The following is a 54,796-nucleotide window of genomic DNA, read 5'->3' on the forward strand; positions in this document are numbered from 1 at the left end:
GGTTGTGCCCACAAGCATATTCAGAATAAAGAGACCCAGGAAGCAGATGATGCATTAATTTCCTAAATCTGGAAAGGCTCTTGAGACAATGAACAAACAAGACATTTGGCTGCAATCCGGCTCTAGTCTTCTCCAAATGATGTCAGTGGGAGTTCAGCCAAATACTTCTAATGGAAGCATGATTGAGCCATTTGACCTCCTTTTTTTGCAGCTATCCAAATTAAGTGAACTGGGTAATGTAGGAATGTAGAGTAACAAAGTGGATTGCCTTTCTAGTCTTCTGCTGGACAGACATTTCCATGGGACTGTAGCGGAGTTTGTGGATGATGCTGTGTTGACTAGGGGTGGGTTGGTGGAGAGTTTATGGAGTAATTGTATCATGTCCCACACAATTACTACTAGCTGCTATTCTCATGAGTCAAAAGCTTCTAGTGAATCTGGAATTCCTCAGTTGCAAGGAACCTGTAGGCCATTGGCAAAGTTGTGCTGGATGGCGCTGACTGAGGTTATAGTCCAAAAACATCTGGAACACATCACATTGAGGAAGGCTGCCTAGCGTAAAGTTTGGGCCTCAGTGTTCGCATGCTGGGAAACTTTAGCCAGCCATGGTTTCCGAGAGCAAGGACATTCAGCAAAAGAAATAGTTGTGTCACTTTCCGTGATGCATGTTTGATGAGTTTCCTTGCACATAAATGCTTTTATCATGTCAGAAATCCATATCGTCTGAAAAGTCTGGTGAATAATGTAGAAACTGTTCCCTTGCTGAGTACCTTCTGCCAGGTTACTTAAAAGGGAAGAAAAGGACTCATTCCCTCTGATTTTATCTTTGATGATTCAAGAACATCAATAGACTCCCAAATTCATTAGGAAGTGGTTACTGCTTTGAGGTTTTTTTACAATAAAGCAGTATAATTATTATTATTTTGTTAAGTAAAAAAACAACATCAAACTCCTTCTAGATGGACATTCAAGAGTTCTTTCATTGTGTTTCAACGCAACAGTCAGTTTGATCAATGCCAGATCAATAGAGGAAGACTGATTTGTGCCCTCACATAATCACTGAGAGTTTCCTGCATTGCTTCCTTCTTTTTCTTGTCCAGTACATCTTTCCAAGCATTACATAATTTTGTAATTAGCATCATCTTTGAAGCTCTAGGCAACGGCTTGATGTGGAATGTTATACCAATATAAAGGCAGGCATGGCCTTGGGAAGAAGAGTTAGCCAAGTTTAGCTGGCAAGCAAGCCTGGTCAGAGCTATATTACCTACCATGTCCAGGAATTCTCTAGCTCCCCTTTTCCCAGTTGGCAGGAATGAGATGCTCTATAAATAAATCCCAGATGAAGGAAGCCTAGAAACGTACAGGATTTCCCACCTTTGTTCACAGATGCAGTTTCACAAGTTTGCCACAGTTGAACAATGATTTTCAGACTTTCTCCATTCAATGCTTGTTTGTTGAGGAACACTTAAATGTCTGCTGAGGAACTCCTGGGCTGTATCAGACAAAACCATTCCATTCATGCGAGGACCTCCACAACAAACCTTTTCCTTCCTTTTTCTCTCCGCAGTGAGATGTCGCCCAAATATGCTCCAGAGAGTTGAGGGAAACCACCTTCCCAGTAAAGATTTGGAGCCACACAGGTAGATGAGGGAGGGGGACATTCCATTGCAGCAGTGAAAGTCCTCCATGAATGGGATGTCCTTGTTAGATGCAGCTGTCTCTCTGTTGCAGAAGTATCTAAGGGATCTTTTAGGAGCACAGAAAGCCGATTTATTCTGTCAATTTAATATTATTCTTTCAATTTAGTCCAGTAGTCTCTATTTGGACTGGATGTTGCCCACGGTCTCAGGCTAAGGTCCTTCATTTCACCTGATCCTCGAGCCTCTTTGATGGAGATGAGCCAAAATTTCTCAGAAGGAATAATTTTGAGAAGATTTATGGGTTTCCTATTGCCTATTTGCTACGCATTCAGACACCTTTTCATTTAACAATTTCGCATGATAGCTCCTGAGATCAAAGAGCCGTTTTTTGCCTGTGTTTGGATACAATTGGATGCCATATTGAATCAAGATGATGGACTAACCCTTTCAAAACTGCGCTAATTTGGGGTTTTCTTAAAACATCCCAATCTCCACCAGGTATGTGGCTGCTAGTGTTAAGAAAATAGGAACATATAATAATATAGGGACATAAGAGCCCTGCTGGATCTGAGCAAAGGCCCATCTACGCCCACATCCTGGTCTCACAGTGGCCAATCAGATCCCTAATGGAAAGCCCACAAACAGGACATGAGTGCATTTTTTTTCCCATTTCAGGGGCATCAATTTAGCTTCCCTAGAACATGATTAGGAAGCCATGACTTTCTCAAGTCTATTGGCTTTGCGGCCAAAAAGGGAAACAAACTTGGATTTCCTCTTTCTCCTATCAAAACTCAAACAGAGGGTCCAATGGCTATGAACTGAGCATTGTTTTAAAAGCTAAAACCTAGCATCTCATAAGAAGGAAGCATATATGACAGATCTGCCCCATTTATGTTTCCCCAAACTGAAAGAAGTCCAGCAACTATTACTGTGGCCTGCAGGTGCTTTTAATGGAGAGAGTCACACATCTCTGGTCTTCTATTTCTCAAATATTCTACTGCAAACATTCCTGAATCTTTTGCACTGATATGAAGCCTTCCTGCCCACATGAAGCTTAGAAGTGAAGCCTCCAAAAGCCAAGAGATATGCTAGTTCCATAACATCACCCTTTTTTAAGAGCACTTGTTAAAATATTTTTTTATTCTGCCAGATCTTCAGACTTTAAGCTGTTGAGATAATGTACACTGAGCTGGAGCCAGGCTTAGTCATGCTTAGAGTGGACTCCTCAAAATAAAGTTCATACCAAGTTCATACCAATCAGTGCTTGGAGTAAACAAGTTTGGTTTAGCAAAGTTCACTGAACTAGTCCAAAAATCTCTGAATTGCAACTGAAAGTAGTTTCCATAATTGTCGGTTGAACTGAACATGAACTAAGTGTTGGAAGTGTCATATGCAACTCTGCTTGCTCTGTAGGCTCTTATACCTCCAAGCTTCCTAGACTGTCCTTGTGCCGATTTATTTATCTTCCTTCAGCGTTAGACTGAAACTCTTAGGGTTACTGACCTCACTTCCTCTTCTCTATGCCTCCCTCATGGAAGGAGATGTTTTTGAGGTTTTCTCCACCTGAGATGCATGAGCAAGCATGACTGAATGCATCTCCACCTTCGTTAGATAAAACTAGGGATCTTTCCTATCAAACATTTATTTCCTGTAATAAACATAGCTTTCTGTTTTTCAAAATTCATTGTCTCGGTGTGATTATATTTAAGGTAAAGGGTGCTCCTCCAGCAGGGATTAGGTATTCAGTTCAGCATCTACTGAGTGTAGCTATCATTATGTTCAATATAGGGTAGAACTTAGAATGATTTCTAGCTCATCTTCAAGTTCATTCTCTTATTTGTGGGTTGTTGTCGTCATTTCTAGTTTCTATTCTTTGCACCTGTCATAATTGTTGGTTAAAATAAACTGAGCAATTCTCACCATGTCTGTGTTTGGATGTGTTGGTTTTTTTTTACCTTCTTAAGTACATTTTATACTTAAGCACAACAGTTTGTAACATTCTGAATGCTGAAAACATTTTTGCTTTGGATAATTTGGATGAACTTGAATTGAACCATGAACTGAACCAGAATTCTTTCCTTTTGGGGCATGTTAATGAACTAGAGCTTGTTCCTTTTAAAAATGAACTCCGTGAGCTCTGTTTATGAAATCCCACTTATTTCCATGGGTCCATTCTATGTATGTCTAAGTTTGAATTCAACACATTCATTGTCTGCTACTAACGACGGGTTGTTTCTGATATTTTTCAGATCCCCCCCTTTGTGGAGAGAGATTTTTTGTATGGTAGTATTTATGTTATCACCTGCCTCAAGATGATTTATTTATTTATTTATTTATTCATTTTGGTGAAAAATAAATTTAACACATCTAAATAAACAGACAAATATAAATGCAGGCATAGCATGAACTATTGCTTGCAAATACTGACAAGTCCTCTGTACCTTCTGCCTATGATATACTGCCCTTTATAGAGGACAGATATATTTCAACTCCCCTCCCCTGCTGTATTAGACATTTATGCTCTACTGGGGGGGGTCTACAAAAATCACAGGGTACCCCACTGCACTGCTAGAACAAAATGAAACTATTAATAGTCAGAAAGAAAACGGTAAATATAAAAATGAATGCAATTGGGTGTGAGGGAATTAACTATCGTGCAAATTGTCCCTAATATTTAGACAACTGGATTCTGGACCAACCACCACACAGTTGCTTGACTATTTTAATGTTAATTAATGTGTTGAACTGGGAGGAATTTTTCCTCCCTGGCACTGCTAATTAAAAGTAGCAGTGCACTTGCGGGGACATTGGTAATTGGCTCTGTGTAGTAACTTTATATTCTGTTCACGATTAAAACCGATCTCTTGCCGCAAACGTTTTCAGCTTCACTAAGTCAGAAATGTATTTGCTCAGTTATCAGGAAGGAAGTTGGGAATATAAGTTTCGTTTTTCTCCCACCCCACACGTTCCATCTCCAGCATTATATAGGTAAACACTTCCATAGGTGTGAGGTACTTTTGTACCCAGTCACAGGAAATAAAATACTGTACCCCTTAATGTTAAATCAAGATACGGTTATTTTGGATGGTGGAGGAGCTTGTGTCAAATGTATCTCCTTTGATTTCAGTAGGCATTTTTTTTATTTCCATTGGCACAATTAGCATTAGCTTCCAAGCTGGAAACCAAACAGTTATTACTATGCAAAATGAAAATGCAGGTCACTAATTTGCATAATTTTGTAAGCTCTGCTTCTGTTCAGTGCAGTGGTTCAGTTAAGTTCAGTTTTAGACTTTGGACTTAATAGAGTTACCTCGATGCAGGGAAAGAAGGGTGTTCTTTAGATAGTATTGTGAATTATCAGCCTCATAGCCGGTAATTGCTTGGAACATTCTCAGAAATAAAAGAAACAGTGCTGTTTGGTAATCAGTGCAAATTTGAAAGGTTTGGTCTGCCATCTTGATTAAAAATGACACCCAGCTCTACCCAAACATAGAGAAAAAGCGGCTCCTTGATCTCAGGAACCATCATGCAAAATTTAGTTACAATATCTTAAGAGGTGTCCAAATGCATAGCAAAGAAACAAGCAACCTTCCAAAACATATAGATTACAGTGGTGCCCCGCAAGACGAATGCCTCGCAAGACGGAAAACTCGCTAGACGAAAGAGTTTTCCGTTTTGGAGGTGCTTCACAAAACAAATTTCCTATGGGCTTGCTTCGCAAGACGAAAATGTCTTGCGAGTTCCTGCTGGTTTTTTCCCCCCTCCCCCCTTTTTCTAAGCCGCTAAGCCGCTTATCAGCTGATACGATCAGCAGATAAGCCGCTAAAAGCCGCTAATAGCGCTAATCCGTCAATGGGCTTACTTTGCAAGACGAAAAAACCGCTAAATGAAGAGAATCACAGAACGGATTCTTTTCGTCTTGCGAGGCACCACTGTACTTCACTTCACCTTGAAATGTGACTACAGAGTATACTTATTTGGTTTCTGCAATGGATTCTAAAAGCATCATTGGGGAAAATGGATGAGCAAACTCAGTGTTATGTTATCCGAGTTAGACTGAATAAAATGAGTGGTTTTCAACCAAGTTTTACCTCAAGTAGACCTGTAGAAATTAACAGCTCTAACGTAGTCCTGTTCATTAATTTCATTGGATCTACTATAAGTAAAACTTAGTTGAATTCTACCTAATATATCTAAGAATTAGCTGCACATGCTGGAAGCCCCTAATGCCAATATATTTTGGGTAATTTAGGCCTGCCCCATTATCACAACTTTTTGGGAATTAGTGGTGATAAAATACAGAAATCTTGTGGGTTACAAACTCCCAAGAGATTCTGTCAAGATATTGATAGCTTACCTTGAAGTTATTTTCAGACAGGATTGATGGAAGTCAAAAATTTGAATAAGATGTAAAAGTATGTTTAATTACTGTTGAAAATGATATGTTAAAAAAACCTAATAAAAATTATATTTTTTAAAAAAATGAAGTTATTGTCATGAAGAAAGACCTAGAAATGACAGTTTACCTATTGACCTCTCAACTGCACCAAGAATAGGTAAAGGTAAAGGTACCCCTGCCCAAACGGGCCAGTCTTGCCAGACTCTGGGGTTTGTGCGCCCATCTCACATTTATTGGCCGGGGGCCAGCGCTGTCCGGAGACACTTCCGGGTCACGTGGCCAGCGTGACAACGCTGCTCTGGCGAGCCAGAGCCGCACACGGAACGCCGTTTACCTTCCCGCTGGTAAGCGGTACCTATTTATCTACTTGCCCCCGGGGGTGCTTTCGAACTGCTAGGTGGGCAGGCGCTGGGACCGAGCAGCGGGAGCGCACCCCGCCGCGGGGATTCGAACCGCCGACCTTTCGATCGGCAAGCCCTAGGCGCTGAGGCTTTAGCCCACAGCGCCACCCGCGTCCCCCGCGCCACCCGCACCAAGAATAGTGATCTGTAAAAACTAGAAAAATCAAACACCACCCTCTATTGACTCCTGGCTATCTAAAGTTTGGGAGCTGACATCTGTGGTTAAATTGGCAAATTTGATAAGTGTCAGGGAAAGCAAACAACAAGGCAACAACTTAATTGATAACGATGCCTGAAATTATTGAAATATCAAAGTGCAAGATCTAATAAATCAATATTGAATACTGTGCATGAATAAAACAATAAATGTGTTTTTAAAAAAGACGAGGGGACATACAGAGCTTATTGGTGACTGGGAGCAGCTGGTGAGACCACATAACATCAGTCCTGAAAAACCTACATGGGCTCCCATGTTTCTGAGCACAATTCAAAGTGTTGGTGCTGACCTTTAAAGCCCTAAATGGCCTCGGTCCAGTATACCTGGAGGAGCTCTCCACCCCATCATTCAGCCCAGACACTGAGGTCCAGCACTGAGGGCCTTCTGGTGGTTCCCTCACTGCAAGAAGTGAGGTTACAGGGAACCAGGCAGAGGGCCTTCTCGGTACAGTGGTACCATGGGTTAAGTACTTAATTCTTTCCGGAGGTCTGTTCTTAACCTGAAACTGTTCTTAACCTGAAGCACCACTTTAGCTAATGGGGCTTTCTGCTGCCGCTGCGCCACCACTGCACGATTTCTGTCTGTTCTCATCCTGAAGCAAAGTTCTTAACCTGAAGCACTATTTCTGGGTTAGCAGAGTGTGTAACCTGAAGTGTATGTAACCTGAAGCGTATGTAACCCGAGGTACCACTGTAGTGGCGCCCGCCCTGTGGAACGCCCTCCCATCAGATGTCAAGGAAATAAACAACTATCTGACGTTGAGAAGACATCTGAAGGCAGCCCTGTTTAGGGAAGTTTTTAATGTTTGATGTTTTATCGTGTTATCTGGGAGCCTCCCAGAATGGCTGGGGAAACTCAGCCAGATGGGCAGGGTATAAATAATAAATTAATGTTATTATTATTAACATGTATTAGAATGCTATATATTTGAACTATAAAGGAGTGTGTGTGTGTGTGTGAGAGAGAGAGAGAGAGAGAGAGAGAGAGAGAGAGAGAGAGATTTCATACACCAGAATTACCGTACTTTTTGCTCTATAAGACTCACTTTTTCCCTCCTAAAAAGTAAGAGGAAATATGTGTGCATCTTATGGAGCGAATGCAGGCTGCGCAGCTATCCCAGAAGCCAGAACAACAAGAGGGATTGCTGCTTTCACTGCGCAGCGATCCCTCTTGCTGTTCTGGCTTCTGAGATTCAGAATATTTTTTTTCTTGTTTTCCTCCTCCAAAAACTAGGTGCGTCTTGTGGTCTGGTGCTTCTTATAGAGCAATGGATTAATTTTATTTAAAAAATGTATTTGCAAATATTGAATTGTGGGGAAATGAAATAAAAAGATAAGAAAAAGAAAGGAAACATAAGAAACAAAGAGAAAAGATAAATGAAGTAAAAAGATTATGGGCACCGTTCAGTTAGGAGGCCTAGAAGGAGGGGGAAGGGAGGCTGCTGTGGATAATAATCAGCCAGCGATGGCCAAAGTACACCTAGTGTTCCACATACACATAGGAGAGAGAGCAAGCAGAAAGGCACAGAGCCATGCGCCGTCATCATAATAGGAGCAAAGTGCTGTGGAAACAACAGCAATCCATTTCAGGTCAAGAAAATGACAAGGCACTGAACTAATGGAACGAAACGAAATGTAAAGAACAGTACAAGACAGTCACTGAAAATACCGGTGTCCCAGAAATATGTAGGGCTGCTAGCCGTAAGATAATGACTAGCAATGGGGCAGAGTTCTGTCGGCATGGCGACTGCAGTGTGCAGCACATTGCTCATCTCAGCACCACACTGGAAAGTGTAACATATGGCGCTCTCTCCTCCCCTTTTCCCTGCAAGTTGAATGTCTAGCCCCCATTTACTGGCATGTCACTCATATTAATTGGATCTCTTCCATGGCCTCTGTGCTGCCATATCCCCTCTGGCAACGCTGGGCCACAGAGCTCTGCTCATCACCGCAAAAAGCCAGAGGAGGCTACTTTGCAGCCTGCGGTGTCTTCGCCTCTTGCAATGCACAGGCAAAACAGGCGGCTTCTTCAAGAATCCAGGCTTTGGTTTAAGGGTCAGGCTCTCTACTGGATATTTTTTCCTAGGAAGAGTGGCTTTTGGAAAGTCACGTTTTGAACCATATAGTCTTAAGTCCTCCTGGGCTAAATTAACCCTGCAGTTCTCAAGATATATCTAACCTTGGTGCAGGCGAATTGGCTCTCCAGATCCCGTTGTCAGCTCTTGAGAGTTTCATGCTAAGAAAATTGGTCCTTGAAATACAATTAGGAGAGGTTGGTTCTGCAAAAGTATTTGAATGTTGCCAGGTAACAGAACATTTAGTCAACAAGTTTTGTAATACAGGCAGGTTTCTATAAGCACCATCAAATACTGAAAGTATGCATTTAGCTTCAAATAGGCATTGTTGAGGTTATTTTGTAACTGGAAAGTTTGGGATTTTAAAAACTTGCCTCCTTTCCAACATGGTTTATAATCCTGATACACTGTGGGCAGTTTCTTAAGCTTCTTTCAAGCTACCAGCAAATATATCCACTGCAAATGGTTTTCTGCTCCCCCTTATGAAGCATCAGGGATGTCTTGGAGATAGGATGTAAGCACGAGAGAGATCATCTTTGCTAGATGCCTGGGAAAGTATTCCCTCACTGTGGCTATTTTGACCAATTTGGGTTTGTGTTCAGTAAATAATGTCTGAAACATCATTTTTTTCATATTGTCACCCCAAAGTTTTCTTTAAACAGCTTGTTGTTGTAGGCAATCAAGACTCAATGTTACAGTGATGCCTCGGGTTAAGTACTTAATTCATTCTGGAGGTCCATTCTTAACCTGAAACTGTTTTCAACCTGAGGCATCACTTTAGCTAATGGGGCCTCCCGCTGCTGCTGTGCCGCCGGAGCACAATTTCTGTTCTCATCCTGAAGCAAAGTTCTTAACCTGAAGCACTATTTCTGGGTTAGCGGAGTCTGTAACCTGAAGCGTATGCAACCCAAGGTACCACTGTATTTACAACAATGAGCAACTTAGATTTGTGCTTAACACTTAATTTTATTTAGAGGATTTCCAACCTGCTCTTCACTAAAATAATCCCAGAGTGAAGTACAATAAAGAACATTTAAACATCAGCAACTATCAGACAAGGACCTAGCAGTATTCTTGCATTTATAAATTCAGGTGATCAGTGGCTAAGCCTATCTGAGGTAGAACTGCATTCAGAACTGAATTGCCTGGTGCTCTAGATAGGTTTTATTGTGAATAATGATGATGAGGATGATCATTTATTTTACATATTTATATAACACAGAGAGTGCTCCATAATCCTTTGTAATTTTTGTTTGTGCTGCAACTCATGGCTCTTTGCCCAGGCTTGGCTGTTGCAAATGGACACTTCAAAAGCAATTAAGCCACTCTTTGTCCAAAGCCCCTTTGGAATGTGCTACAACCACCACCACCTGCAGAACAAGAGGAGGCCAAAGTATCTTCCTCAGTCTGGAAAGACTGTGAAAGGGGCACTTAAAAAGCAAACAGTTTCAATTTTGAGAACTGCTATGAAATCTGGTTCTGCAAGTGTAGTTGCCTCTGCACCCCCAGAATGCCCACTCAGCCTGGACATTGGTAAATAGATTATTGCAAAGGCAACACAAATCTCTAGCCTCTCCTCCAAATTAAACTGCCCCTCAAATTCCACCCTAAACTTCCCTTTAACTGTTTCCTGCTTGGCAGGGGGTTGGACTCGATGGCCCCTGTGGTCTCTTCCAACTCTATGATTCTATTCTATGATTCTATGAGAAAAGATAAGCATGAGAGTACTGGTTAAAATTTAGATGCAAGGGCCCATTCACCACTGCCATTCAGCTCCTAATGGGGCCTTCAATCTAAAAAAAGGTTCCCCACTCCTGACGTAATGGACTCTCCTTTGTAGGACACAAGGCCATCCTATTACATCTGCAGTGATAAGGATTTATCAGGGTGCTCAGTAATAAGAAATGTTCACTCCCCAACATTTATTGAGGGCAAAGGCAGTATCAGAGAAGAAGTAGAAAAGGAAGAAGGAGACTAAAGAAGACTATGGACTCAGCTAAAGGTAAAGGTAAAGGTACCCCTGACCATTAGGTCCAGTCGTGGCTGACTCTGGGGTTGCGGCGCTTCAGGATGAGAACAGAGCAGCAGCAGTGGGAGGCCCCATTAGCTAAAGTGGTGCTTCAGGTTAAGAACAGTTTCAGGTTAAGAACAGACCTCCAGAACGAATTAAGTTCATAACCCGAGGTACCACTGTATATATATTTAAAATCCTTTTAATAGCAGCCATATACTGGCTTCTCTCTTGGCAAGATGGGAAGCAGAAAAAGAAACAGGCCCGCATTCATTCCAAGATTTTTGTTTTGCTTTGTTGTGAGTGCGCTTCGCTCCCACCTACTTCCAAATATTTATGGAACAAGCTGTGGGTCACATGATCGCGCTGGAATGATTCCAGAGAAGGAACGGGAGAAGGAGTGCTTGTTTAAGGCAGTAATTACATCATCACTTTGGCATCTGGTCCCAGGCCTGGAAAGAATGCAGGGTTCTCTGATGTGAAGCAGCGGGGAGATAAAACAGAAACCACATCATACATGACGATGTTCTTACATGGGGAAAATGGGTGAGGGTGGGAAGGATAGTACCACGTATATGGAAAGACATGCAGGTACCCACTTTTGTAATGATTATTGGTTCGGGAGCTGCACTTTGCAATGTGTGGTGGTTAGCATACTTAAGAAATGTCATGTGTGAAGTGATAATGAGAGGGTGTTTTTGCATCGCCTTGCTGTAGTTCTGGGCTTCTATGATTTAACCATAATAACTACTCTTGTGGCATAGGAGATGATGCATGCTTAAAGTGTAGCCAAGAAGAAGACTTCTTCCAAATGGAAAATGATGATAAAGAGATGGTTAAAGAGGAGATAGGTGGAATCTACACACAGATGTAAAATGCTGTCAAAATGCTTTTTCAAAAAACGTTTTGAAAAGTACATTGAATTTGACATAGCTCACTGTCGCCACCTAGCATCACATTTGTATATAGCACTTTACAACACATTTAAAACGTTTTATTTGCCGCTGTGTGTGTAGCTGAGTCCATGGGGATGAGGGTGGCGCTGTGGGTTAAACCACAGAGCCAAGGACTTGCCGAACAGAAGGTCGGCAGTTCGAATCCCCATGACAGGGTGAGCTCCCGTTGCTCAGTCCCTGCTCCTGCCAACCTAGCAGTTCAGTGCAGGTAAATAAATAGGTACCGCAGGAAGGTAAATGGCGTTTCCGTGCACTGCTCTGGTTCGCCAGAAGCGGCTTAGTCATGCTGGCCACATGACCCGGAAGCTGTACGCCGGCTCCCTTGGCCAATAAAGCGAGATGAGCCCCGCAACCCCAGAGTCGGCCACAACTGGACCTAATGGTCAGGGTCCCTTTACCTTTTTATGTATTGATGTATACAAGTCTCTATCATCATTTTATTTATTTTTCTCTTCCTTGATTCTTTCCTTTTTATATACAGTGGTGCCTCGCAAGACGAAATTAATTAGTTCCGCAATTCTCTTCGTCTTGCGGTTTTTTCGTCTTGCGATGCACGGTTTCCCATAGGAATGCATTGAAAATCAATTAATGCGTTCCTAGGGAAACCACGTTCAGGACAGGTCCGGGGGCTTTTCTTCCCACCCCCAGCATTTTAAAAAACCCTGGGACAGCGGAGGACTTCTCCGCTGTGCGGGGCTATCTTAAAATGCTGGCGGGCGGCATTTTAAAATCGCCCCGGACAGCGGAGGACTTCTCCGCTGTCCGGGGCGATTTAAAAGCCCCTGGGAAGGCAGGCAGGGGGGAAAAAGACTTTCGCCCCCTGCCCGCCTTCAGAAGGTGTTCCCGCCCCCCGCCCCACTTCAGAACAGCTTTCCGAAGTGGGGCGGATGGGGCAGGTGTCCCCGCCCCCCCTCCCCACTTCGGAACAGGTTTCCGAAGTGGGGCGGCGGGGCCAGGCGTCCCCGCCCCCCCGCCTCACTTCGGAACAGCTTTCCGAAGTGGGGCGGCGGGGCCAGGAGTCCCCGCCCCCCGCTCCACTTCGGAACAGCTTTCCGAAGTGGGGCGGCGGGGGCAGGCGTCCCCGCCCCCCGCCCCACTTCGGAACAGCTTTCCGACGTGGGGCGGCGGGGCCAGGCGTCCCCGCCCCCCCGCCCCACTTCGGAACAGCTTTCCGAAGTGGGGCGGCTGGGGCAGGCGTCCCCGCCCCCCCTCCCCACTTCGGAACAGCTTTCCGAAGTGGGGCGGCGGGGCCAGGTGTCCCCGCCCCCCGCCCCACTTCGGAACAGCTTTCCGAAGTGGGGCGGCGGGGGCAGGTGTCCCCGCCCCCCGTCCCACTTCGGAACAGCTTTCCGAAGTGGGGCGGCGGGGCCAGGTGTCCCCGCCCCCCCGCCCCACTTCGGAACAGCTTTCCGAAGTGGGGCGGCGGGGGCAGGTGTTCCCGCCACCCCGCCCCACTTTGGAACAGCTTTCCGAAGTGGGGCGGCGGGGGCAGGAGTCCCCGCCCCCCTCCCCACTTCGGAACAGCTTTCCGAAGTGGGGCGGCGGGGCCAGGCGTCCCCGCCCCACTTCGGAACAGCTTTCCGAAGTGGGGCGACGGGGGCAGGCGTCCCCGCCCCCCCCGCCCTACTTCGGAACAGCTTTCCGAAGTGGGGCGGCTGGGGCAGGCGTCCCCGCCCCCCCTCCCCACTTCGGAACAGCTTTCCGAAGTGGGGCGGCGGGGCCAGGTGTCCCCGCCCCCCCGCCTGTTGGGATATTTCTGTTCCACCTTAAAAGGGAGCAGGCTTTTGTAAGTTTTGTAAGTTACAGAGTCTGCGCATGTCTTGTTCACAGGATGTTTATGGTGAAGGTTGCTCCAAAAGGCAAGGAATCTAGCAGGCAGGCTTCCAAACCCTACCAGCTAGTGCACGCAGACCTGGTTGGGCCACTTGCGCCCTCTTTAGGAGGAGCAAGGTACTTCATGATTCTGATTGATTCTTTTTCCAGGTACGTTCATGTGTATTTGCTCGAACAGAAATCGCAAGCTGATGGATGTCCAGAACTCCGGCTTGGGGGCTCAGATGGACGTTATCTCCCTGGCAGTTTCCCAACACCGCCCCACTTCGGAACAGCTTTCCGAAGTGGGGCGGCGGGGGCAGGTGTCCCCGCCCCCCGCCCCACTTCGGAACAGCTTTCTGAAGTGGGGCGGCGGGGCCAGGTATCCCCGCCCCCCCGCCCCACTTCTGTACAGCGTTTTAAAATGCTGGGGGTCGGGAGCGAAGCGCTGCCGACCCCCAGCATTTTAAAATCTCCCCGTGTCCCGGGGAGGTTTTAAAATGCTGGGGGTCGGCAGCACTTCGCTCCCGACCCCCAGCATTTTAAAATCTTCCCAGGACACGGGGAGATTTTAAAATGCTGGGGGTCTGCAGCGCTTCGCTCCCGACCCCCAGCATTTTAAAATCTTCCCAGGACACGGGGAGATTTTAAAATGCTGTGGGTCGGCAGCGCTTCGCTCCCGACCCCCAGCATTTTAAAATCTCCCCGGGACAGAGACTTCTCTGCTGTCCCTTTGAGATTTTAAAATGCTGGGGGTCAGCAGCGAACGCTTCGCTCCCGCCCGCCAGCATTTTAAGATCGCCCGGGGCAGGCGGGGGGGAGGCAGGCGGGGGGAGCAAAGACTTTTGCCCCCCGCCGGCCTTCAGAAGAGGTCCTCTTCTGAAGGCCGGCTGTGGGCGAAAGTCTTTGCTCCCGACCGCCAGCATTTCCCTATGGGCTTTCGTCTTGCGATGCAAGCCCATAGGGAAATTCGTCTTGCGAAGCGCCTCCAAAACAGAAAACCCTTTCGTCTTGCGGGTTTTCCGTCTTGCAAGGCATTCGTCTTGCGGGGTACCACTGTATTGTTCTCTATTAGTTTTGTTCTAGACCTGTTTGCTTCTTATTGTGTAATATGCTGAAAACCTTTAATAAAATCGATTTTAAAAGAAGACGTTGTCCTTTGAGGTCTTATGATATTCTCACTTGAAGCTAAAAAGTTACTAAGAATTGCATATACGTAGTTGCGTATTTCAAGGGAGGCATTTGGACATTTGATTATGTTCAGCATTAACTGTTCGAAAATGCCCAAGACTGGACTCTGCACCTCTGCTTTGCACTATCTAAAGGAATCCATGACATCATCAATGTTGGATCGCTATTAAGAAACATTCCCTTGCAGGGAGCAGTGGGGGGAGCCTTCTGTGTTTGCTTTTGATAGCTCAGTTTGTTTTGCAGATGTCGAGTATGCATGGGGTCTGGTTCATCATTAACACCCCAACCAGCCAAGCCACACACATGGATTCAAAATTAAATCTCCATTTTCTCACAGCAGAGAAAATCATGGCGAAGAAGGGTGGATGCCCTGTTAATTGGCTATTTGTTCATCAAACTGTGGCATTGCAACAACCCACAGCCAAGGCCTGTACTCTGACCGCAGCATTCTAAATGCAGCACATCTGTGGCAACAGCACAATATTGTGTAATTAGGGCATGACTCACAGAAATGCTAAAGATGCCCGGTTTCCTGGCTCTGCGCTCATGATCTTGTGACATCGGTGTGACAAGGATCAATCCTTTTACTCATTAGGAAAAACAACAACACTGAAGCCACAAAGTACATATTTCTAGGAGTGTGTATCTCCCAAGATTCGCCTTTGTCCTGGCTCTCAGTTGTTCAAGAACAAGAACTCAAAGGACTCTTTCCAAAGGCTTTAATGTTTAGATTTGGTGCAACACATAGGCACATTGCTGGCAATACACATAGTTAACCCAAGCCGCAGATACACAAAGGCAGGCAATCTACTTACTCATAGCTTAAGTGTTGACCCAGCACTGATGTTCAGTCTTGATGTCATGTGACATCACGTCGGGCCCATCAATCCTCTGGAGAAGGTGGTGCCTCTGCCCTTGCTATCCTATATAAAGGAATAGGATGGGCTCAACTCAGTGCAGCAAACTGTTCTGTTCCTTATTTTTCTTCATTCATCTATTATTAAATATGTATACCACCCTTCATCTGTCAATCTCAGGGCAGCTGACAACATAAAAAAATACAAGAGAAAAAACACAAAATGCAGAACAAAAACCAGAACAACAAAAAAAGCAATAATTTCCCTCTCACCACCCCCTCCCACAATACATTTAAAAGGGTATTGGATGTTAACCAGCCCAAGGCCTGGTTGAAAAAGAACATTTTCACCTCACCCCTAAAGGCATAGGTAAACAGTAAAGGACTCCTGGACGGTTAAGTCCAGTCAAAGGTGACTATGGGGTTGTGGAGTTCATCTCGCTTTCAGGCGTTTGTCCACAGCATTTGTCCGCAGACAGCTTTCCGGGTCATGTGGCCAGCATGACTAAACCACTACTGGAACATGGAGGACTGTGACAGAAGCCAGAGCACATAGAAACACCATTTACCTTCCCGCCGAAGCGGTATCTATTTATCTACTTGCACTGGCATGCTTTCGAACTGCTAGGTTGGCAGCAGCTGGGACAGAGCAACGGGAGCTTACTCCGTCAAGGGGATTCGAACTGCTGATCTTCTGGTCTGCAAACCCAAGAGGCTCAGTGGTTTAGACCACAACGCCACAGGCATATAATGAAGGCGCCAGACAAGCCTCCGTGGAGAGAGCATTCTACAAACAGGGAGCTGCTACACAGAAGGCCCGTTTTCATGTTGCTGTCCTCCAGCCTCTCATAGAGGAGGAGCACAAAGATGGGTTACCAGAGCAAGCAACATAGAAACCAACTCCTAGGGGCCGAGGTCCCTTCACACACTTCCAATAAAATATTTGACGAGGCTGGCCCACCCCAAAGTTGCTGGGTGCATGCGTGTTCTGCCTTGTGGTTGATTATGTTGGGTGGGGCTTACCTGCCCCCCTCTATTTTATTCAAGTTGGCACCCTGGCAAGCAACCTAGGACCTTGCCTTGAAGGTGGGAACTGCTCCATCTGTTCACACCTCCTTTGGAGCCTTCAGGACCCAGGTGATAGAGGGGGTCTCTTTTCCTTCTCTGGAGAGACAGGGCTCAACCCAGCATCTGATGGCTCCAGGATGGGTAGTACGAAAGGCACCTCAGTGTCAGAGGTAAGCTCTAAGAGCTGTGGAGAAGAAAGCGCAGCTGCAGAGGGAGATGCCAGGAGGTGAGGTGCGTCTAGCAGAGACCTTCCCATCCCTCTGGAACCCTCCCCGGGGCCCCTTGAATTGTTTTGGGCCTTGAGGCAACTTGTACAGGATGACACTGTTAGATTATTTTGATATCTACAGGGAAAGATTAAGAATGTACATATTGCTGTTCATGTATATAATGTGCATTTTGAGAGCTTTTGAACAAGCTCCGCATAACTCACTCTGCATGCAAGACAGGAAGTTCCAGCTGACTCGTGCTTTTCCAGACTGCTAAAAACATTAGCTGAGGTCAACCACAAGCTTTTTCGCTTGAACTGAGAGAACACTGGAGTGCGACACACTCAGGAGTGCTGTAACTATCTATATGTGTTATCCACCAGTCAGTATAGGTGGGTTTCAGATTAACCTCACATACATTTAAGGAATAGGTGAGGATGTGGACGTTCTGCCCTTGCTGCCAATCGGCCCAACACCAACACAAACACACACTATCTCCACATCTGGTGAGTATAAGAGGAGGAAAGTACATGAATAGTATCTCATGCAAGAGAGTATCCTAATCGGCTCACAGCTGACAATTTCACTAAGCCCTTACCAAGAGAACCTTCAAGTCAAGTTGGGGCTTGTGCATGCCACTGTAAGATTTGCCTGAGAAGGGGTTTGTGGGATAAATCAGCCTCATATAACCAACATGCTTAATATTAATTAGTGTATGTAAGGGTTAAGACCATAGAGTAAGCTGTCCTGCCAAGCTTAGCTAGGTCACACACCCTCACTTTGGGAGGAAGTGGTCCCTTCCAGTTCCACAGTTCTATGATCTATGAGTTTGAAGAGTTTAAGAAATAAGGTAATCAGCCATGCTAAAAACAACAGCAATGGTTTTATAGTCTATTTGGTTTTTGTGGTCCTCAGAAAATGCAGGTTTCTTCAGGAAAGCATGAACATTTCAATCATATATTCATTTTACTGGTACAGGCATATTATAAGCCAAATCTGCAAAGTGCTCAATCTTGCCATGACAAGGGAATTTGGCAAGAGATGAATCCTCGGAAAGGATGAATTAAAAACTACTTCTAACACTTGAAAGAAAAGATTATCATTAAATGTTGCTCTAGGTTTGCCTTGTATAAAAACATTTTGGAAAATCAGCAACCTGCTTCTGAGAGGTAGTGTTTAGCTGCAGGCTATTCCTGGAGTCATAGGTTGAAACACCAACAGGAGCAGCTATCTTTGTTCTCCTGAAATAAACAGCAGCTCATAAAATTTTGGTAGGCAGCTTGCTTTAGTAATATGATGTTTTCCAAAGCTGAGCCAATGTCTGGGGGCTGCTGGGTTCTCACCACCATGGAAATTCCACATGGAAAAGCACTCCACATGATGGCTGCTGCAGTTCGGGGAGGTGATGACTGTGAAGACTATTATTCCACCTTTCCTCCATAGAGCGCAGGATTCCTTTCCCCCTATTTTATGCTCACAACATCCCTGTGATGTAAGTTAAGCTAAGAGGCAGTGGCTGCCCCAAGATCACCCAGTGAGCTTCGTGGCTGAGTAGGGAGTTGAATCCTGACCCAGCACTCGGACCACTCCACCATGCCATCTCTCTAGAATTACGTGCAGGAGATCCCCATGGCCAATGTTCAGGGATGATGGGAACTGTAGACCAACAACATCTGGAGGGTCACATGTTCCCCATCCTTGCAATAAGGCTTTGGTAACCTAGAGGAATAGGGACGCAGGTGGCGCTGTGGTCTCAACCACTGAGCCTAGAGCTTGCCGATTAGAAGGTCGGCGGTTTGAATCCCCGCGACGGGGTGAGCTCCCGTTGCTCGGTCCCAGCTCCTGCCAACCTAGCAGTTTGAAAGCACATCAAAGTGCAAGTAGATAAATAGGTACCACTTCGGTGGGAAGGTAAACGGCGTTTCCGTGCACTGCTCTGGTTTCACCAGAAGCTGCTTGGTCATGCTGGCCACATGACCTGGAAAAACTGTCTGCGGACAAACGTTGGCTCCCTCAGCCAGTAAAGCGAGATGAGCGCCACAACCCCAGAATCGTTCGCGACTGGACTTAACTGTCAGGGGTCCTTTTCCTTTACCTTTAACCTAGAGGAGTAATCAGATAGTTCTACAACTCCCTGTACGCTGAGCAAATACTAGTTTTACTGGAGAGGGCAAATTTTGTGGAAGTGGTGGTGAGTGACAGGCCAGGTCCTCATCATTGCTGTCCACAGTAGATTGTTGGCAAGTCCTATTAAATGCCACACAGTGACCACTCCCTCTATTCAACCTTCTCGACTCTTGGTTGGTGGCCACTGAGGATACTCCTCAAGTGGGGAGGGGAGACTTGGTGTGGGGGACACCTGTTGTTTCTCTATAGCGGAAGAACAGTGTGACAAAACACTGTGAGATGCTGTGTTTGTGGTGTCAGAGCAATGAAGGACTTGCCTCAATCTTTGTTTGATGGTCTCATCTGTATAATGATGTAAGGAGACAACTACTGTACCCTGTAATGGTGAGTGAGAGCAGTTCATTGGTCTATCTGTAAATGCTTTAAAATAAAATGCATCTCCCAGCCACAGAAATTAGGTGTCTTTGGGAATATAAATATGATACTACTTTTTGTGTTGCTGCAGCCAAAGTCTGACAAGAATTTATAAACAAGAACATGGTTTGCTGCCAGCATGATATAATATTGCCAGGTCTTTTGAGGGGCTTTGCTGTCTCTTATTTATTTTTTATTTTTCCATGTTGGAAGTTCTGATGGATTTTTAGAATTGCAATGACCGTTTGGCTTCAGGCAGTTAATATTGATTGGCTGCACCAACATGATTATCTGTAAGCACCTCAAAGTCTCGCAGTAAGCAGATTTGCTTCCCCTTTGATTTAGATCCCTTAATTGCAAAGTTGCTGTCACCCCTACCTGAGATGCGGCAAATCCACAGGTTTTACCATTGCTATCTCTGAAGCTTTCAGTGCTGTATACCTGTCAAATTCCTGCCAGTGAAAGAAGGAACCAAAGGCTCTGAGCAACACAGCTTTCCTAACAAATATCTATAATTTTTAGAAGATTGGGTTCCAATTCTGGGAGAAACCATAAGTGCAGCCAATGTGGTCCAAGAAATAAAAATGAGGCTTTCTTTTTTTTATCTGGTGTTAACTACCTTGGAATACAGTGGTACCTCTGGTTAAGAACTTAATTCGTTCCAGAGGTCCGTTCTTAAGCTGAAACTGTTCTTAACCTGAGGTACCACTTTAGCTAATGGGGCCTCCTGCTGCTGCTGCACCGCCACATAATTTTTGTTCTCATCATGAGGTAAAGTTCTTAACCCGAGGTACTACTTCTGAGTCTGTAGTCTGTAACCTGAAGCGTCTGAAACCTGAAGCATCTGTAACCCGAGGTACCACTGTAAACTGAATGGGGAAAGGTATATTGCAGTGATGTCCAAACTTTTTTCAAAGAGGGCCAGATTTTATGAAGTGAAGGGCCATGAGGGCCAACCAAAGTTGTGGACCTTTTTTAGAATTGAAGTTGTTGAGGTTTTCTTAAAATTTTACCCCTGGAAATAAACTGCCACAGGGGTCGGATTAAACCGACAGCGGACCAGAATAGGCCCCCAAAACAGACTTTTGACATGCCTGGTATACTGGAATAACACAACCGTTGGAAACGTGCTGTGCAGATATTTTCCTGCTCTGATCATCATCTCCCTCTTGGCCATCTCACCAATGTACACAATAGTACCATGATTTGGTCCTTTACATTGTGTGCACAAAGGGAGACAAAACACACACAGCAGATGCGCAGCTGAGATCTGTGTACCACGATGTTCCCCATCCCCTCCTGTTGTTCTGCTGAAGCACACAAGCCCGACTTCTGCTGGCAAGTCTAAAAGGCTACAGCTTGTTTTATAGAGTGAGCGGTTTGTGTTGGTCAACCTGGTCCTTTGTGTTTTGCAAAGCCATGGCAAAAGCTGCTTGGGCTGAAGACAGATGTTCTTTGTTTCATGACAGATGCATCCTTCCTTTGTCCTTCCTTTTATTCCCCTCGCCACCCCCCACACTTGCAGAACTGTGATGGCATCCTGCATTGAGGAAGAGGAGCCTGACATCTGCTGTAGCAACAAAGAGGACATCACCAAAGATTTAAAAGGAGCTCAAATTAGGAGCAGCCACACTGCTATGGAACTGTATCCAGGAATCACCTACAGGGCTTTGGTGGTGGTGGTTGAGGTAATGGGGTGGTATTCAACTAAGTAGACCCATTGAAATAAAGGGACCTGACTTAGTAATGTTCATTCATTTCAGACAGTCTACTCTGAGTAAAACCTAGGGTACGTACACATTACTGTTTACTCTGGCTTCATGCCATATTCATACCTGTTCTTTAAATCTATGTAGACAATAGCAGAAATTCTGTTTGATGCTAGTAATAATTGCCGAAAGAGTAAAATGTTACCAAAAATGGTGGGGTGAGGTGCTATCAAAACAGATGAAAATATGAAATCCCAACGGGTTTCAAACCCACCAGGAGATATTAAGACCAGTGGAGGAAGAAAATTAGTCACCTCAAAACTCAGGTTTCCATGGCAAGTAGTCTGATCAAGTTATTATAGATGTGCTTGACATATTAAGAACATTTTAATGCAGTTATCTGGTAGAAAAAATGAAAAAAATTGTCTCCTCGCCACACTCTTTGCCTGCTGATTCAAGGAAATATTTTATAGTGTTAAAAAAGTGCAAAAAATGTTTGGTGTTCTAATGGAGGAGAAAGGATGTTGCACAGCAACCTAAAGCTCCTGGAGTAAAAAGCCATTTAACATAAATGTAATCACAGAGGCAATAAAAAGGTACATCAGATACTTTTAAGGGGGGGTGTTATATGTGAATGTGTGGAAGAAAGTTCCAACAGTGACTTCTTTATATGAAAGGCACCTTCCAGAGGCTGTGCTTGTAAATGAGGGAGTAGTGAGTGGGAGGGATTGTTTTAACCCTTGCTTTGATAGACATTTCCTGCTGAAATTTGCCTCTCTGCCCTGCTTTCCATCTTTCAGGGTTCCAGGTGCATTTTTATCCTTGCAAACATGTGCTAGAACCTTCGCAGGAGGCACCAGGGGCAGCGAATACTGTGGGAGTTTTTTAATCAAAGGCAAAAGATTAAGCACCTCCTTTCCTTCTTTCTTTTACAACACCCCCCCATCAGGATTGCTCCCTCCCCCGACTGCTTTTCATTTTAAAGCTGCCAGTTGGGCCTCCTTATTTGCCTCTTACGGAAGAGAGCACTCCCACTAATCAACAATGCTCCAATCACTGCATGGTGGTAAACAGTAAGGGAGGGGCAATATGCCCTTGGCTGAACTCCTCAGAGGTGAGCATGGGTACAGACACCATACATACCTTCACAGATGTGTTGAACTGGAATTCAGGTGCAGAAAAGGTAAAGGTAAAGGACCCCTGACAGTCCAGTTGCAGACAACTCTGGGGTTGCGGCGCTCATCTCGCTTTACAGGCCGAGGGAGCCAGAGTACAGCTTCTGGGTCATGTGGCCAGCATGACTTAGCCGCTTCTGGCGCAACAAAACACCAAAACCAGAGCAGTACATGGAAACGCTGTTTACCTTCCCACTGGAGCAGTACCTATTTATCTACTTGCACTTTTTGGTGTGCTTTCAAACTGCTAGGTTGGCAGGAACTGGGACCAAGCAGCGGGAGCTCACCCCATTGCAGGGATTCAAACCGCTTACCTTCTGATCAGCAAGTCCAAGAATCTCAGTGGTTTAGACCACAGCATCACCCACATGTAATATCAAAGCAGACTTCTTTACTTGCAGTCAATGCACCAGGGTAACATTTTGGGGTATGTGTAATAACACAAGGGGCTTGCAATTAGAGATGGGAGAGAAATTCAATTCACTACTCATTTGCACTTGAATTTACCTAAATTGCACATTCCAAAATTGTACAAGAACCAAAACACACAGCCATAGTTCGAAATTTGCACTTTTCTGAATTTTGCAATGCAGTTCTCCAGCTGAGTAGCATTCACAAAACTGCATATACTACTGCAAAGTGTGCATTAAAATGCATGTATTTGTGAAAAATAGCAAACACAAATTCATCATATGAGGGAGACTTGTTTTGGGAAAATATTTATATTAGGCAAAATTGCATGCAAAAATGTGTATATTGGGAGAATATGGATGAATTTTCACAGGGTCTTTTAAAAAATGAAAGCTGATATGGAAATGTAGAGAACTGAATTTAAGAATGGGGGGAAATGAGAAATTACACATCCCTCTTTGCAACCCACCTGTGTGGATAGTGTCATAATATGGTTTAGTCACATGGTGGCGCTAGACTTAGCTGGAGTCAGGAGTTAGTTTGGCTGTTCTCACTGGAAAGAGACAATAAAGTTCTTGCATAGGTTCCTGACTGGTGTGCTTCCTTAGTCTTCCATGGAATCGCCATTTGAGAGTGGAAGGAAGACACTTCTGTAACATTCTGATGCAGAACTCTCCCTTGTTTTTCCAGCTTACCTCAACCTGTTTACAGCTGATGTCAACACATGCACGGGATATGGTTCTCTGCCACAGCCAGAAGCATAGCAGGAAATTAAACATCAAAGATTCCACTTCAAAGCTTCACAAGTTGGGTGGATCAGTTCTTCCTTGGCAGGTTTGACATGAGCTCTGAGGGTAAGTTTATGAAATCACCTCCAGGAATAAAGCTTTCCAGTTGTTTTGACTTGCAAACAAAACCTGTTCTAAAAAAGCAGGCTTCTTCGATAGAAGGCCCTAAAGTGAAAAAGATGGGATCTGGATTCATGCGACAGGCGGGTGTATACATGTCACATGGCTACAGGGAAGCAGTTTATTGCCTACTGAAGGACCACCTTTCCCCATATAAACCACTCTGGATTCTGCATGCATCATCTGAGACCCTTTTTTGTGTGCCTCCTCCATATGAAGTCCAGAGGATGGCAACATGAGAATGGACGTTTTCTGTAGCTCCCCATATGGGGCATGCTCTCCCCAGGGAGGTTTGCCTGGCAACTTCCTTATATATCTTTAGACGCCAGGCAAAAATGTTCCTCTTCAACCAGGCCTTTGGCTGATTAATATTCTACAGCCTTTTAAATGTGTCTGTGGGACGTGTGTGTGTGTGTTGTTTTGCTGTTTTGCTTTACTTATTGTCATGTTTTTAGCCTGTATTTTACTTTGTGAGCCACCCTGATATCTTATGATGAAGGCTGGTATATACCATATTTTTCGCTCTATAACACGCACCCGACCATAACACGCACGTAGTTTTTAGAGGAGGAAAACAAGGGGAAAAAAATATTCTAAACGAAACAGTGGATGTATGATTTTTGTGGTTCATGCTGTGGCCACAGACATGTGATCTGACAGTGAGTTTGGAGTAGCCCAATGCAAAAATCCTGAGGATCCATGTGGATCCATGCTTTGCAACCAAGTTTTTGCACCACTGCGGCCCCAGGCAACAGTGTGTGCGTGATTTTTTTGGTGCAAGCTGTAGCCATGGACATGCTATGTGATCTGATGGTGAATTTGGGGTGACCCAGTGCAAAAATCCTGAGGATCCATGTGGATCCGTGCTTTGTAACCACGTTTTAAGTGGGGAGGGAAGGAAAAGCACTTAAGGGACAAGGAACATGTGTGGGGTGGGTGGAGAAGCATGCTGCTAATAATGAAGAAAAGGGGTATAAGGGGAGAAGGCTCCTCTCCTCTCCCACTTTGCTCCTTTAAAGCAAGCAGGCTCTGCTTTTCTCCCTCCTCCCCGCTCATCCCCGGCTTAGCGAGCTGAAAAACTTTGCTGCTATGTAGCGAGCTGAGTGGGGAGGAGAGAGGGACAGAGAGCCTGCTTGCTTTAAAGGAACCAACCGGACAGGAGCCGCTTACACTTGTGTAAGTGGCTCCTCTCCTCTCCCGCTTTGCTCCTTTAAAGCAAGCAGGCTCTCTGTCCCTCTCTCCTCCCCACTCAGCGGCTCTTCTCCCGCTTTGCTGTTTCAAAGCGAGCCACGGAGGAGGGAAGGAAGGGGAACCATGGATCCTCTGCTCACGACTGCAGCAGATCCCCCCCTCCGCCACCCGTAGGCATTCCCTCCATAACACGCACAGACATTTCCCCTTACTTTCTAGGAGGAAAAAAGTGAGTGTTATGGTGCAAAAAATGCGGTAAATCTAATTAACAATGACAGCAATACTTCCTCCCTGTCTCCAACTATTGAGCTAAACCTGTACACAGAGCCTCCACATCTGCACTGCCGCTGATACAAAATATATATTTTAGTTGTGGGCATCATTTTGACTGTATCATTTTGTGTTTGTTAAGATTGTGACAATTTTAGTACATACACACTTTGACAAAGCTCTGTGGAGTACTGTATTCGGAGAGGATACAGTGGTACCTTGGGTTAAGAACTTAATTCATTCTGGAGGTCCGTACTTATCCTGAAACTGTTCTTAACCTGAGGTACCACTTTAGCTAATGGGGCCTCCTGCTGCCACCGCATGATTTCTGTTCTCATCCTGAGGTAAAGTTCTTAACCCGAGGTACTATTTCTGGGTTAGTGGAGTCTATAACCTGAAGCGTCTGTAACTTGAGGTACCACTGTATTCTGTATGCAGTTGTTTTATCTTTGTTTTAAATAATTTAAACACACACAATGTACATGCATAGGTTCTATCTTCACTGGAATGCAGAGTTCAGATCATGCAGAGGAACCTAATGTGTGCATAGCTTTTTACGGAGAAACATAGGAAGATGGCTTACTTGGTAGCTGCCCCTTGGGGTGTATGTGTGCTTTCTGAGTGCAAAGATATTCACAATCACCCACCCTGGGAAGCATAAATCTGAAATGGATGCTGCTTGACCACTTGATTTTGCTGCTTGTATAAACTGCTCCTAAGCTCCTATTTTTTCACATTCTGCCTGCACAGTGCAGTCTCACAGGTACGGCAGCAATCAAGTAGGCTCTTTGGCTGTGTACATTAAACACAAGGACAACTTTTGAGCAAGAAATGAGAAAAGAAACAAGCCTGCTTCTGTAGTCAATCTATGTAAACAACTCATGGGGAATAAAGATAGAACTGAAAGTAGATCTTTGTTCCATTGAGAATGTCTACAGCTGTGCATTCCAAGCCAGGGCTGCTCTCGGTAGTCACAGTTAGCTCATCGCACAAATTAAAGCACCACTGCTTTTTGCCCTGTGGTGCCATGGCGACACCATCTGTTGAGCCACAGCAATGGCCTGAAGTGTCGTGTGTGCTTTTGATTGTGTGGCAAAAATGGGATTTGTAAATTTTGCAGATGGGGGAGAGATGGTACACATCTGCACTCCACTGGGACTAATTAATGAATGCAATTAACATACATATTTTTTGGAATGTGATTAACAAAGGAGGGGATGCCTGAAAAGCCCCAGGACTGTAGGGAATGGAAAGGAAAGGGGAAGGTTAGTTCTTTCTCTCCCTGCTAAGGTTTAAAGACACTCTCAAGGCAAATCTTTAAAAATGCAGCATGAGCACAGATAACTGGGAAACACTGGCCTGTGAGTGTTCCAATTGGAGAATAGCCTTTACCAAAGGCGCCATGGACTTTAAAGGAACACAAACTCGGGAAGAAAGGGAGAAATGAGCTAAGAGGAAGGCACATTTGGCAGATCCTCACCCGGAAACCTATGTCCCCACTGAGGAAGAACATGTGGATCTGGAATTGGCCTCCACATTCACTTATGGACACACCATTAAGACCATGTCCATGGAAGACAATCTTACTTGGTGAAGAAGAAGAAGAAGAAGAAGAAGAAGAAGAAGAAGAAGAAGAAGAATGTTATGTACTGAAGTTCTCACCCTGGGCCAGCAGGGGGATACTGTAGATAGTTTTCACTCAGCTCCACATATGCAAATAAGGGATTGAAAGTGATGTTCAGTGATTGGATAGTTACAGAAAGTTGCTACTGTTGCTTTGTAGTTGAGCTCTATATAAGCAGGCTGGCTGAACCCTTCAGTTCAGTTCTGTTCTGGCCTGTGAATAAACAAGAGCTGTTTGAAGAATCGCTGTGTCGTCTGATATGTTCACCCACAACTTAACAAAGAAGAAGAAGAAGAAGAAGAAGAAGAAGAAGAAGAAGAAGAAGAAGAAGAAGAAGAAGAACATAAATATATTCATTCTAAAGGGACTATTTGTAATTCAAGCCTCCATGGGCACCAGTGGGAGCTTCCCTTGACATGCAAATAGCAATGATGGAGAGCCTGGGAGACAAAGCATGAAACATCCTGTTCTCTCACACACCCCAGTCCCTAGGTTGCTTTGACTTCTTCACATCTGCTGCTTACGTAACAAACCAACAAAATGCACACATGTTTTAGCCTTGCATCTAGCTTGGCCCTTAAGGCAAAGTCACACAAGCATTTGGCCACTTAGAGGCCAGCCTGTGCTAAGCAGGTGGTGTGCATCCACTGCCACCTGTAGGATCAAACTTTTGAGCATGGGGTGGAGGTTCTAGAGAAATTGCACTTTCCCACATGTGCACAAAGTGAATTCTTTGGGGCCTGCACACAACAGCGTCCATAAACTGATGGCAATACAAGATGCAGGCTTCCCAATTTCCCTGTGGCAACATTGTTTCTGATAGCCACATAGCTGGACTTTTTGTGTGAAATGGGAAGTGACAATAACGCAATAAGTGCACATGGTGATCTTGTGAGTGAGTGTTGCAGCTGCGAAGTGCAGGTTTAAACTATAAATGGACTAAGTGCATACTTAAATTGAATATCATAACATGTATGTACCTTTCATTTATTTATTTATTTATTTATTTATTTATTTATTTATTTATTTATTTATTGTAGATGTAAATATAACCAAGTTTTAATGTGCTTGGAGCAACTGGCATTGTGCTAACTCTGCTCAAGACAGTAACAATCTCTCTTCCAAACCTCTCTCTACAACATTTACAGCCAAATTCTAAACCAGAACAACAAAAAGCTTCAAACACACTAGGAATATTAAAGCTGTTCTAGTTGGCAGAGAGGGTTGCCAGATCAGAAGGATACCAGAACCAGAGATTTCAGGGTCCAAACCTGAGACCTGGTAGGGAGACTGGTGAGAAGGATGGGCACTCATTGCCATATACCGTATTTTTCACTTTATAAGATGCACCAGACCACAAAACGCACCTAGTTTTTGGAGGAGGAAAACAAGAAAAAGAAATATTCTGAATCTCAGAAGCCAGAACAGCAAGAGGGATCGCTGCGCAGTGAAAGCAGCAATCCCTCTTGCTGTTCTGGCTTCTGGGATAGCTGCGCAGCCTGCATTTGCTCCATAAGACGCACATACATTTCCCCTTACTTTTTAGGAGGGAAAAAGTGAGTCTTATAGAGCAAAAAATACGGTAACCTTCCCACAAACAAATCTGAACAAATGCTCAATAAAGGTTTGTAAGCTTTGTTCAAGGAAATCAGGATGCAAGCTCAATAAAATAAGTGGTTGGTGGAGAAATTGTTCCCAGATCTGACTTGTTAATTCCTGCTTTTGGGGAGACTCTGTTTCGCACTCTTATTTTGAATCAATAAGGGTGAGGCAGGAATTCAAAACTCAGCTGCATTCTTAACAACACCTGAACAGTTTTTCATCACACCCCAGATGGAAATCTCACTCAGTTTAGGGTTATTTTCCAGACAATGGTTCTGCTATCTTTGGTCATCGCCTTCCACAGAATGAGTTCCTTATCTTGCCAGGTCAGATTTCTGTTTCCTAGATTACTGCAAAAGGAAGTGGCTTTTTCTCTCTGAGGAATTCTCTCACAAAGTGAGCTTCACCTCCCAGTAGTGACCTGGGGCTGTTGAGGGACCTTTGTAAGGCACAGGAAAAGGAGTTGGCATTTATAACACACAGCTGGGAAGTTGCCAGCAGAAGGGAGGTTAAAAAGGGGCTATGCTATAAGCCAGCGGCATGTTTGTACACTATGAAATCATTGCTGTACTAAATGGTATGTTGCTGGATCGAACACTGTGGAACCACGCTGTGATTTCAAGGAACGATTCATGAACATTGCTTGTCTTTGAAAGTACCTGTACATGCCACCAAAGTACCTCTATATAGCATTATACCATCTCAGTATATGATGGGAGTTTTGCATTCAATATGTTGATTTAGGAATGTCTCGTTCAATCATCCCTCTAATTATACCACAGTCGTTTCCACAACGACATCAGTTCTTGTTTCACGTCTCATTTAGGAGACAGGTGAAGCTTGGTGTCTGACCTTCACTAGTGTCTACCCACATTATATGAGCTTGATGTAAGCTATTAAAGATAAGATAGCATTGCCTTTTGTGAAATCACATATGCTATCAACAAATGTGACTTACTGAAAGATCAGTAAATGTCTTACTTAACTGCTTGGTAATAAGCTTGGAAAGATAAATGAGGGGGTGGAGATCACTCAATTTCAGAATCTGGAGCTCGGCTGAGTCATTTTGATCCCTTAATTTTCTTCTTTTTACATGTCTGGCTTTTTAAAATAGCTTAAATATCAAGAACACATAGCATAACTTTTAATTCCCCATAGACCTCAAATAATGCATCATTAGATACCCCTGGAAATGTTCCAGTAGCTCTGAACCATTATTATAATGGTATTTGAAGATCTCCTTGGATTCAGCCTTGATGTAATGTTGAAACTTCATCAATTTTCCTTATGCTCAAATATGAATATTGCCCAAAAAATAGTACCCAGGTTTATTTTGGGCCATAAAGCTAGTGTGATGGCCTGGGAATCCGATTCAGAGGCTGAACCGGAGGAATCCCAGCCTGCACAGGAGTCCCCGCCGCCAGGGCCGGCTGAACTGGGGCAGGGCCTTGATTCTGTGCCGGATCCTCAGGAGCAGGCACCAGGTGAATCCACTCTGGCTCCGGAGTTGGTTGAGGACTCAGTGCCTACAGGTGAGTCTCCCCCCTGGGTCCAGTAACCCTTCAGCCTCTCCTGAACTGCAGAGGCTCAGGGCAGAGAGACGAAGGGAACTGGTTTCTCCCAGGAGGAGTGCTCGCCTTAAGGCCAGGAGAGGCGGGTCTCCTGGGGGCCGGGACCGCCCCTGGCCTCAGAGAAGATAAAGGCCAGTCAGCCCGGTCCCAGGTTGCGGGAGCAACGTCGTTGATGAGCTGTTTCAGCCAGCATCCAGTTCTGTTCCCCCAGAGTTCCTGTCCTTGCCCGGCTTCTCGCTGTGGACCCTGCTTTGCCTGAGGAGGACTGTCTGGCAACCCTCAACTCAGGTCCTGGACCTCGCCCCACGGTAACCTCCCCCCTGGACCAGCACAGCTAGTTTAAGAACTGTATTTGAGATCACAGCCGTTTTCACTTCAAGAAGATAAGCGGCAGCCAAATACATTTTACTGTGTGAAGCAAAAATCAAAATAGTGCACCCACCCAGACCGCATTCTTTAAACAGAAGTTGACTTGACTGGCAGCAGTTGAATTGTACTTTAGCACTGACAGCAAGACAGCATTCCCTCCCCCCAGCATCTGGGGTAAGGAGACTAGCTTAGGGGGGGTTGGTGTCATGGACTGGCTGGATGCAGAGGAGTGATAGAAAGCAACAGCTGGGGAACCCCCAAGGTAAGGAGGCTCAGAGCCAGGGAATTGGCGGTGGGACAATGATGAGTGGTCTGAGGGAGAAGAGGGAGAAGCTTGGGAGGAGGAGGTGTCAGAAGCTGCAGGGTTCAGTAAACAGGAAGGAGGCCAAGAGGCAGAGATGAGTCAGGTGAAGAAGCCAGGATATCTCCCCCTCCTGCCGTGACCAGCTTGTGTCCCAGACCAGGAAAGGTATGAAGAGGGAGGAGCAACGGCAGGCATGGCGAAAGAGTCTCAGATTGCCTGGGAAGCACCAGGGGAAGGAGGAGACTTAGGCAACTGTGGGAAGGTGGGGGCCTTAAGTTCCCACAACTGCCTCATAGGGGCAAGATCTACTGGGGCAAGTTGCTCACTAGGCCTGGCCTCCTGAGCAGACCTGACCTTGTTTCCTTGAATAAAGAGTTAACTTTACTGATACCGTGTGATTTATTGCTGACCTGCTCCTGACAATAGGAGGTGTTATATAGTGCACGAAGATCATGGCCACTGGTCCCATCACCTCCTGGCAAATAGAAGGGGAAGAAATGGAGGCAGTGAGAGATTTTACTTTCTTGGGCTCCATGATCACTGCAGATGGGGACAGCAGTCACGAAATTAAAAATTGCCTGCTTCTTGGGAGAAAAGCAATGACAAACCTACTCAGCATCTTAAAAAGCAGAGACATCACCTTGCCAAGAAATGCCCGTATAGTTAAAGCCATGGTTTTCCCAGTAGTGATGTATGGAAGTGAGAGCTGGACCATAAAGAAGGCTGATCGCAGAAGAATTGATGCTTTTGAATTCTGGTGCTGGAGGAGACTCTTGAGAGTCCAATAGACTGCAAGAAGATCAAACCTATCCATTCTTAAGGAAATCAGCTCTGAGTGCTCAGTGGAAGGACAGATCCTGAGGCTGAGACTCCAATACTTTGGCCACCTCATGAGAAGAGAAGACTCCCTGGAAAAGACCCTGATGTTGGGAAAGATGGAGGGCACAAGGAGAAAGGGATGACAGAGGACAAGATGGTTGGACAGTATTCTCGAAGCTACCAGCATGAGTTTTACCAAACTGCAGGAGGCAGTGGAAGACAGGAGTGCCTGGCGTGCTCTGGTCCATGGGGTCACGAAGAGTCGAACACGACTAAACAACAACAACATATAGTGCACAGAGCTCTGTCCCTAGAAACAATCAGATCCCAAACATGGGACTGAGGTCACCTGTATTCCTCACGTCTCTTGTCCTACAACAACTTGATAGGAAATGACAAGCCAAGATTCTGTTCTCATTTATGATTCCAGTCTTCAGCTTTGTCATCCAGATTTAGTTGCACAGATGCCATATTTGACCAGATGCAAAAATATGTGTACACCAAATACACTGTGGTTTGTTGTGCAGAAGAGAGACTATAAAAACAAAGAATGCTTATGATGATGTAAAGCTACTGTATACCTAATTAATTAGACATCCTACGACTGGCGTATCAAATTAACAGAAGCAGCAAGACAGAACATGCTTCATAATAATGCATGCTATTCCATTTATTACCAGCATTTCTGCAGTAATAAGTAGGCAATCATTCATCATGTCATTTCCCATTAGGGCCAGGCATGTACGTGCCAAGAGCATCCAGGTCATGTTTATGCCAGTTTAACATGAAATGGAACAAAATGCATCACTCATATAATTGTCTAATAACTGAAGAAGTATCTGAAGAAGTGTGTATCTGAAGAAGTGTGCATGCACACGAAAGCTCATACCAAGAACTAACTTAGTTGGTCTTTAAGGTGCTACTGGAAGGAATTTTTTTATTTTGTCTAATAACTTAAGACTTTTGTTGCGAACCGTTACACAGCTAGGCTCCTGAAAAAACATTGAATTCAACTGGATTTACGTTGTACAAATATGTGCAGGATCACAGTCTCTGTGGCCAGTTTCAAGAGCATTACATTCACTACACAAATAAGAAACAGTATTGCTCTTAAATGTATTTTCTTCTAAGTGCTTTCAGCCTGAAGCCCAGATTTTAGGTATAAAAGTTCTGTAAAAGAACTACAGTCAATTTTCGGTTGTCGAACGTAATCAGTTCCGGAATCCCATACAGTTTCCGAAATGTTCGACAACCGAGGTGCGGCTTCCAATGGCCCCAGGAATCTCCCTAACCCCCACCCCCCACCCCCCGCCACCGCCGCCTTCTTGAGGGCTTGTGGTTGGAGTGGTTCCTAATCCCCAATAATCTCATGGTTGAAACCTCCATGGACCCATTGAAATCACTTGAACAAAGACATTTAGCAGCTGAATAACTAAAGCATGTATGCGTCTTGTCTCATTTATACTACCATGGAACAAAGGAAGCCTCATATTCATATATTCTTTTGAATTCCAAACGATCCAATCTTCTAATAATAAACATAGATTTCTGTCTCTCTCACTATATTGCCTCTGGATTTCAACCTACATTTGGATATTTGATGCTACACGCGACTGGTAACTGGGTTTTGTTTTTGTTTTTCTCATGTCAGGCAGAAGTGCAAATATTAGTTACTGAGGTTTAATTTCATGCCTGCTTGGAACAGTGGCAACACTAACTATCAGTTTTGTGTTGTTTTGTTATATATTATCAAAGGAACTGGCTGAGAATGACTCATAGAATCATAGAATTGTAGAGTTGGAAGGGACCTCAAGGGTTTTCTAGTCTAACCTCCTGCAATGCAGAAATCTCGACTAGATTGTCCATGACAGATGACCATCCAACCTCTGCTTAAAAACCTACAAGGAAGGAGAGTTCACAAGCTCCCAAGGGAATCCATTCCACCATCAAACAGCTCTTACTGTCCGAAAGTTCTCCCTCGTGTTTAGTTGGAATCTCCTTTCTTCCATGTGACGGCCCTAAATATATTTGAAGATAGCTATTAAGAGCGGTAGTCACGTAATCTGGGTAACCGGGTTCGTGTCTCCGCTCCTCCACATGCAGCTGCTGGGTGACCTTGGGCCAGTCACACTTCCTGAAGTCTCTCAGCCCCACTCACCTCACAGAGTGTTTGTTGTGGGGGAGGAAGGGAAAGGAGAATGTTAGCCGCTTTGAGACTCCTTAAAGGGAGTGAAAGGCGGGGTATCAAATCCAAACTCTTCTTCTTCTTCTTCTCTCAGTCTCCTCTTTACCAGGCTAAACATACCCAAGTCCCTCAGCCGCTCCTCATAAGGCTTGGTTTCCAGACCCTTGATCATTTTAGTTGCCCTCCTGGCTTCCCGGCCAGGGGGTCTTAGGATTTCGACAACAACGACAAGTCTGCTATGTAAAACGTAAAGCAGGTTTGCAGTGATGGAAGTCGTAGTCCAAGACATTTTGGACCTAGAAGGTTTTAATAACATTTTTGGGTGGCATGCATATCTATGGTACGACAAGCTTAAAGCTCACAAAGCTTTTAAAAATCACATTGTCAGGAAAGCATTATATAATGTCTGGATTAAATATAAAGATCTGTTGGAAAATAAAACCCCAAGGTGGTTGTCGCCAATGGAGGCAAAGGCTGTGAAAAAACTCAATATGGTGGCCAAATGGCCGAAATATTGGGAAATTTTGGAACAGGAAGGTGATAAACTGAAATTGCAGAGTTTTGAGAAATTAAAAGTTAAAGTGCGAGATTGGCTTCATTATTATCAAATAATGGAGGTTTACAAGTTGGACAGGAAAATTGGCTTCCAGGTGGAAAAATCAAAATTAGAAACAGAACTGTTAGAACCCAATACTAAGAACTTGTCAAGAATGTATAACTTGCTGTTGAAATGGAATACACAAGATGAAACAGTGAAATCAGCTATGATAAAGTGGGCACAAGATATTGGTCATAACATTATGTTTGCTGACTGGGAACAGTTGTGGACCACCAGTATGAAATTTACGGCATGTAATGCCTTAAAGGAAAATATTATGAAAATGATTTATAGGTGGTACATGACTCCAGTCAAGCTTGCAAAAATTTACCACTTGTCTGATAATAAATGTTGGAAATGTAAAGAAACTGAAGGTACTTTTTTTCACCTTTGGTGGACATGCCCAAAGATTAAGGCTTTCTGGGAAATGATATATAATGAAATGAAAAAGGTATTTAAATATACCTTCCTTAAGAAACCAGAGGCCTTTCTCCTGGGCATTGTCGGCCAATTGGTGCCAAAGAAAGACAGAACATTCTTTATGTATGCTACAACAGCAGCAAGAATACTCATCGCAAAGTATTGGAAGACACAAGATCTACCCACCTTGGAAGAATGACAGATGAAGGTAATAGACTATATGGGATTGGCAGAAATGACTGGCAGAATCCGAGACCAGGGAAAAGAGACGGCGGAAGAAGATTGGAAGAAATTTAAGAACTATCTTAAGAAACATTGTAAAATTAATGAGTGTTAAAATGATGCGGCTTTAGAAAGCAAGTGGATTACAGCTGTAAAGATTAAGTTAAAAGAAAAGAAAGGTTAACAATTAGATAAAATTAAGGGTGAGGATTTGCTGAACTAAATATTTGAAATTGGAATGCAGAAAGGGGAGGTATGAGGAGGTCGGTGAAGTAAGTTTTAAGAGAATAAGGATTTGAAATTATACTTGGTTTTTTTTCTTGTTTGTGTTTGTTTGTATTGTTGTGTTTGTTTATATAATTTGTGAAACTTTACTAAATATCTTATATAAAAAAAGGAAGTCGTAGTCCAAAACTTCTAGAGGGTGTCAGGCTGACAAAAGTTGCAACAATATATTTCCTGCACCATTAATGAAGCTATCAAGAAGATGGCTAGTGAACATGTACAGATGGCCTTTCATTACCACCCTGCTCTTAACAAATTAAGCCCCCAGTCTTTTAGCTCTGCCTTCTATTATTTCTACATCTCACTGATTTGAGTAGCAAGATTGAACCTACAGCTAAAAACAGCCAAAGCTCTATACATTAGCAATCTTCAAGATGTAAACAAACCCTTTAATTAGCAGACACATGGGTTGTTAGGGTGCCCTCAAGAACAGCTAGATTGTCTCAGCAGCCTGTTTCCTCCCTTCTGCCTTTGGTCTCAGCTTGGGGCTACTCTTCTGGCTGGCTGGTTTCTTTTCATAGGCTTGAAATAATGGTTTGAAGTAAAAATGGAATGAGCAGAGATGTTCTGAGCAGAAGGGGGGGAGTGACGCTTTACTGCATGCAGAAATAAATGGCAGCTCCATGCTTCCTTACTTGGTGCAGTGGTACCTCAGGTTAAGTACTTAATTCATTCCGGAAGTCCGTTCTTAACCTGAAACTGTTCTTAACCTGAAGCACCACTTTAGCTAAGGAGGCCTCCTGCTGCTGCCGCGCCGCCAGAGCATGATTTCTGTTCTCATCCTGAAGCATAGTTCTTAACCTGAGGTAATATTTCTGGATTAGCAGAGTCTGTAACCTGAAGCGCATGTAACCTGAAGTGTATGTAACCCGAGGTACCACTGTACTGAGCCCCATGGAATCCCACAATGCATAGCATTGCATTGGGCTTAACCGTGAAGCTTGGCAGATAATCTTCTGCAGTCACTCACACTTTACCTCACGGACATATTGTTTTGAGGATGAAACAAAAAAAGCAACCCCTTTGGATTCTGGGTTGTCGCTTTTCTTTGTGGGGTTGCAAGTATATCCCCACAGGAATAAAGCTTTGTTTGTTTCCTTCGATGAATGCTGAGCTGTGGTGGAACTGTGACATCAACACAATACCACTGGCTGTAAGCCCCAATTCAAGTGTTAAGGAGGCCGAAGACTAAGAAACTGTACAGCTCATCTTCCTCTCCACACCAAAGTGAAAAATAAAAGTCTCTCCCCTGTTGAAATAGAGGCTATTTGCAAACTGCCACCTCGGCACAGCATCTCTTGCCCCCTCCTGCTCCACCCCACCAACTACTTTCCAATCCAGCTGCGGTGAGCGGGTGGGGAGCAGCCTGGGAACTTGGTTTGGCTTCACGTTAGACTGCCAGAACATTATATATGGGCTTGATTTGTATGCATTAGATAGCTCTATAGAAACTGTACTTTGACATAATGCTTTCCAGATGACTCACCGTCTCATTTTTTGAAGGGCTGTGTAGCTTAGCATTTCTGTCCAGCTCGGATTAAATCCAGAGCTTCCTTGAAATTCTTCTCTTCTACTATGTTCTCTGTACATTCTCCATACATTTGCAACAAAACAATAACATAATGTGCTTTCAAACGCAGCCTGTGATAAACTATGAGAATGCTTCTCTAGATGGCAGGAAGAGGAAAGCATGAATGAAGCTAAGTTGAGAACCCTCAAAGATGTTCCCGCACCACTCCCTCTGCCCCACCTCAAAATTGTCAACTTGTGTTTTAGTTCTTCTTTATGCATATGGGACGCGGGTGGTGCTGTGGGTTAAACCACAGAGCCTAGGACTTGCCGATCAGAAGGTGGGTGGTTCGAATCCCCGCAACGGGCTGAGCTCCCGTTGCTCGGTCCCTGCTCCTGCCAACCTAGCAGTTTGAAAGCACGTCAAAGTGAAAGTAGATAAATAGGTACCGCTCTGGCAGGAAGGTAAACGGCGTTTCCGTGCGCTGCTCTGGTTCACCAGAAGCGGCTTAGTCATGCTGGTCACATGACCCGGAAGCTGTACGCCGGCTCCCTCGGCCAATAAAGCGAGATGAGAGCCCCAACCCCAGAGTCGGTCATGACTGGACCTAATGGTCAGGGGTCCCTTTACCTTTTTATTCATATCAAGCAAAAACCAAAAAAGGCATCCATAAACATTAACAAATTGAACATGGTACACAACCGAGGTTTCTAGAACAATAGACACAATTTTTCTTTTTTCTGCTAGGTCTACAAGTGACATGCCAATAAATGAGAAACACTCTGCCAGTCATTGACAAACAAGAATATTTGTCAAAGAGATAGGAATAAAAACAATGTTACTGAAACAGTTCATATCAAATGCCTCCCAATTTGTCACTAGTGTGTAGATCAGGCATAGGCAAACTCGGCCCTGCAGATGTTTTGGGACTACAACTCCCATCAACCCTAGCTAACAGGACCAGTGGTTGTGGATGATGGGAGTTGTAGTCCCAAAACATCTGGAGGGTCGGGTTTGCCTATGCCTGGTGTAGATGGCTGCTTAGTGAAGGCTTCTCAAGATGTATAATTTGAAAAGGAGTCCCAAATCATATAAAATGAATCTGGGGTCTCCAGACCCTCACATAGTTTCAGCTGGTGTGTTATCTTCCCAAATATGGCAATATTCCAGAGGAACTGATATTATACTCAAGTGTCAAGTTCTGTACACTTTTCCAGTGATGTGGTGAGGCAGACTACTGAGATGTTTAGTAAGATACCCATGTTGTCCTCCTCATTAAAGATGTTCGAAAGTATTTATTGTAGCCTCAATAACGCATTTTCTTGCAGCATATTTCATATTTCCTGGTGTAAATTTGTCCAGAAATCAGCCACGAAGTTGCACTCCCACCAGAGGTGGATGCAAGTGCCTCTTCTGCACCCACAACCCCTCCAGCATGTTAGGCCAAACTTCTCAAACATGTTATACGACTATACAGGCATACAATACCATCTGTGCATACTATTCAAGGAATTATCCTTGGTATATGCTGAAAGTGATCTAAATGCTCTCAAGTTCCAGATGCTATTTCTGTGATTTGCTTGTATATCTAATCCAGGGGTAGGCAACCTAAGGCCAGGGGGCCGGATGTGGCCCAATCGCCTTCTCAATCTGGCTCGCAGACGGTCCAGGAATTAGCGTGTTTTTACATGAGTAGAATGTGTCCTTTTATTTAAAATGCATCTCTGGGTTATTTGTGGGGCATAGGAATTCGTTCATTTTTCCCCTTCAAAATATAGTCCGACCCACCACATGGTCTGAGGGATGGTGGACCGGCCCACAGTTGAAAAAGGTTGCTGATATAATACTTTCTACTTCCCAGATCGCTGTAAGAATAGTTGCAGGGTCCAGGGATGAATCAATTAAAATTGTATAAATTGCAACTTAGCATCCCCTCTCCTTGCAGCTGATGGAATCTGTGGGTGGGGGGGTCCCCAAACCTTACCATGAATCAGTAGGTTGCAGGTGGCCCCCTTTCTGCTCCTTTGTGGCTCTCTGTTTGTTGCACAACAGAAGATCCTGGTGGAAGTGGTGTTTTTGTTCTCTCTCTTAAGGGAGAGAGAACTGCAATAAACTCTCTCTCTCTCTCTCTCTCTCTCTCTCTCTCTCTCTCACACACACACACACACACACACACACACACAATATTGACACTCTTGGAGCAGAACAAGGCTAAACATTCCAGGGACATTCCGAGTTATTGCTGAGAATTCCAGGTTTACTGCTCAGATAGTCAGTGTGTCCCTCCCAACAGCTCCCGGTTGGAAATGCAGGCCAGCTCTGAAGCACTTCTAAAGCGGTATTCTAGAGGGGAAGGAAAGTGTAAATGATTGATGCTGCTAGCCGAGGAAACGAGGGGAACGGGGCTTATTAATGCTCTTTTATGATTTCAACAAACCTCTTGCTCCAAAGCAGTTCCAGTACTGGTCACATCCACATTGAAAGCACTCTCATAACACTTTAACTGCCGTGGCTTTCCCCAAAGAACCGTGGGAGCTGTAGTTTTTTAATAGTGCTGGGACCTCAGTGAGGGGTCTCCCAACAGCTCTGAGTACCTTCAACAAGCTACAATTCCCAAGATTCTTGGAAGGGGGAAGTCACAGCTGTTAAAATGTTATGAAAGTGCTTTACATTTCATGCAACAAGTCCTCTTCTTTAACCTTGAATTATTATTATTATTATTATTATTATTATTATTATGCCACCCATCTAACTCTTGAGTGGCTTCCAACAAATTAAAGCATCAAACACAGTAAAACATCAAACATTAAAAACTTCCCTATACAGTGGTACCTCAGGTTAAGTACTTAATTCGTTCCGGAGGTCCGTACTTAACCTGAAACTGTTCTTAACCTGAAGCACCACTTTAGCTAATGAGGCCTCCTGCAGCTGCCGCGCCGCTAGAGCACGATTTCTCTTCTCATCCTGAAGCAAAGTTCTTAATATTTCTGGGTTAGTGGAGTCTGTAACCTGAAGCGTATGTAAGCCGAGGTACCACTGTATATATTGCCAAAATTGCTTCTTAGCAGTTTACAGGAATAAAACCAGTTGCAACACACGCACACTAGAACAATTCCATCGAAATACCACAACATCCGTAATTAAAATGTGCAATAATGCAAGCCCATTAAGATGGAACAACAGTTAAAACATCAGTTAAAAGCATAGGAGCCCTGTTCTCTTTTGCATCTGGCAACCCCCGACATCATTCCAATGGTTCTTATTAGGGTCAGTCTTTAGGGCTGAACTCCGGAACCCCAAAATGAGTAAGGAGGAAAGGAAGTGAGCAGGCCTGTCTGACCACATTTTGAACTACATGAAGTAATATACATTACCATCTGAATTGGGGGCAGGAGGTGGTCGTGTCATCATAAAACTATTAAACCCAGAATCTAAGATTACTGCATTTCACCTCTGCCTCCCTCCCCATCTCCCACCCCAAGTTGTTCTTGGGGATGAACTGCTAATCTGATTTCTGTCTGGCACTAAATCATGCTGAATTGTTGGGCTTTTCAAAACTATGGTTGAAATAGCAGAGCTTATTAACAGGAAGCCCAGAGGAAGAATGACGAAACGACTGCATGTCAGGGCTTGGACTTTTTTTTTCTGCAACGGATTCTCAAAAACGACTGGTTCTGATTTTGGTTATGAGTCCCTCTGAGCAGAAACCATTACAAATGCCTTGAAATCTGTCAAAATAAAAGTCCTTCTTGGATGAGTGGGTGGGGGACATTTTTCATGAAGAAGTACCTCTTACTATGGCAGTGGCGTAGCGTGGGTTGTCAGCACCCGGGGCAAGGCAAGTAATTTGCACCCCCTAACCTGGTAGGGGCAGAGAGCTGCGAGTGCGAGCGCGCGCCCCCAGATGTTGTGCCCGGTGCGGCCGGCCCCCCCTGCACCCCCCACGCTACGCCACTGTACTATGGTTTTCTGAGTCTCTTCCATTCATCCTCTCGGTTTTTCTAAGTTAAGATTTCTGCATAATCACAAACTGAGGATGTCATGCACATTTTTCTTCCTGGTTTTCCTGAGGGCTACTTTCAGTTTCCAGATGAATGGTTACTTTGCCTCCTTTTCTAACTAATGGCTTTTTAAATAAAAGCTCTAAGAGATCCACTTTGGCTCTCAGTGTTGCGGTGCTCAAAACTAGCCTCCCCTAGCCTTGTACCTCAATCCCTATCGTTTGTTTGGCTGTGTTGGAATTTGCTCAGCTTCTCTCATACTTTTGCAATGCTTTGCATTTGTTTACATGCTTATTTATTTGTTTGACAGGAAGGGTGCTTCCAGATAGTTGCCATTTTTGAGGGGATGCCTGTCATGTACCAGAAAATCCAGGTTGCACAGGTAGAGTCTTGCACAACAAATCCTCTTCCCTAAAGGAGCAGATTTTTGCAAGAAGGAAAGTGACAGGAAAATGCACTCGAAAGTGTGGGTTAGCACTTGCTTTGCCACGGAAAGGAAACTGTGAGAATGATCAGGAACATACCAGAGAGGAAATCCTATTGAACTCTGTTCTGAGTAAAAATGCTTGGGATTACAGTACAGTGGTGCCTCGCAAGACGAAATTAATTCGTTCTGCGAGTTTTTTCGTCTTGCAAATTTTTCGTCTTGCGAAGCACGGTTTCCCATAGGAAACCCTGGGTATTAACGGTTTTAAGAAAAAGGAAACAAACTTGCAAGATGTTTTCGTCTTGCAAAGCAAGCCCATTGGGAAATTCGTCTTGCGAAGCAACTCAAAAAACCAAAAACTCTTTCGTCTTGCGAGTTTTTCGTCTTGTGAGGCATTCGTCTTGCGAGGTACCACTGTATAAGGCTGCAAGTCTTTACCCAGTTACGTGGAAGTAAGCTCCATTGAATACAGTGGGACTTATTTCTGAGTAGATAGTGAAAGGCTCCATTTACAATAAAGGAATCAACACTCTGCTTGTTTCCTTTAAAAATTGCTGGCTGCTGAAGCATTGCAATTAAAGAATTTAGTCTTTGGTGACATTTTCCTTCAAAATTGTAGGATGAGAAGAAGAGGAGGAGGAGGAGGAGTTTGGATTTGATATCCCGCTTTATCACTACCATAAGGAGTCTCAAAGCGGCTAACAATCTCCTTTTCCCTTCCTCCCCCACAACAAACACTCTGTGAGGTGAGTGGGGCTGCATGTGGAGGAGCGCGGAAGCAAACCCGGTTCACCAGATTATGAGTCCACCGTTCTTAACCACTACACCAAACTGGATGGGCTTTGTATACCAGCTTCACCATTTCCTCAGTTTGGTGCAGGAATTTTATTTTCACCTACACAAAAACAGACCACTTTTAATTGTTTTCTGAAATGTGGAGGGGAGGAAAAAGGAAAACAGAGACATTCCAGGATCAAATAAAAAACCGGGACGGCTTCTGTCATTGCAGGACTGTTTCCGGAAAATCGGGATACTTGGAGGGTATGCGATTTTTCTGTATGTTTGAAGAAAAATCAACAAAAACATTCAAAATTGAATAAAAAATTAAACTTCCACAGTAAACCTTTCAAGTGTGAACTATCTGTAGCCTCGTTGCCTCACTCAGGAGCAGGAGAGTGGCTGGCGATATTGTAGGATGCTATTTGCAATCCAGCCCAGAAGCAGCGCCCATTCTCTTTTTCTTATTATTCATGTTATAGTGATAGATCTAGGCCTGTTCAGAGGTGAGTGTGCATCATCTAGTCCCCCAAGCAATTGCATGTCATCTCATTCCCATGAAGGTAGCCCTTTGGAAAGAGAAGGGAGCTGTCTCCAGTGCCTCCCTATCCCTTCCTGCCACCATTATTTTGAAGAAAGAGAAACAACAGGAGAGATGGAAGCGACAAAGTTTCCTCCCCACTGCAGCAGTGAGTCTGGAGAAGCCTGATTTACAGAGACAGCCTTTGTCAGTTGCATCAGACTTTTGAGGACTCGCTGGGGAGAGGAGGGTGTGTTTGCATGTGTGAAAGAGACAGAAGATCAAACACCACAAAAAGTGCCTAGATTCAGACATTGCTGCCTCTGGCAGCACAACTTGGGGCCAGGTTACCTAAGGGATCGCCTCGCTCTGCTAAGATATCTGTTGGTTTAGAGAGTGGGCTTTTGGTGCTGCAGCTCCAGCCTTCTGGAATGAGTTACCAAATGAAATTAGACACGTGCTAAACTAAGCTTCCTGGGCTTTGGAATTCAGCGATCTACCTGACCAAACACTGGTCAGCTATAATGTCACAATACAGTGGTACCTCGGTTTTGGAACATAATCCGTTCTGGAAGACCATTCGAGTTCTGAAACCTGAAAATTCAAAATGGAAGCCTCAATATGGAAGCCTCAATACGGAAAACTCAATACAGAAGCCATGTGGCATGTTTGACTTCTGAAATGTGTTCAAAAACTGAAGCATTTACTTCCAGGTTTTCGGCGTTCGAAAACCAAAACGTTCATCAATGGAGACATTCGAAAACCGAGAAAGCACTGTATCTTCTAAATAAGGATTGTTGTAGAAAATACTGTTGTGAAAGAATACTGTTGTGTAGCATGATTGGTCATGCTCTATCTAATAAAAGCTACACAGAATGAGCTCCTTCTAAAGGTATGGCAACTAAATTTCTATTAGCAGCCTCAAAAAGTACCGTAATATTGCCATTTTTTTAACTTTTTAAAGAAAAGGCTTTTTCCTTATTTTGGGAGCTTACCATTGGTTAGCTTTACCAGTCTCCCACAAAAATGTTGCTTGTCCGGTTGCGGGATTTATAGTCATCCTGAGTATCTCTGGATTGTTGTCTGCCAGAGAAAACAATTTATTGGCAAATTCATTTCGCTTCAATAAAAAGACTTCACAAAATATTTCTTTCTCTCTCTTCCCTAGTGTGGTTTTTCTTTCTTTCTATTTTTTAAGGTGTGCTTTGGTCAAGATGTCCGACTCTTTTTATTTAAATAAATTAATTCAATAATTCATACTGAGGCTCTTCTGTAAAAGTGGTGGCTGAGAGTTGTGAGGAGGGAATTAAATTTAATGCCCGCTATTTCCCCTGCCTTTGCCAGGAGGAGGAATGAGCAGCAACGAAGAACTTCACACTTTTTGCTGACACTAGGAAACAAGTGAGGACCTGCTAGTCTAGGTTACCTGAGCGCCTCTTGAAAGGTGACACACATGACGAGTTGGAGGGATGGCGGCTAACAGATTGAGGTTGAATCCTGACAAGACAGAAGTACTGTATCCCTGGTCCAGAATGGGGTAACTGTGAATCTGAAGGACCAGGTGTGCAGCCTGGGAGTCATTTTGGACTCACAGCTGTACATGGAGGTGCAGGTCAATTCTGTGTCCAGGGCAGCTGTCTACCAGCTCCATCTGGTACACAGGCTGAGACCCTACCTGCCCATGGACTGTCTCACTGCAATGTGCTCTATGTGGGGCTACCTTTGAAGGTGACCCGAAAACTACAACTAATCCAGAATGTGACAGCTAGACTGGTGACTGGGAATGGCCACCAAGACTACATAACACCGGTCCTGAAAGACCTACATTGGCACCCAGTACCTTTCCGAGCACAATTCAAAGTGTTGGTGCTGACCTTGAAAGCCCTCGGCTCAATATACCTGAAGGAGCGGCTCCACCCCCATCATTCTGCCCAGACACTGAGGTCCAGGTCCAAGGGCCTTCTGGTGGTTCCCTCGCTGCAAGAAGCGAAGTTACAGGGAACTAGGCAGAGGGCCTTCTCGGTAGTGGCGCCCGCCCTGTGGAACACCCTCCCATCAGATGTCAAGAAATAAACAACTATCTGACTTTTAGAAGACATCTGAAGGCAGCCCTGTTTGAGGAAGTTTTAAATGTGTGATATTTCAATGTATTTTTTAATCTTTGTTGGAAGCCGCCCAGAGTGGCTGGAGAAACCAAGCCAGATGGACGGGGTAAAAATAATAAATATTATTATTATTATTATTATTATTATTATTATTATTATTAGTGAATCAAAGAGACGAGGAGTTCCCTCACACAGGATATGACACTTGGGGAGTAGAGAGACATAACAGAGGATTCCTTTCCCTCTGTTGTGCAACGTTGCTCAGGATCTGTTGCCGCATGATGTGGTGACCACTGCAAAACATTTCCATTTGCTCAGAATATGTTATGGTCCGGATCTAACAATAACAGCTAAGAACACTTCCAGAACGAGCTGTTGTCCTGCAAAGAATAGCCTTTTTCCTTCTTTTCTATGTGCATTTCCAGGAAAAGACAGCATTGTTGCTGCTTCAAGCATGCCACGCAGCACAGACTGAAATCTTTGGCATCTTACTCTGGCTTCCACTGTGAGTCTCTCTCTGCCTCAGACGCTCCCTCAGCCGAAAGCCAGCTGCTTATTAACTCTTGGATCAGAGCTGAATAGCACTGCCTGTGGACATGGTCTCCCCTATCGCAAAACATTTCAAGTTCACCAAGGAGATCTGGTTCCTTTGCAAACAACAGATACTGGACTGCCTTCTCTCTGATGTGCAAAGTTTCCCTGGCTAAAATGGGGGTCTTTGCATCATGCAATTCATCTGCCTGCAGTCGGAAGCAGTATAGTCCCAGGAATATTGAACCATGTGAATCTTCTGTTGTGTTGTTAGGGGACAGACCTTTCATAAACAGCGTTCTGCTTTAGGAAGTCTTGCTGCTGTTCTTAAGAATGATGAGTTTAACCCTTATCCTCTGAATGCACATTGAATTTGCATGTACAATGTGTTCTGAAGCATTTAGCACTTAATGTACAAAGCAGACTTATTTATAAAAGTTAGGTAAAGGTAAAGGGACCCCTGACCATTAGGTCCAGTCATGACCGACTCTGGGGGTTGCGGCGCTCATCTCGCTTTATTGGCTGAGGGAGCCGGCATACAGCTTCCGGGCCATGTGGCCAGCATGACTAAGCTGCTTCTGGCGAACCAGAGCAGCACACGGAAACGCTGTTTACCTTCCCACCGGAGTGGTACCTATTTATCTACTTGCACTTTGACGTGCTTTCGAACTGCTAGTTTGGCAGGAGCAGGGACCAAGCAACGGGAGCTCACCCCGTCGCGGGGATTTGAACTGCCAACCTTCTGATCGGCAAGTCCTAGGCTCTGTGGTTTAACCCACAGTGCCACCCACGTCCTTTTATAAAAGTTACATAAGTACTAATACACTTTGCATAATTGATTTTAACCATAAAAATACACACTTGTCTTGAAGGTATTGATCACCCCAAGAGAAATAAGCGCATTTTTTCAGCTTGTGGAAGCAATTGTAGCGAATGTCTGTGCAGATATAAACGCACGCACAGTTTTAAAAATCAAGAGCTCTCAGAAGCCATTTAAGGAAAGAGAAACACAGATATTTATAAAGGAAAATATTGAACTTTTTTTAAAAAAAAAAAAAACAACGGTCTTGCCCTGGTTGTAAAGTATAGAATCCAAATGCTGTCCCACTGTTAAAGTTTTGATATCAAAACAGGAATGTTTTGGGTCATTGAAGTTCAATGCTCTCTTTCAAACCTTTTTTTAAAAAAAAAAATCACCAGGTGAACTAATAAACAAAAATGAGCTCCCTCCTGCTTTGAGTAGGCAGGTTTATTAGTTTAATTTAGGGGTTTTCAACCAGTTTGCCAAGGCACCCTGGGGTGCCTTGAATGATGGTTGGGATGCCACAAGCAACACTGGCCTCTCTCTCTCTCTCTCTCTTTCTTTCTTTCTTTCTTTCTTTCTTTCTTTCTTTCTTTCTCTCTTTCTCTCTTTCTCTCTTTCTCTCTTTCTCTCTTTCTCTCTTTCTCTCTTTCTCTCTTTCTCTCTTTCTCTCTTTCTCTCTCTCGTTCTCTCATTCTCTTTCTCTCTTTCTTTCCCTCTCTCCTTCCTCTGATGCCCTCTCACATCCCTTTCCCCTGTTTTATATAATGTGGTATAATGTGGCCTTTATAGCCAGACCCTTTTTTTGGGGGGGGGGATTAAGTCCTACTCTAAGAGTTTAAAAAGAATGCAGTTCATTGCAATTTCATAAAAGTACAATTCTTTATTTAGCAGGCATTTGGAGAAAGTGCATTCCAGTCATCTTGCCAGGGCTGGCAAAACAGCCACAATGCAAACTCGTGTGATGAAAAGAAAAAAGTTGTCAAATGAGCCCTTATTTTAGCTGCATGTCAAAACACTAAGGCTGAGTGTAGCTTTTGGTCTGTCCTTTGCCTGTATACAAATATAGATATAATGGTAAGTTATCGTGTCATCATTCAACATGGCATAGCATTCCCCCAGCCTGGTTTATATTACCTATAACATTAAGAACTGCCAGTCCACTCTTTAAGCTGGAAGCCACTGAAAGACAGGCTGCCACATATCCAATGAGTCATCAGCCGAAGGATGAGAACAAATCCATTCCTAGTGTGGGCAACAGCTCTCGCTAAGATCTGGTTGGCTCAGTAGACCAACACTTACATTTGCTTATCCAGTCCTGGTATCAAAGCTCTACCCAAACTCTAGACAAATGTAAAAGAAAGCAAGGACAGCATGGTCAACTCTGGCCTACGAGCCATGATGACTAGCTTCAGAATGCCATCCACAACTAGCTGAGCTGACAGCTACCATGAATTTAAAGGACGCTTCACAACTATTGGTGCAGTAAAATGATTATAGAGAAGAGATGCCCCCCAAAAAGTCTGCAAGACATGGGAGATGAACAAAAGGCAACACAATCTTCTTCATCTCTTGCAGCAGCCCAGAAGCTGTGGTTTCTTAAGGGCGGCGAGAATTGTTTGGAGATTCCTATTCCACTCACAGAGCTATAATTTTCAGAGTGGTTTAACAGTCAAAACCTTTTCCCATAGAACTTTGGGGATTGTCACTATGTGAGGGGAATAAGGGTTGGAGGGTATGGTAGGATGTCCTATTTTCATTGGAGAAATGTTGGAGGGTATGGAATAGGATGTCCCTATTTTCATCAGAGAAGTGTTGGAGAAGATAGCCCTATTTTCATCAGAGAAACATTGGAGAGTACGGAATAGGATGTCTCTGTTTTCATTGGAGAAATGTTGGAGGGTATGGAATAGAATGTCCCTGTTTAATTGGAGAAATGTTGGAGGGGACATCTATATTTTCATTGGAGAAATGTTGGAGGGTATGGGATAGGATGTCCTTATTTTCATCAGAGATACATTGGAGGGTATGGAATAGGACATCTCTATTTTCATCGGAGAAATGGTGGAGGGTGTGTTATTCATCTTCCATGGTTTTAAGTATGATGATAATCTTATCTTCTCTCCTTCTTGCTGATAGGTTTTGCATTTGCTGTAAAGCAGTTTGTTCGTTTTAAAAAACACACACACAAAATGTGGTATAAAATGTTTAATAAATCAATCAAACAAATGGGATGAGAATGGAAAATATAGGGGTTGGTTTTATACTGAACATCCAATCCACAAGTGAATGGTGATTATTTTTAGATTTCATAAGCCACAGGAAATAGATGCTTGAGAAAGGTCCACTGAGCAAATGCATCCCAATTGCGTGTGTGCGCCTGTAGTCCTCTTGCTTCAGGCTTTTCTGGATAGCTTGGCTCTTGGGAGGGCTCTGCAGATCTAATTCAACTGCAATGAAAAGCGCTTTGAGCCACAATCCTCCATGTACTTACTTGGAGGTAATTCCATTGAAAGGAGGACGTAATTTCAAGAAAACATGTATAGGGTAGACCTGCAAGGGAATCTACTTCCTCACACCCCCAACCTCCACACTTTCATTCAAGAGACATACAATTGAAGTATCTACACTTAGGGACGTGGGTGGCGCTGTGGGTTAAACCACAGAGCCTAGGACTTGCTGATCAGAAGGTCAGCAGTTCGAATCCCTGCGATGGGGTGAGCTCCCGTTGCTCAGTCCCTGCTCCTGCAGTTCGAAAGCACGTCAAAGTGCAAGTAGATAAATAGGTACCACTCTGGTGGGAAGGTAAACGGTGTTTCCGTACACCGCTCTGGTTTGCCAGAAGCGGCTTAGTCATGCTGGCCACATGACCCGGAAGCTGTACGCCGGCCAATAAAGCGAGATGAGCGCCGCAACCCCAGAGTCGGTCACGACTGGACCTAATGGTCAGGGGTCCCTTTACCTTTACCTATCTGCACTTAAAAAGATAAGTTATTGCATAATAGGGCTTCCCAACTTTTCTAATCCAGTTTGTAATTTTGAGAGAGTGCTGTGGGCACCAGTCACAAAATGGCTGCCATGGGGGCATGATGCAATGCAGAATGGCCACTGTATCAAATAGAAATACAAATACCTTTACTGGCATTACGAGTTAAAACATTTCAAAACACTAGGATAAATTTTAAAGGGACAAGAGTGAGGCTGTTGAGGATCACAAGGTATTCAATTGTTCTGCTTCTCCCTGTCTATTCCCTAGAGGGATGATTCATTAAGAACCCTTTCAGGTAAGATGGAGATTAAAAAGGAAGCCACTGGAGCACAGGATCACAACTTGAATTGGTAGACCCCCATATTGGATCCTCAGTTAGAGTCGTCATGTTCCCTACAGTGAAAATCCCCCAAAGTTGTTGACCTTTTGGGGGAAATATCTTCCCCTCAACAACATCTGGAGGGCCGCAGGTTCCCCATCGCTGGTCAGCGCTGGGTATGACTCTTACTGATTATTGGTTTTTACCCAATACTTATTTATTGTTTAGGATGGATTGCTTTCTTGTTAGCTGTTAGTATGGCTTGTATACTCCCCACTGACTGAAATTTTGTAAATATATTCTCTCTATAAAGGAATACAAGCTATATTACATTTCTTGATGTTCACCATTTTGGTATTCTCTTTTTATGATTCAGTATATAAATTTGAACAAATAAATGTGTTGTGTTACATGTGTTTAAAAATATAAGCAACTGCAGACTTTTCCCCTCAAGCAATCTGAGGCTGTGCCTACATGTCTGTCTCTGCTCCTCCCATTTCACGCCTCTTCTGGTTCTGGGAGACCAAGGAGGAGGGGAGCTTGTTGCAGTAGGAGCGGGAGACACCTGTGCCTCTTCTGCAGCCTGCCTCCACTCTGCCTCCAAGTTGGGGCTTCTCTCTGCCACAGACTCTCCCCGCTCATTAAACCTTGTTGCCTCTTCGGCTTCTGACACCTCCTCCTCCCAGTCTTCTCCCTCTGACCACTCATCATCATTCGACCACCACTCCCCAGGCTCTGAGTCTTCTTCCCTTGTGGGTTCCCCAGTTGGTTCCTCCCACCATTCCTCTTTGTCCAACCAGTCCCTGACACTGAGATATGAAAAGGAAGCCAGCTTTTCTCAGTCCTGTCCTCAGCTGAATGCTCTCTAAGCATCTCTGCGTGGATCTAAACTTATGTGCATTGCAATGACTCACGGCACTTACACCACAAAAGAGTGGCAACGCCTTCCCGATGTGAGGGGCTGGAGAATACAGTAAGTAATGTGAAAGCTTTGCCAATAACGTTACTGGCCACCCAGCCAACATAAGTAATTAAGGCAAAAGGATAAAACAAAACTGTATCTAGCCAACATTGCCAATTGAAAGAATGAAGGAGCATGACCACAAACGTAGGTTATCATGACATGCAGAAAAGCACATATCGAAATAGAGAATGAGAAAGAGAGAAATGTAAAAATATGGGCTTTTATATATACAGTGGTACCTCAGGTTAAGTACTTAATTCGTTCCAGAAGTCCGTACTTAACCTGAAACTGTTCTTAACCTAAAGCACCACTTTAGCTAATGGGGCCTCCTGCTGCTGCCATGCCGCCGGAGCACGATTTCTGTTCTCATCCTGAAGCAAAGTTCTTAACCCGAGGTAATATTTCTGGGTTAGCGGAGTCTGTAACCTGAAGCGTATGTAACCTGAAGTGTATGTAACCCGAGGTACCACTTTATTTTTTTTTTATACAGTCGTACCTTGAATCCCGAACGCCTTGCAAGACGAACATTTTGGCTCCCAAACACCGCAAACCCAGAAGTGATTGTTCCGGTTTGCGAATGTTCTTTGGAACCCGAACATCCATCGCAGCTTCCGATTGGCTGCAGAAGCTTCCTGCAGCCAATCAGAAGCTGCACCTTGGTTCCAGAATATTTTGGAAGTTGAAGGGACTTCTGGAACGGATTCCGTTCGACTTCTGAGTACATACATGAGATGTATACAAAACTCTATGCATGCTCTGCTTGTTATATTTTGGTTAAGTACAAAATATTGACCAGCCTTACCCTATTTTTTTTATCAGTATGATCCGTCTATCTACACCAAACTGCATATCTGTATCACAGAGCATCTCCCTATCTCCACTTACCTGGGAGTAAGTCCCACTGAACTTATTTACCATACAGTGGTACCTCTGGTTCGTTCCAGAGGTCTGTTCTTAACCTGAAACTGTTCTTAACCTGAAGCACCGCTTTAGCTAATGGGGCCTCCTGCTGCCGCCGCGCTGCCACCACGCAATTTCTGTTCTCATCCTGAAGCGAAGTTCTTAACCTGAGGTACTATTTCTGGGTTAGCGGAGTCTGTAACCTGAAGTGTCTGTAACCTGAAGCGTCTGTAACCCGAGGTTCCACTGTATTTCTAAGTAGATGCACATGTATAGTAGGATAGTGTGGTGGAGTGCCTAGACCGCCCTGAGCTGTCCTAAGTATCTTAAAAACAAAAAACAGCAACTTAACTTTAATAATAATAACAATAATAAAGATGAATTATCTGAAGCAGATAATTGCAGAAGCAATTCTGGGTGCAATGCAGTCAATCCACACAATTTGCCTCTAAGCTATAATTTTCAGGGCTCCCCATGTCGTTTTCCGTGGTTTCATGTGATGGATGCTAATTAGCTCCCCCACTGTGTCACCATCTCTGTATCACAGCACTGATAACATATGTTTAGGAGGGTGATTAATATAGACGGCATATTCACCTCATTTTACTTCTACTATTGTTTTCTTTCTAGCTTTAAACATTGCTAGGGTTGTGGGTTGGGGTTTTTTTTTAAGTATTAAATGTGTGCCTCATAGAACTCACAGCGCCAAGATAGACACAAAGACTGTTTGTGTGGAAAGTCAAGGAATCTAACTCAGTTTTATTTATTTTTTATTTTTGGCAGGAAGGGAGGTCTTGCGATAACCATGGCGACGTAACTTCCATGTACACAAATGCTTCAGGCAAACAAAAAAGAGTCTAAGAGCATTAGGAAGAAGAGGGAAGTTGAACCTGCAGTGAGGAATTGAACTTTAATGTGACAGGCACAAAATGAAGACAGTAATCCTTTCCAAAAAAAACCAGGGTAGAAATAGGAAATAAACGAAAGCTTTCTACACAGTGCGCAGAACGTATTGCTTTTATCCCAAGCAGCCATCGTCTATTTTCTGTGTGAGGAGGAGGGGAAGTTTGCCAGTTCGCTGGGAAAACATTTTAAGTCCCCTAAATGTGATATAATGGGATGGGGTAGGAAGCTGTTGTTATGTACTGAAGTTCTCACCCTAGGCCAGCAAGGGGATACTGTGGATAGTTTTCACTCAGGTCCACATATGCAAATAAGGAATTGAAAGTGACATTCATTGATTGGATAGTTACAGAAAGCTGCTACTGTTGCTTTGTAGTTGAGCTCTATATAAGCAGGCTGGCTGAACCCTTCAGTTCAGTTCAGTTCTGGCCTGTGAATAAACAAGAGCTGTTTGAAGAATCGCTGTGTCTTCTGATATGTTCACCCACAACTTAACAGCTATACATCATGGGTGGGGAAGTGGTGGCCCTCCAAATGCTGTTGGACTGCAACTCCCATCATCCATTGCCATTGACTAGGCTGGCTTGTGCTGTTGGGATCTGGAATCCATCAACACCCAGAGGACCACTAGCTCCCCATGTTTGCCATCCTTAATACCTAAGGGGAGCTCATGCCCATGGTGTTCTCTCAAAATTTGAAATGTGCCCACCAGCCACCAAAATGGCAATCCCTTCTCTAGTATTCTAAAAAAAAAAACCAAAGGATAACTAAACTGTGCAGAACAAGGCGGTCCAACACACGGCCTGAGGGCCACATGCAGCCTTCAATGCCTTTTGTGGTGGCCCTCAGCAATATTTGACGCCCCGCACCACAGCCCTCATGCTGCTTTCCCAAAGCCGGGTAAATCAGGCACTGTGTTTTGAGTCCTTCTTCCTTCTTCCCAAAGCCCAGGTAGCAGTTTTCCAGCTTTGGGAAGGAGATGGGAAGGCTCTAGAAACCTGACAGAACTTTGTGCTTCCTTCTCAGGGGTGCCAACTTGAATAAAATATGGGGGGGCAAGTAAGTCCCACCCCGCACAACCGATCACATGATGCAGTGTACGCACACCATTTTAATGGCAATGCTCACCAACTTTGGGAGGGGGCAGTCCAGTCCCCTCAAATATTTTATGAGGGGAGCTGAAGCTCCTTCATCCTCTAGAAGTTGGCTCCTATGTTCCTTCTCAAAGCCCAGTGCCTTGTTTATTGGCTTTGGGAAGGCAGCATGAAGGCTGGGGGAGGGGGAGCGCATCGAATTTTGGTCTCACTCCCCACCCCACCCTGCCACCATATGCATGCAACCTGCGGGTTCCATGTCAAAGTACACTTGCAGCCCACTTGGTATGAAAAGTTGGACCGCCCCAGTGTAGAATATTTGGAAACTGGAATATAACAATGATTTCATTAAGTTCAGGAACTGGAGTAAGAAAAACAATGGAGTTAACTTGCAGCAGACTTGACCTTGCTATGCCGTCGTATGTCGTCTGCCGTTGGAACAGGGGCACGGTAGGAATTTCCCCACTTGGCTGGTTGGCTGTTGCCATTTGGGTTTCGCCTGATGTGTAGCAAATCATCACAGCTTGTAAGGTTGTGGATAGGCACTGGTTCAGGTGATAGGGATGGGAGTGTGGCATCTGAATAAGCCTGCATTTTATTAATGTTTGATCAGGACTTGTATATTAAAGAGAGAGCTTAGATTTTCAAAAGTTTCAAGCCAGCAGTTTACAACCTTGGTAATGTTTATTCTCCTAGACAAGGGCCCCTTTTGATTGATAGTAGAAAACAATTCTCAAAGTCGTAAAAGCTGGAATTACAGACTGAGAGTGTAAAAAAGGGCAGAGACCAAACATAATAAAACCGTTAAACTTGAGCCACAGGACAAAAGGCCAAGAGCACATGGCTGGCTAGAGAAGGGGGGGAGAGTGTGAAAAGGGGAAGAGGCTTTTTCTCCTATTTTATTTTGAGGCTGTAAACTGTTTCTTCCTTTTTACTTTGAGGAAGTTTATCCTTCTAAAAAGGCTACCTATGTTATGTATTAAATATATTGTCTTAAATGTAACTATGCAAAGGATTTAGAAAGTAACAAATTTAGATGTTAGATTCTTATTTCATAGAATCATAGGGTCCTAGGGTTCGAATAGACCACAGGGGCCATTGAGCCCAGCCTCTTGTCAGACAAGAGACGCCAAAACGAGCCCGCATGACAAATGGTTGTCGGACCTTTGTTTGAAGACCTCCAAAAGGAGATATTTCATTGATGATGCATGAGAATATGAACCCAAGGTCTCTGACATCTGTTCAAGATAAAATTTTAAATTATTAACCATCTGTTTTGGAGGGCAAGGAAGGCAAGAGGTGAGCTGGTAATTAAGATTCCTTGTTGAGACACATGTAAGATATATTACTACTTATTTGTCATTTATAGATGTAACAATATATAGCTCTTTGTGTTCCATATAAGGACAGGAGGATATGGGTGTATCTTTTAGAATTAATTATAGCAATCAGCCAATAGGAAATCCAACCAGGCTGATTGAACAGAGGCAGCCACAGGAGGAGCAAAGGGGGGCTGGATTAAGGGAATATAAGTGCTGGCCATAATGGCAGGAGGCCAGGCCAGAGCTTGGTAACTATATACCACTGTGCCTCTTATTTATTTGTCTGACAAATAAATTATTTTTTTAATTTCTCTGTTGCTGCGTTGAATATTTCATTCCAGCTAAGCGTTAACCACAAGCAGGGTGCTACATTTTATGGTGCCTGCGACTCGGATAAGTGGTCTGCTGGAACGCAGCCCCTTCGCCTTACTGGACGGGGTACAAGAGAGAGGACAACTGATTGCCTACCCAGCGCGCACTGGAAAAATTTTTTCCAGGGGAACGCAGCAGTCTCGTCTGTCTGATACCCTGCCCACTGACGGCGACGGACCGGGGGGGACCAGAGAAATAAACAGGGAACCAGCTAAGGGTAAG

At 44.2% G+C, this 54,796-nt stretch overlaps 1 long non-coding RNA gene across 1 annotated transcript; it reads left to right on the forward strand.

Moving 5' to 3' along the window:
- Window positions 1–22,090: 22,090 nt before the first annotated feature.
- On the forward strand, window positions 22,091–36,741 carry LOC309539001. The gene is made up of 3 exons (XR_014222594.1): window positions 22,091–22,198; window positions 23,361–23,524; window positions 36,679–36,741. It is a non-coding gene; the product is annotated as an uncharacterized lncRNA (long non-coding RNA).
- Window positions 36,742–54,796: the final 18,055 nt, after the last annotated feature.

Source organism: Podarcis vaucheri (assembly GCF_965113315.1).
Source record: "Podarcis vaucheri genome assembly, chromosome: 8".
Taxonomy (NCBI): domain Eukaryota; kingdom Metazoa; phylum Chordata; class Lepidosauria; order Squamata; family Lacertidae; genus Podarcis; species Podarcis vaucheri.